This window comes from Platichthys flesus, chromosome 8 (genome assembly GCF_949316205.1).
Source record: "Platichthys flesus chromosome 8, fPlaFle2.1, whole genome shotgun sequence".
NCBI lineage: Eukaryota > Metazoa > Chordata > Actinopteri > Pleuronectiformes > Pleuronectidae > Platichthys > Platichthys flesus.
Genome location: NC_084952.1, coordinates 22,828,203 through 22,900,291, shown reverse-complemented (window position 1 = coordinate 22,900,291; position 72,089 = coordinate 22,828,203). Strand labels below are relative to the sequence as shown.

Below are 72,089 nucleotides of genomic sequence, written 5' to 3'. Positions count from 1 at the left end.
TTCTCTTTACTTACATTTCTGCAAATATACACAGACACAACGACACATTTATTACAAAACTTTTTTGTTCAACATTCATGTCAGTACTGCACTACAAAGTGTTAAGGTTTCAGAGGACAGAAAGGTAAAATCCACCCTGTGGTACTACACAAATCAATACTATGCCTGTGTAAAAATAAGTGGAGCACAATGTTTACTGCACAATGAAATCAAATAACAAGAGAAAATGACTTCAACAATTAATGGCAAAAATAATACAATTATGTAAGTTTCTGTAGGAGTGTACTTGTCTAAAAGACACTTCCCACATGAATATGCTCAACATTCAGAATTAATAATGCACTTCAGTCTTATTTATGGCTGAAATGTTGCTACTGTTGAAATTGCTACTGTTCACTTGGTATTCCAAAATTCTGGCCCCTAGAGTAATTCCTCTCTATTTAGCCAGTCTTCTCCTTGCCTCCTGTCTTTCATTTTTGTGGTAGTGCTGGGTGGTGTAAGGGACATCAGAGACGCTTCTGCAGGTTTAGAACCGGAACCACAGGAACCAGAATCTGGAAGGCAGGCAGGAGAAGTGGAGGTGTGGGCAAGTGCTTGAAGAGCTGGTTTGGTTGACTGGAGAGGAAGCTCAGGTGCAGGCCTCAGAACAGAAGATGGAGCCTCTATGGGCTCGCGACAGTTCTCCCGTGCTTGTTCCCCTGTGCAGTGCCTAAAAGTATTACCTTTTTTGTATAACAAAGCATAATATCAGATGACAACATGGCTACACAGGAAATGGCACAGATACTAATACTAATACTACTACTACTACTACTACTAATAATAATAATAATAATAATAATAATAATAATACATTTAATTTAGAGGCGCCTTTCAAGACACCCAAGGTCACCGTACAGAGCATATAGTCATAAATCGTTTTTACTAGGTACTAGGTTATATATACTAGGTTATTATTGGCTGGGTAAAGTGTTTATAAACTCAACATCTTGTGATTGTTGCAGTATTTATCACTTGGACCCGGGTGGTGCTTTTCTTCATCACCATGATATTAATAATAATGACTTGCCGGATGTGGGGGTATGGCTCAAACACTGGTGCCTGACTCCACATACGCGCCTTGATCCACAGTACTGCTCGTAGAGTTGGATGAAAAGTGCCTCAAACACACGATTGCAGTCAGGTCACTGTGCTGGGATTCTCCCTCCTGCAAAGTATTTGCAAAGGTATTGAGTAGCATTAGTGTAGTACAAGACATGATGTAATGGCTTGCCTTGCAGTATTGTCATGCTTGCTCAGAGTATTCATTTAGAATATATTTGTTTGTGAATGTGAGCTTAATTCAAATTGAATTCATGATTGTAATCAGATACTCGTGAAAATCTGTTGATTCTTGGTATTGTACGGATAATACATTGTTGTGTTGGTAGATCTATAGTCTCCTGTGTGTACAAGGAAATATGAAAACAGGCAAGAGAGGAGATTTAACGCTGGTTATGTTGGCTGCCATTGTCATCTCCTTTATTTTACACCACATCAGACATTCTTAGCATTGTTATCAAAATAAACTAATCAATCAATGAATAATCTACACAATTTCTTCTGTATGACTCTGATTAAATAAACCCAATAACCAATAACCAAAATAAACAAATCAAATTCATTTATCTAATTACATTAATATAAATATCCTTGAATAGATGAAATCAAATTGATGAGTGCTAAATTATCTATTATTATAGATAATTATTATTATAGAGAACACTCTTATTGTTTTACGGTAGCACTATTGGCCGTTTGTTAGAGATGTTACGGTATCTGTTTGTATCACGTGTGTTGTCAGTTGGTTCACCGTTACCTGCACTTAACGGATGAACAGAGCCGGTGTTCAGGAAAAATAAAGTACTTTTGAAGGAGACGCTTTGCTCATACTTTATACGCCACGTGAGTAAGAATAACTTAACAGGTTATGGGCCCAGGGAAGAAGATGAAGCAAGCGTGAATTGTTTTAAAGCGACGTATTACGCTATAGCAAGAAGAAGCTTAAAGAAAGTGGTGGGAAGCTAAGATGGCTAACCAAACTACAGGAGCTCCAGCACCCCAGCTGATATTCGACGGATCCGAAGAAAAATTCGACCTTTGGGAAACAAGATTCCTAAGCTGCCTTCATATTCTGAAGTTAAAGGACACAATTTTAAGAGAACCAGATCAAGCGAGCGACGACGACGGACGGAAGAATGCCGACTGCTACGCCGAGCTGGTAAGGCTAATAGATGACAAGAGCCTATCGCTTATAAGACACAAGGCTGCTGATGATGGTAGGAAAGCCCTGTGTATACTCAAAGAACATTATTCTGGGAAGAGCAAGCCACGGATTATAAATATGTACACATCTCTAACCAAGCTTCATATGGCAGACAGCGAGACTGTTACTGACTATTTAATTAGAGCATAGAACATCATCACTGCATTAAGAGAAGCAGGAGAGAGCATGAGTGATGAACTGATCGTGGCCATGACGCTAAGCGGGCTACCAGACTCGTTCAAGCCGCTAGCCGTCCATGTGACGTAAAATGAAGACAGCGTCACGTTTGCAGACTTCAAAAGAAGACTGCGAGTCTGAGGAGTCAGAGAAAATGAAAATGACAGAACCAATCACAGATAATGTGATGAAAACATTTACAAGACAGGGTGGAGGCCACAGCAAGCCACACAGTGGCAGAAAAGAAGAAGATGCCAACATTACTTGCTACAAGTGTGGAATAAAGGGACACATGGCGAGAAAGTGTTACAGAAAAGTGTGGTGCAATTACTGTAAAAACAATACACATGCAGAATCACTTTGTAAGAAAAAGGGGGGACAAGATGGAGTCAGAAAAGTTACAGAGGAGCAAGATGACGACCAAGACCATCTCTTCATGGCCAAATATGTTAAGAGTGAAAGACCACCAGGTAACGTGAAAATGAAAGGCATCATGGTGGATGCAGGGGCAACTTCCCACATCGTGAAAGACATCAACAAGTTCCAGAGCTTCGACAACTTGTTCCAACCAGAGACCCACTCAGTGGAGTTAGGAGACGGAAGCAAGTGCAGTGGAAGTGCACAACAGAGAGGAACGGCGGTGATACATCTTCTAGACAGCGCAGGACGACAACACACAGCGCAGCTATGAGATGCACTCTACATGCCATCGTATCCACACGACATCTTCTCAGTGGCAAGAGCAACAAATGGAGGAGCGACAATCACCTTCAAGAAGGGGAACAATCGCATGATCACCAAGGATGGTAGCAGGTTTGATATTCATAAGAATGGAAATTTGTATTACTTACCAACTGTTGAGAAGATTGTGGATCAATGTAAAGTATGTCATGATATGCAAACATGGCATGAAATATTGGGTCATTGTAACTATGAAGATGTTAAAAGGTTGCAAAGTGTTGTGAAGGGCATGGAGATAAAGGAAGATGCAGTAGGGTTGGATAAGTTATGTGATGTGTGTACACAGGGAAAGTTCACACAGACAAGAAATAGGGAGCCAGATAGGAAGGCAAAGAAGCCCCTAGAACTAGTCCACACTGACTTAGCCGGTCTCATGGTAACACCAAGCATTGAAGGACACAGATATGCACAGTCCTTTACAGACGACTACTCAGGCACTATGCTTGTATACTTTCTAAAGTCCAAGAGTGATACAGTGCAGGCCACAGAAATATTCTTAGCTGACATAGCTCCTTATGGAGAAGTCAAGTGTATCCGTTCAGATAACGGCACTGAGTTCACAAGTCGAGACTTCCAGACACTGGTAACAAAAAATAGGATTAGACATGAGACCTCTGCTCCATACTCACCCCACCAAAATGGCACTGCAGAGAGAGGGTGGAGAACACTCTATGATATGAGCAGATGCCTACTGATAGAAAGCGGGTTACCAGATAAGCTATGGAACTACGCTGTACAGACCTCAGCTTATGTGAGAAACAGATGCTACAGTAGGCGTACAAAGAAAACGCCATACGAGCTATTCACTGGCAAGGTACCAGACATATCCAAATTACAAAAATTCGGATCGATGTGTTTTGCCTATAAGCAAGAGAAAAGCAAATTGGACTCCAGATGTGAGCAAGGTGTTTTCATAGGCTATGATAAAAACAGCCCAGCCTATCTAGTATACTATCCAGACACAGAGAGGGTCCAAAAGCACAGGTTGGTGAAATTCACCACTAAAACAACCAAAGAAAGGGAAACACAAACATCTGAGTCATATACAGAGTACGGGGATACACACTCTACTCTTGACAACAGTGAGGAGAATGTTGCTGATGAAAATGTGGAAAATGTACCAGGTCAGAGTGTTCAAAGTGATGTTAGTGAGACCTCATCTGAAAAGACTGAGTACACACAGCCAGGTGAGGCCACAGAGACTACGATGAGAAGGTATCCACCGAGAACTAAAAAGACACCAGCTCATCTACAGGATTTTGAGACAGAGGACAAACTGCACACATCCATAGACGCTTGTTACAGAGCAGTGTGTGACATACCTCAAACTTACCAGGACACTATTGCATCAAGCAAAGCAAGGCAGTGGACGAATGCCATGAGAGAGGAGATGCAATCCCTGGAGGAGAATGAGACTTTCAGCCTTACTCAGTTGCAACCAGGCAAACAGACAGTGGGGGGCAGATGGGTTTATGCACTTAAGACAGATATTGATGGATCTGACAAATATAAAGTAAGATTCGTAGCAAAAGGCTACAGTCAAAAACAAGGCACTGACTATGAGGAGACCTTCTCACCTACAGCTGACATGTCAAGTGTGAGAGTGGTCATGCAAAAGGCTGTACAAGATAACCTAGTCCTACACCAGATGGATGTTAAAACAGCTTACTTGCATGCCCCAATTGACCGTGAAATTTACATGGACCAACCTGAGGGTTATGACAAAAAGTCCAAAACAGGTGAAAAACTGGTGTGTAAATTACCAAAATCTATCTATGGTCTGAAACAGTCAGGGAGGAATTGGAATGCTATGTTGCATACATGTTTGATTGAGAATGATTTTGTACAGAACCCAGCTGATACCTGTGTGTATACAAAAGAAAAGCTCAACGAGAAAGTAATCCTAATCATATGGGTTGACGATCTTGTCATAGCAGCTAGTGATGAGTATATTCTAAAAAATGTGAAAGAAATACTCACTGAAAGGTTCAAAATGAAAGACTTGGGAAAGTTGAGATATTTCTTGGGCATAGATTTCGAACAAACAGATGGTGTAGTCAAAATGTCACAGGGGAGATATGTGAGCAAAATTCTAGATCGATTTGGGATGCAGGATTGCAAAGCTAGAGAAACTCCATGTGAATCAAAACTTGATTACACAGAAGCTGCAGAAAAACTGAAAGACCCAAGAAAGAACAGGGAGGCAGTAGGAAGTTTAATTTACTTGTCTACATGTACCAGACCAGACATAACTTTTGTGGTCAGTAAACTCTCCTAGCACTTTGCTGAACCAATAGTAGAACACTGGAACACAATAAAACATGTGTTCAGGTACCTCAAAGGTACAACAGAACAGGGTTTATGTTTCAGGAGAAATGACACAGAAAAACTAGGCCTAAGAGTCTACAGTGATGCTGACTGGGGATCAGATCCAGCAGATAGGCGTAGTACATCAGGTTATTGTGTCAGTCTAAATGAGGGAAGCTCTTTGATATCCTGGAAAACAAGAAAACAACCGACAGTAGCTTTATCCACTTGTGAGGCTGAATACATGTCCTTAGCATCAGCTGTACAGGAATGCATTTATTTAGAACAGCTACTCAGGGGTATAGACACATACCAATATGTACAAACAAAGGTGTATGAAGACAACCAAGGTGCCATAGCACTAGCCAAAAATCCAGTCAACAGACAACGGAGCAAACACATTGACATTAAGTATCATTTTATCAGAGAAAATGTGAACAATGGAAAGTTTATTTGGGAATATTGTCCTACTGAGCAAATGATTGCTGATGTCCTTACAAAGCAATCGTTACTTTTGTTTTCATGCAACCTTATAAGATAAGAGCGAGTGGGGGTGTTTAATTATCATTAGAGAGAACGCTCTTATTGTTTTACGGTAGCACTATTGGCCGTTTGTTAGAGATGTTACGGTATCTGTTTGTATCACGTGTGTTGTCAGTTGGTTCACCGTTACCTGCACGTAACGGATGAACAGAGCCGGTGTTCAGGAAAAATAAAGTACTTTTGAAGGAGACGCTTTGCTCATACTTTATACGCCAAGTGAGTAAGAATAACTTAACAATGAGGTTAAGGCTCGGGCATTGTGGACTAGCAAGTGGGTTGGTGCTTGTGGGAAAACAAAGAGATGGAAACTGTGACAACTGTGGAGTCCTGGAGTTTCTCTAACATATTCTGATGTATTTTCCACTCTATGCCAAAGAAAGGAGCAAGCATTTTATAGGATTAGGCACTTTATCTGTAAAAAAAAAACTGTTTGGTGATGGGATGTACAAGAAGCAGAGAGCTGGGGAAGTGCTGGGAAAATTACAAGTTTATATCGCATAAACTGCAGTGAGGATTCCCTAACGCAGGGTGGCAGTAATGAAGTAAATAGTGCCCAGTCTGCCGGAAAGAAGAAGAAGAAGTGGAGAAAAGTATTTATACATCAATGGGAGTGGTTTATGAACCTCCAAGCTCACTTCGTGCACTTCGCATCGTCTTCTCTCCCCGGCGGTCTCCTGTATTATCAAGCTCAGAATTAGCAACTTTCTTGCTAAGAGCACAGTTGTTAACACGCTGTTCAGATCTAAGAGTTACTTAGCCATTAGCAAGGGCTTCTCTCTGTAGCTTAGCTCTTACCGTAATTTGGGGATTGTGCGCCTGTCTTCTCCGCTTCGACTCGTGCACACCGGGCCCGCGGCTTTGCTTTCCAACCAGTGTCGGCGTTATGGGGGAGCCTTCTCGGGCCATGCCCCCCCAACAGCCTTACTGTGCCCCCCCAAGTCATGCCCTGTGTTGTATTAATTACTTATTTTTATTAAAGTAAAAGTCAGACGTTTTCCTTTATAAATAGGCTATATAGGCTATTATTAAACAAAATAAAACAAAAATAATCCTAAAAGAAGTGTGTGTGTGTGTGTGATTGTTGATTGGTGTGTTTGAATTTTTATTACAATTGCGTCACGGTTGAGTTGACAGCTGTAGTCAGAGCGGAAGTTGGGTCAGGGACGTTAAACACAAAATGGACATAAGAAAATGGTTGCATGGTGGGGCACCTTCTTCACGGCCTCATCCAACATCTAATGTCGGAGAAATAAATCCAAACACCTCTGAAGAGCTTTCGGCGAGGAGCCAAGAAGCCGGTGCAGCTGTTCCTGCTGGTAATTTTAGCAGCGAAAGAAGGCTAACAGAAGCTAACGTGGTTAGCCATCCACAACCTGGCATAACATTAGCCACTTGGTTTCACAACAGAGACTGGCTAGAGTACAGTGCAAAGGCTGATGCAGCATTTTGTTTTTGCTGTCGGAATTTTATCACTACCACCACCCTGAAACTGGATGTTTTTGTGAGCGTTGGATACCGTAACTGGAAAAATGCCACGGAGAGAGACAGGGGTTTTCATAAACATGAAACGTCAAAGGAACATCTCTCTAGCTACACCATGTGGAAGGAGCGACAGAGACGTATCAATACCGGAAAGGAGATTTCGACACTTTCAACACAGACCAGCTACGAAAGAACAGGTACTACGTCTCATCTCTCGTGGATGTTGTTGGGTTTCTGGTAGAAAACAAGTTGCCTTTACGAGGGAAGCTAGATGCTTTTGGTGACATGTCTGAGGGCGGAAGTGGTCTTTTCCTGTCCTTATTGGATTACACAATTAAAAAGGACCCAGAATTGGCTGACATAGTGAAAACGATCCCTCGAAACGCCACATACACTTGTCACGACATGCAGAATGAACTTATAAATACACTTAGCAGTGTGGTGACTGAGGCTATAGTGGAAGAAGTATGCGACTCACATTACACATTGAAAGTGGACGGAACACGAGACCCCATGGGATGCGAAAATATATCTGTTGTCATTCGCTTTGTAAACAAGTCATTTGAAGTGACAGAGCGCCTGGTAACCATCGCGACTGCTGACGCAGGTGATGCACGAACATTGACAGACACAGTCTTAGCTGAGCTAAACAATGTTGGTTTGGACTCATCAAAGATTCTCAGGCAGGTGTATGATGGGGCTTCATTGATGTCAGGGAAGCACGGTGGCATGCAGAAGCTACTGCAACAAAAACTGGACCGTGAGATACCTTATGTCCACTGTCTGAACCATCAGCTACATTTGGTCGTAGTACATGCGATGTCAGCTGAGGCAGCTGTAGTGGACTTTTTTAATGTATGTAACACATGGTACAAATTCTGCAAGAAGCCCACAATTGCTGTGCACTACAAGGGTGAGCATCTTAAACGCCTTCTAGAACAGAGGTGGACAGGGCACCTTGCCACCGTGTCTGTAATTCTAAAATCCTTTGACGACATCACATCTCTTCTGACTGAGATCGACGCTGTGCGGGTTCATGGTGCACAGCTACGAATGGAGGTTGTGGGCCTGCTGCGAGAGATGACTGAGCCCAACTTTCCATTCATTGCAAACGTAGTGCACAGAGTGCTTGCCCTGCTTGACCCAGCAAACAAAATTATACAAAGCGAGGATGTTGACTTATTGACAGGTTTGAGTGTTGTGGCTAGTTCAAAAGAATGTGTACGGAAACTACATTTTGATGAGGAGTTAGACAAGGTGTGGGACATGGCCAAGGCTGCCAGGGCATCGCTGATACAAACTGAAACCCTCAAACGGAAATGCACAACAAACACGAATATGGAAGGGTATGTGGTTGAGGGAACTACAGGACAGAGGAATGATGACAGGAAAACAGAACTCAAGAGACTGTACTACAGCATTGTCGATTCAGTTGTTGGAGAAATGGATCAGAGATTTAGTGAACGCAACACTCAACTGGCTAGGTCACTTGCTGCACTCGATCCAAACAGCAATACATTTCTGGATGCTACAGCTGTTAAGCATATCATGGACCTGTCACAATCGCCTATAATTGAGGCAGAGTATGAAGTTGCAAAACAGTTTTTCCGGACGCAAAAAGAATCACAGCCAATCGAGGAGGGGATTTGGAGCACAAAGTACATTCTCTCACAGTACCCGCCGCCTTCAACTCTTCTGATGGTATTGATAAAATGTTGAGTGTGTGTAAATAGCTAGTTTATGTTCACGGGTCCGCCAATGTTTGCGGGCACGAGCGCGGGGGTTTGATTGTTGTTTTGTGTAAATACAGTATATTATAAGCAACCTGTTTGAGTGTTTTTCGTTTATATATATATTTAGTTAATGTTTGGTAAGACCGATAACAAGGTTATCGGTCCAATTAGTGATTTTTCGTTTATGTTAACTTGTTCAGGCAGCGTGCAACGAACACACAGCGGGTCGGGTCGCTTAAAATTGAATGCGTAGTAACTCTCCCCTTGGGTCTAAACAGGGCGATTTGTAACAACCTGAGGGACAGCCAGTAAGGCCACAGAATGCCAAACAAACTCTGTTTGTTGTTATTTTTGGAATGTTGATTCTCTTTTATTTTTAATCAACTCTGTTCATTTTATTTTGTCCTTCTGCATGTTTATGTAATATGTATGTGTTGAATCAGCTTTGGCAATAGTGTTAAAAAACATTCATGCTAATAAAGCTTTTTTGAATTGAATTGAATTGAGAACTTGCGTGTGCGCACGTTTTGTTTTGAGATCGGGGAGGGCGTGTTTGTGTAGGCGCTATTAGAAACATGGCTGCATTGACTGTGATCATATATTTATTGATGCAATGGTGATAGTTGTACTGTAACATTACCTACTTAATTATTTGTGGGCTTGTCACTTGTGGTTTCGGCGATGCACATGGTGCACAGTAGGCTACTCAGTGTGTGGTTTCGCCGATGAGTGAGTGAGTGAGTGAGTGAGTGAGTGAGTGTGTGTGAGAGAGAGAGAGATTTATTTATGCCCCTCCGCTGTGAGTCTATGCCCCCCTATTAGATTGGTTCTGACGCCGACTCTGTTTCCAACGCACTCATCCTCTCCTCCAGAGAAACAGTGTTGTGTTGACTTCAGCAAGTTTTTTACACCAAAAACAGAGTCAGTCATTGGACCTCGCAAAACCCGAGCCGGTAGTTTCATGTCTGCGGGAAAGGACGTATTCACGAGCTGAGTGAGACATTTCAGAGTAAAACATCACCAATCAATCAAACCTTTTCACTTTTGAAGCAGCGGTTATAACAGTTTTTAAAATGTACTTTTATATGGGATGAATATGTGACTGAGGACCAGTTTATTCGTTCTGTTGTTAGGTTAATGTACTTACATGATTCTACCTGTTCTGTGTTTGTACCCTCATAGTTGAGTGCACTTATTGTAAGTCGCTTTGGATAAAAGTGTTGAGTGTTTTAATGGAATACTGAGAAAGTTTAATAACAACAATAATACAATTTCAGCAATCAACAGTTTAGTATTCCATCGACATGTGAATATGGTGCTGAGTTTGCCAGTTATTTGGGAGGACAAATATTTGGGCCTTTGACACACATGACACAACTGATATGCCTTATGTGAAGAACAGTGTTTTGGTGTCAGCAGAAAACCTTCCCTTAGGAAACTGTACAGTGGTGCCACTCTCTCCATTCGAACATATTGTCTTGGATGAGCTTGACTGGCAAATGTTGAAATGAATTGTACGGTTTCCAATTTTTTCTAAACATTGACCTTTTCTCATGGTATACAATTTGTATTTATTACATAAGGGAAATCTATAAAAGCTACAATTTCCACAAATTCTTCTTTTCATGCAAAGATAGTGTTGGTGTTTTTGCAATATCTAAGCCACATAAACTCTCTCAACAATTTCAGTCGGAAACAGTGTTTGTTGGCCACAACGACTACTGTGTGCATGCAGCATTGTTGGGGATCACAAACTAAACACCAATGAACTTAACTTAAGGAGAATTGAAGAAATCCTGTCTTTTTTCTTTTGCAAAATTTTCAGTACTATTTTGCCGTACTTTCAAAAGGGAAGGAAACCGTCTCACTGTCTTATCTACAGAAGATTATTTGACTTGCCACGTACAATTCATACTGTGTGGACAGAATGTTCTTTCTCAGTATTTTTTTATTTAATTCAACCTTTTTTTTTATTCTTTTGTCCTGTTTATATTTATTTTTTATCTTGTCTGATTATTCTGACCTGTCTGCTGCTGTTACAAGTGAATTTCCCCGATGTGTGGATAAATAAAGTTCTATCTTATCTATTTAATGCCCAACATGGGTCAAAAATGACCCGTATTCGTTTCCTGCATTATTTCCTGCAGGCCTGTGTCGCTATATTATTTTATAGCTTATTCTTTCTTCGTCATTTAAGAGAAGGCTCCTTCTATGACATGGTGAGTCTTCTACGTTATGTCATCAAAGGAGAAGATGATTCTCCTATGTCATCAAAGAGGATGATTCTTTTAGGTCATCAAAGAGGATGATTCTTCTATGTCATCTTAGGAGCCTCCTTCATTTAGGAGAGCTAGATTCCAAGACACACCCACAACTCCAGCTTGATCCTGTGAAACATAGTCTAGGTTCTCAGCATCAGATATTTCAGACTCAGAATTAAAGAAGAATTCGCTCCTCATCTTCCTCATTTTCATGCACTTTCTGTATGACCATGTCAATCGTAAGTCTGAAATGATGGAACCAGCCATACTAACACTTTGGATAAAGAAAATCAAAAGCATATTTTCACAATCACATCAATCAGTCTATTAAGTATAAACTGTTATATTTCAAGTTTTATTTTATTGATGTAGCTCTGGTTAGCTAGCTAGCCAACAGCTAGTTAGTATTGTACATATTCTCACTATTTCTGACTAGTAATTGTTTGCAAAATAAGACTCACATGTATCAGATGTGCAAAAGCAACTATGTGAAATAATGGCAGGTGATCCGTATCTTATCCATTTTTGACCATGTGCTTATAAAAATACAAAATGTACCTCTGTTCATAAAGTAAAAAAGAAAAACACAAAATAATGATCTGTGGTAATCAAAAACAAGATATTTAATGAATATTTGAATATGAAATGATAAAAATACATACATTTTAAGAATGCGCGACACAATTTGCTTCGAACGTCACCACAAGCATCGATACGCGCTTTACAAAAATCTTCCTGGATTCTCAACACACGCTCCGAAGCTTCGACACGGAAGGACACATCACTAATCAACATTCAGTCAGTTTGGGATCCAAACAAAACCCAAACCTAACATTTTGTCTCTTTCATGGCTAATAAATGACACCAAAAATAAAATGAAAGTTACAAAGTTGCACAAAAACCACAAAGAAACTTAATGGATTGTGAAAAGTCCACCATATGAACCGATAAACAAACATCCACAAGGCCTAACATCTGCGATCAACCACCATAACCCGAAAGGAAATTATTTCCAGCCAACACTGTATTATCATACTGTATTAATATTACTTAGATGGTTCTTTTTTCAAAGATCACGGTAATTGACAATACTATAAATATATGCTTTTGTAGTCACTGCAAAGATATTTCCCACGAAATGCTCCTTGTCTCCTTTGATGTCATATCTACATACAAAGCTGCAGAAATTGTTAGTTTACTTTGTCTAGATAGCATTGCCCTGGCCATACCACTGTAAGATATATGGGAGATACATTTGATGAAGATATGAGATGTTACTTCCACAAAAAAAAAACTACATATAATCAGACACGTCCTGCCAAAAAAGATTCTGAGAAACTAGTCCATGCATTTATTACGTTGATGTTGGAGTATTGAGACTCCTTATTATCAGGCTGCCCCATAAAGTCTCTAAGGATTCTCCAGATGATCCCAAATGCTGCAGCACGAGTACAGACAGGAACAAGAAGAAGGGATCATGTTGCTCTATTACTCTTTTCATTGACTCCATGTATAATCCATAATAGAATTTAAGTAATTTAGAATTTAGCTCCTCAGTTTGAAATAACCCTTGTGTACTTATGTTTAACACCTTTATATGGAACCAGCATTGTGTTATGTCCTCACTCTCTCTCACATGAGTATGGTCTATAGAGAGTATGGTGTCTATATGAAAAGTGCCTTAGGATAATTTGGTTATTATTTGGTGCTCTTCAATAAAGCTGAATAGACTTGACAGTAATCTGGTAAACCTCCAGAATATGAAAATGAAAGAGGAAACTCATGGGTCAGCATGGTGGTCACTCTGGATATCAAAGGGGGAACGTGTGTGAATATGTATGTGTGTGCGTGTATATATGTGTGCACATATACACACGTGTGTGTGTATTTATATGCACACACACATATATATATATATATATATATATATATATATATATAATCCATACTCAACACTTATTGGCTGTAAATAAAAGTGGGAGTGTCCAGAGAGCAATAGGAGGCATTTCCTGGGGGCCCTATATTAACAAGCCACTGGTCCAGACATTAAAATACTGTCTGAGAGGGCTTTGAGTGGTCATCAAGACTAGAAAGCGCTATATAAATACAAACCATTTACCATTTACATAATTATTCTTTCCAAACCTATCGCGAGTCAGTCTCAAAAGTAAATAATTAAGATCCATTTATTCATCCCAAACACATGCACAGACATGCAAAGGCACACTCATGCAGGTAGGGACATTTTATCTCTGCATTTAACCCATCTGGTGCAGGACACACAGAGCAGTGAGCGACCATGTACAGCGCTCGGGGAGCAGATGTTGGGGGAGTAAGGTGCCTTGCTCAGGGGCACTAGACAGGGTAGGGAGACTCTTGGATTTTTGGACAGATCAATCCAGGTTCATCTTTGTTGTCTCTCCGTGGAGTCGAACCAGAGACCTTCTCACCTAATTTTTATAGCATCAAATAAGTCATTAAAACCTAATTTAGCTGAAAATGTAACTGAAAAATGTATTTGATGTGTACTCTGACTTTTTAGTCTGGTCCATACCCAATCTGCTTACATGGAGGACACAATATGCCCTATATTGCAACCCACCATCAGGGTGGCCTTAAAACAGATCTGCTTAGAAATGTAGACAAAAATTACTCGTACATGTACATAACATTCTTTTTCTTAAGTGCAAGTAATGTGACCTGACATCATCAATACTATCACATGATTACCAGACCCTCCATTCTCTTCTTTCTGTGTGACCTGGCTTGAAGGCTCTCGTACCTGTACAGTTCTGTGCAGCCTCCTCAAAACAGCAGGGGGCAGCCTAGCAGAAAAGCACCATGATGGAGTGAGTAATAGCAAGCTAAAGAAGTCTGTCTAGCAGACCTTACCTGTGTTCTGTGCGTGAATAGTATAGTACTTTAATATGGGACATGAAACAGTCATTTAAGCTCATGATGTGTGGATTCTGTCCTTTAAGGATTTAAACAGCAGCTGAACATTTGGAGAATTTGCTTTTTCATAATGGCAAACCGGTGAGAAATATATATTTAATATTGCTCCGATTGTTGAGATGTCAAACGTTTTGTGTGTCATAGTGACTTAGCAATACTTTTGTATTTATGGTGTGTCTGTCTGTATCTGTTGAAGACATTCTTATTCCGTAAGAGTTTGATATGTGAGATGTTGGATGAAGTTGGGCCTTGTTCCTTGTTCTTACCTATGAGAGTTTGGAAAGAGCCATATTGAAGATGATCTCACAGGATGACACCTTAACTTCAAGTATTCCAATTGAGATGTGCTCAAGAGTCTTTAAAAATAAACTCCACAACATTAGAGCTTATAATTATCTCATAAATTTGATGACATATAACTTCTAAAGTTTGTTATATAGAAGAAATAGAAGGACGTACATGGAGTCATGTTTAAAAATGTGTGCAGACGTAGGTTATGGTTTACTCCCACTTTTGAGCCAAAGTTCCCGACTTCGTGTTCCACCATGACACAGTCTGCTGGCCGTTCCTTTCGACAATGCCAGACTCTGATCTCGGCCAGCTCAGATGCCAGTTGTATACTAGTTGTATGGTTTAGGTCATATGTGATGGGGAAGTGGGGATATGTGCTCTCACTGATTAACTTGATAGCTTTGTACCAATATCTTAAATAGTGTGTTTGTGTGGAATTTGATAGTCTACAGCTAATATTTCAGTGTGTCAGATACATATTAAATACAGGTACATAAGGTGAGTGGTTGTAAATCAAATAGAAATCCAATTTGAATCCTCTGGTTTGACAATTCATATTTACCACTAGTCTTTAATACATCACCTAGAATATATAAATCCTTAAATAATATGCTGCTCAGCACAGCACAGGACATATAAGAAACTCCTTTTTCCTACACAGAACACCCCTGTCATGCTAAACCAATTAAAGACACTTGATGGCACTGTTGCCTCATGATTGAAACAGGAGGTCTCACTGCAGTAAGTGTGAACAAGATGAAGTACACCACCCCTCTCCTCTCAGCTTGTCCATCATGTCCTGAATCCTAAAGCCCAGCCCCCTTCTTTGTCTTTTTTTAAATCCCCCCTCCTTTAGTCTGGACTTCAGACATTTTGGGGAATTTATTACTTTCTTCTCCTTTACTTTCTGTTTCTACCCATAGCTTCACCTTTGCCTTTTCCCACATTGATCGGCAAAGTCATGCATATATAGAGGAATATATACACGTGATTCCAAACTTGGTGAATGACTACACAAAGTGGTATGCCTTTGGGATAAGGGTTTGCTGGATGATTGGATGAAGGTATAGATGGACTTTGCTTCACATTTCCCCACCTCCCACACATTGTTTGGTGAGGATTTCTCAAAGGACATGAGTGCAGTGTTGTGCGAGGGGAGACAAAGTACAGACAGGGAGGGTTGGATGGCTAATGGGGAGTGATGACACTATACAGTTTTAATGTCACAGAGGAGAGAGCATAGTTTTTTGTCATTATAAGATGTATAGATGGATGGGGACTGTGGCAATATAAGTGTTTGAATGTCACAGTTTGGACAGAAAAGTGTCCGTCATTGAAAGGATGTGGATGTGGACGAGCATAGGGAGGTGTTGGAACAGTGGTGGTGGGGGGGGACTCCGCAGAATGTTACACTTACAATGCGTATTAGTCATACCTAGCCATTTCTTTCTCTCTTCTCCCTTTCTCCAGCACACTATTGAAATCCTCTTTTTCCTATTCTTTCCTCCATTATTACCCCCTCCCTCCATCTCTCTCTGGTGTGATGGTCTGCTGTAGCAAAGGGCTTTCACGACAGATAAGGTTCTGCCTCAGGGCTGCATATCATAACTTGCTTTCCAGGAGAGACCAATTTTCACACCATCAAAGTCAAAGGTCACCTATTTCAATCAAAGTCCTTTGAGGAAAATAGCAGATTATACATAATATATGTGGAGCAGATTTATGAGAATCTTATTTTCTTGATCATAAAGAGTTGAACCAAGTTTGTGTTAAGCATAGTTGTGCACTCTGCTCACAATGAACTGGTTTGCATTCTGTAGAAATATATGGAAGAATTTAAATGCCTAAAATGAAATAAATTTAGACATATTTTCTTTTTAAGGTGCATTTAGAGTGCCCTAATAAAAAAAACTTTTCTTTTATTTATGACATCGTAAACACATCCACAAAAATGTAATGCAAATGGTTATTTTATTTAACATGCATGCTGTACATATATATTTTTGTGTGTCAACACTGATAAGCATCATAGTGGCTGCAAAGAAAAGTACATAAGGCATGCACTGAATTGAATGTCTGAGTTAGAGGCTCCGGACTTTGACTATGTGTTCAATAAAGTAGTTTGGCCCTTGTAGGATGTTTTAATTAAAAGAATTGAAAAATGTAAATTGCATTGCTGTTATTGCACTGTGCAATAACAGCCTTCTTTCAGTTTCCATCATGGCTGAGAAACGTTACATTTACTTTAGTTTAGTGTGGTTCCTTAAGGTGTCTCTTCAGGTTTGCAGTTTCCTTCCATGTCTTCTCCTCACAATACTACACTCATTTTTCTCTCACTCTATTTGAAGTTCACTTACATCTCAATCTGTTTAGTTTTCATTATGTTCTTTTCCCTTTAATGTACAGTATGTTATCCAATCCTCCTACAGTGTGCACTGGTATGTGTTGTTGTTTTGCTGTGGTGCAGAATCACTGGAACCATTATTTAATGATTCACACCATTTCAAATAAGGGCTAGGGGACTCAAGTCACTTGAGTCATCAGGAGCATTGTCCTGGTGTTAGGAGTTCACAATCCAGTTGAGATCCCTGTGTAGACGGCAACATAAGTTCCTGTATATCTTCACTGAGGGTATTTCTTTTGTGTAGAGAGAAATACGACACAATTCACAAACTGTGTCATTGTTCAAAGCAGTTGTGCAGTTAAATTTAGTTTTTTACAAAGACAACAGGTGCAGCAATGCGTGTAATTGACTATCCTGTTAAGTTCTACATTGGTGCCTGAGACAATGGTTGTTTTCTTTGAGAAGGGGGTCATGTGATTGGAGCCTGGTGAGTCAGACCGAAAAGACCTGTGGTTGTGTCTGTCATTCTTTCCAAACATCAACATTTCCAATTGTCTCGACTACAGCCCTTGGCAGCAACCATACCTGTAACAGAGTTGATCTGTTCGCAAAGAAAAAAGTAGTAGGGGAGAGCGGGTAATGTGAGACACCCCCTGTATCTAGGCAACGGTACACATTTTTGGTCATGTGACCATGATGTTTTCAAGCCTCTCCCAATACCCCCTTGTCATGAAGGAGAAGTTGGTGCTGGTGCTGTGGTAATTAGGGTTTTTCGCAAAAAACTAATTTTTGTGTATGTAAGTATTTTTTTTTACTTTGAACTTAATCAACTGCTGCATCAAAACAAATTGATTCATGTTGATGAACTTCCAACATATAAGAAGACCATGTGATTGATGCTAGCTAAAGTTTAGCCTGAATTGCTAAGAGATGTTTTTTCTAAAATGTTGGCTGTGGGGTAAAGTGAGACATGAAGCACAAGTTAAGTTTAGTCTCAAACATATTTTAGTGTTATATTACATTACATATGTTTTATTTTTAATGTCATAAACATTTTAGTATACATTGCAGTAGCTGAGGCAAAGAGAATATTCACAGATGAGATGGTGGAGGTGCTTGCCAAATACTTGAAACAACTAGCTGACCAGTTTCATGGCCTTGCTCCAGTTAAGTGCCGTGAACTGGCATTTGAATACTCAGAGAAAAACAATATCCCTGTCCCTGCCCATTGGACAGAGAAACAATGTGCAGGTAAGCAAGGGTGTGCAAGAGATCACATGAATCATAATAATCATAAATGTGCTTAATTGACCAATCCCCATGATTCTGTTACTAGTCTGATATTAGTGTTTGTGAATCTAGCTTTCAGGATTTAACTATTACAACATGTGGTGTTATGGTAGTTTTAAAGTGGAAAAAGAAAGTGGATCACTTTACCCCGTAGCTGGGGTAAAGTGGGACACAAGACCACTTTTTTAAAAACAATCATATTTTCACTGCCCTTTGTCCTGAAGATATTCTGATCATTTCCATTGCTAGGAGACATTAGGAGAATTAATGGGAAGTGTGTAGATTTGACTGATATATAATTTTAGCTAGCCTAGAGGGGAGCAAATGTAAAAAATTTCTCACATTACCCTGCTCTCCCCTACTGTGGATATAGCCATAGACCAGGGGTAGGCAACCTTTATTTTCAAAAGAGGCATTTTGCCCCCTCTTACCCCAAAATAAATCTGTCTGGAGCAGCAAAACATATTTGATAACACAGCTTTTGAAGTTATATATATAGTTGTTCAATATATATGAAACTACAGTTTGTTTCATTTATTAAATTAAAGAACGACAATAAAAAAAAATCAACATTTTATTGGCCTGTGTTTGCGCACTATCTGGGAGCGCACACACACATTCGCCCGCTCCTGTTATTTCATGACGGCCTGATACGATGATGATTTAAAAAATAAACGTGACTTTCACTCACTTTCATCATATGAAAAGTGATTTGTTAAGTTTATCGTTAGCGAAAAATATGTGCAACATGCACAACACTGTACAGGGAGCCACTGCAGAGGGGCTGAAGAGCCGCTATGGAAGTAAATCTGTGTCATCGGGATTTGAAACAAAAAAGACATTGAATTTCTAGCACTGAATATTTATGCATGGAAATTATGTATTTGAATGTTTTTCAACATTTAAAATTCAACCACAAAAAATTCAAGCTCAAAAAATTCAAGCTCAAAAAATTCAACCTCAAAAAATTCAACCTCAAAAATTCAACCTAAAAAAATTCAACCTCAAAAAATTCAACTGCAACATCCGGGGATCCAAGGAGGAGCAATCGATTCCAGATTCAAGATCGGGAGCGTGTGTGAGGTGCTTCGGTGAGTGTTTAAACTCTTCTATATGCCATCGGTGTAGTTTGTTTCTGTAAGATGTAGTAATAGACAGCTGACATGTGTACATTCACGGACTTTATTGGACATAAACTAAGTGGAACTTAAACGAGATGACGTTCAGATTTTTTTTTCCGAACGGGCCAGTGACTGGCATGGGTAACGCCAGGATTTCAATTTTGGATGGGCCACTATTTAATAGGAAAAATAATACTTATTATGTGATCCCTGCCTGACTTGTTTGTGTTTATCTGCTGTAGACGAGCTTTAACAGCGCGATGCGCCGCTCTCTCTCCTGTTAAAAGTGAATGTCGCTCACCCAGCTCTCTCTCTCTCACTCCACTGTCAGCTGTTTGAAGACACGTCACACCAAGACGCTTTGACAGCTCTGACAACGCTGAAGCTACAGCCGAAACAGTAAGGACAGGGCCGGTCTTTCCTACAGGCGACATAGGCGGTTGCCTAGGGAGCCACTCAGAGGGGGGCGCCAAAAACTGCGCCGAGCCAAAAAATTAAAATTTATTATATCTTAAAACAGCTGACAGGGCCGGGAAACCTTTCAAAATAAAGTTCCCCAGCGCAGCCGTGCCCGTCCTCCGCCCTCACGCCGCCGGTGGAGAACGGTGTCCCAGGTGTGTGGGAGACACGTTACACCATGACGCTTTGACAGCTCTGACAACGCTGAAGCTAACTCACCTTCGACATGCAACATCAGAGCAATATTGTGTCCCGACGTCGACCCCGAGCGACCGTCTTTTCCAAAGAGAGGAAGGGATGTTCGGATTTGATTGTGTGGTAGGCAGCATTGATGAAAATAAATATGTATGCGAGTTAAAAAGAAGTGGTCTACGTATTTCTGATTTGATTTGGCTTTTCGTGCATTTGGTTTAACACATGTAGTAACAGGAGAGAGAGACAGTGGAGCGAGAGAGAGAGAGAGAGAGAGAGCTGGGTGAGCGACATTCACTTTTAACAGGAGAGAGAGCGGCGCATCGCGCTGTTAAAGCTCGTCTACAGCAGATAAACACAAACAAGTCAGGCAGGGATCATATAATAAGTATTATTTTTCCTATTAAATAGTGGCCCATCCAAAATTGAAATCCTGGCGTTACCCATGCCAGTCACTGGCCCGTTCGGAAAAAAAAAATCCGAACGTCATCTCGTTTAAGTTCCACTTAGTTTATGTCCAATAAAGTCCGTGAATGTACACATGTCAGCTGAAATACATAATTTCAATGCATAAATATTCAGTGCTAGAAATTCAATGTCTTTTTTGTTTCAAATCCCGATGACACAGATTTACTTCCATAAGCCGCAGGTTGCCGACCCCTGCCATAGACAAATGAAAGAGAAAACCTGAAACACCCTCATGATATGTTATTTAAGTCCCTTGACAGAAAACGTACCATGGGCATCACTTCATAGATAGATTTTGAGTATGTTTTTGTTTTCATTCTAACTTTGTTGTTGTTTATAATAAAAAAAACCTTTCTATGTTAAATAGTCATTTTAGTGAGATTATGAGGTTATCATCACCAGTGACTTTCATACTTTAAATTGTTGATAAATTATACTGTTTTAGCAAACAGGTGGATATAGTTTTGCATGTGGATATAGTTTAGCTCCTTCGGTCATATCAACAAAGGCATGACTTTAAACACAACTGGATACTTACAGATTCCTGAAGGACTTGGTGAGCACTTGATTGTACATTTGCTGTAACACAATCAATGCCAAGTGCTTTTACAGTTAATTTGAGACCGATTCATTACTTCCTAAACCCAGCTCTCTTTTCAGCACTGCTAGCAATTAAAGACCCCAGACCTTCATATTACAACTTTTTGTTCCTGCTTCTGTTGCACCCCAGACCCAGCCACCTCGTTAAAACATGCATTAAAATACAACAAAACACACAATGACTTTTCTTAAGAACATTATCGTGCCTTTAAATTAAGCCTCATTCAAACCAATAGGCACTTGGACATGACTCATTACATTGAGCCAAATTGCTTTTTCTACAGGGCTTTGTTTTACCCCGGCTAAAAAGAGGAATTGTTTAATACTCAGATTGGATTTCACAATGTAATTTGATCTCAAAACAAGAAAATCCACATTTGAATTAGTTATTTTTTTAAGCGGTCACTGCTGGTAATTGCCCTGATAAAAATAAAAGGATAATAGAAAAAACGGCTTTTGAATTGTTTGCATTTTGCTATTGGAATTTATTTGACTATGTAATCAGAGCATCGATTTAAATTTCAAGAAGTTGGTTGAAAACTGTGTAAAAATCAACTTGCCTTCTCAGGAACAAATCAAAACTGATATTACCTTATGTTTCAAGGAGATAAAAATGCCCGAATAGGCATAATTATATTATTCTCCTCTCCTTACTCCACCTCTCCTCATGATACTTAAAACAGCATACACCACTGAAAACAAATGCAACGGCCAACATTACCTTCATTTTAATAATCATGGTAGAACAATAATAATGATCAAAGCCTCAGACGTAATCAATCAACAGAAACATGCCTCTATATTGCTTGTGTGGTGTCATCCAGGTGTCCACAAGCCCCGACATTCATATTCGACGTAAAGCAAGGTAATTTATACTGTGTTATAAGCTTAAAGTCTGCTGATATCTTCATAATATTCATTTTTCTTTTCATTTTCTTTTCCAAATACAAAGTTGTTGGGTTTACCTAGGTTTGTTGACAGCTGCAGTTGGAGAGCAAGCTGTGGCATTAACTATATTAACATTGACACCGATATTAGCAGTCTGAATAAACCACTGTTATAAAAGCATAATTTTCTCATTAACTTAAACCGAATGAGGTCATATATCAAAAATCTTATCAAGACATCTAGAGTATTTCCAACATCATTCAGATTATGTAGACAAGTATATGCCTTAAAGCTATACTTATAACATCATATTGGTGTATAAGGAAGCATCGTTTATGAAACCTTTTCAGGTGGAGATATTAAAATGGTGGAATAATGTCAGATGCAATGACATTGTGTGGATATCATGAGGCAAGTCATAATCAGACTATCCTTTGTAACATGAAAAGAAGAGTATGAATGGAGTGTAAACAACATAATTACAATGATTATTCATAATAAGCTCAAGCTAACATTTTAGCTCATACATATCCAGTAAATGTTTCTGGCCACCATATGAAGATAGGTCAAATCTTTACTCGTTTTTTACCTTTGAGTGGTCACCGTGCCTAGAAGCTAGTCACTATCTAGCTGAGCAGGTATTGGCATCCTGGTACGGAAGAGGTTAGGCAAAAAATTGCTAAAATGGTTGAAAGCGAAACATTAAATGAGAAAAATGACTCTCCAATGCAGATATGTACTTTTATACAGTTTTGGTCTTCTTAAGACCTAAAACAAGATATATTGATTAGACACTTACTTTGTAGGTGCAATGTTCTCTTTATTTTTAGTCACCAATGGAGTTTAACAATGATGTTTTACGTTGTTTTAATGTTGCCAAAGCTATAAAGGAATCAGTGTTGATGTTCATGACACAATCATTTGATTTTTACAGTTAATCTAAAAATTTGACAGGACATGCTATCACATAGGAGTCACTATTACATGATTAACTTGTGTTACAGCTACTGCGGGCACCCATGACTAGTTCCCATACATTTCTAATAATGATTAAAAATGAAGAAAACAGGAATATATATAGGTTGTTTACACTTGGCTGTACAACCTGCAATACAATCACATCAGGAATCCTCCAAAAACCAACTGTCTACCCCCGACTGCTGCAAAAATAAGTATAGAGAAGATGCTGCCGCAGGCTCATTGCATAATTCAGTGGTGAAAAATGCAAGCCAAAATTAATGAATCTCATCATCTAATGCGACTGGGAAGTTAATGCTGTTAGCTGCTCCTGCATCCCAAGGCCTCCATTTCCATTTTAACTCCTCCTCCTCTTTTCTTTCCTTCCTTGACGTCTGTCATCCATTCATATTTTCTCCTCCCACCATTTTGCCCTTGTCTTGCTCCCCCTCCTTTCTACTGTTTAATATGTTTTCTTTCAACATGTATGACCCTGTTAGCAGTAGGGAGTAGCTAGACATTCAACAGTTGCATGGTTGCCCCTGTGCCTGTTGGATGCTTTGCTTGGCATGTGCACGAGCATGCATGCGTGTGTGTGTGTGGTACTATAGTACTACTGATGTTGTGGGGACCTAAGTATGTAACAAAATGGGTCATCCTAAGCGGAAAAAAAGCAAGTCAACATAACATATAATATGAAGACATATCTATCAGGCTTTAAAGGTTCTCGTAAGGTAAGGGTTGGGCTAGTAGGAGTTATTGTTAAAGGAAATGAATGAAAGGATATATGACTGTGTGTGTGTGCTTTCACTTCTTACATTGAGGGGCCAAGCGCCAAGGATACCCCCCAACAGTAAGGGGCTTGGAAGGCTCATTGTGTTGCCCATAGATGCACTGGATCTATGTGTGTGAATTACAAAAAAAATCTACTGTAAATGCAGACCATTTATCTTATACTTTGAAAAAAGGCAGCTGAATTTAGTCATGTTTATTCCATCCCCCAAGTACCACAGATGCTGGCTTTTTGAAGATAGCTTTATTCTTTGCCAGTTATTGTGACATTAAGAAGATTTTAATAACTCAGAAAAAAACTCACTTGAAATAGCTCTTGATTCTTTCCCTTTGCCCACAAGGTGGCTAAATGTAGCTACTATATATTTGTGCCTGTGTGTGAATTTTTTGCTCTCTATTGCCCCACAGAACTGTTTTTTCAACAACGGGCCAGCGACAATTGTTACTTTTCATCAAGACCTTGCAGAAGTTACTTGTTTCAAGTTATCAACTGCCAGAGAGTAGGAGAGGTATCCAGATTCCCATGTCTGCGTAATTATCAAAGGACACATCAGGAACGCACAGGAATGCTAACTTGGCCCTTACAGCACTTGGGCAGAAGCTTTTCATACATCTCTACAGAGAGAAAGGACAGTTCCTGTTCTCCTCACCCCAGTCATTAGGGAATCACTTAATACTCTGACTGAGAAGCAAGAAGAATGTTGGCTGTTGATCGGAAGAGGATGCTTGTTTGCATTGCTCCATTTTGTACATTACCTTAGCGGTTCCGATTGCGTATGGCAGCTAGTGAATTATTGTGATGACATAAAAAATCCCAAAGTGCTAACCTTGTTGATAATAAATAAAACACATTGCTACGGCTCTTAACGGAATCTCAAGACCACAGAACGTGACCCGTTGGCATATATCCTTGGACATGACATTGACATCGACAGAAACCACTGCAATCTTTCAGAAGGCACCAGGCAGTAAGCTAAAATATAATTAAAACGGATGTATAGGAGAATATAAAAGGGAAGAGTCTGGATGATTCAACTGATGTGAATGGTATAGGTCCTATTAATATATACTCTGATTTAGTAGTGTGTGTGTGTGTATGCGCGTGTGTGAGTGCGCAGGTGAGCGAAAGTAGAATTCCCAAGTCCTACATGTGAGAAACAGAAACACAACAGAAGGCAGGAAAGCTTTTGTGTGGACAAAATATACCTGACAGACAAATGCTGTGTAAATATATACAACAGTATGCATGCACACTAGTGACAGAAAGGCTCCATGATACAAACAGTTTGCAGGAAACACTTAACTCTTGTGTGAGCTCAAACAAATATGTCTAGGCTCCTGATATATGTGGAGCTAAATTCATGCCGAAACTTAAACAAACCATGTTTTACAAATTCCGTACCATTCACTGTGTGGTTTGCCAATACATATCATTTTTTTTACAAACCAATGCATTTTGTATTGCAAATCCAAACAACTGCTAGTTTGACCGCTGTGCTGACTCCTGAACATCACTCATTTAGAGTTTTAAGTTTCCACTGCCACAAGTCTGTCATCCTCTCGTCCACAATGTCTCAATGTGTCCGATAGTGAGAGTTGCATACATTTGGGTTCAAACTCTTGACATCCATACCCCCATCGCAAAATTCAGGGTGCAGATTCTGAGCTGTGCTTGCCACAACATTCTGCGTTGCACGAGGACACCTCCTACAGCGCCTAGCGGCAGGTGGATGCATATGCGGACCCCGACCGGGCCAGCAGACACTCCATCAGTGACATCTTCCTGTCCGCCTGCCTCAGCGGCGCCTCCAGCCCCCTTCAGCTCTCTGCACCCGGTACACGGCCACAAGGTCCTCCGCCATCCGTACGGCTCTATCTCCGCCTCTCAGACCGCGTCTCTGGCTGCGTTGAGACCCATGTTTGGTGCCAGTTTGGCAGTAGCCCATGCCATGGGGCACTGACCACAGCAGGCAGAGACAAACCATTCAGATTTGAACATTCTTTTTCTTTTAAATTGACATTTAACACACGTCAGCAAACATATATTAAACTTAACTTAAAGGGGTCCAGCAGTTTCTGCATCACCCCTTTGTTAGTCACAACTTCTTCTCAATTCATATCACAGGTCAGGAGGGAGTTTGGCATTTAACAGTGGTCCCTACCATCAGCAACATACCCTGTGGTAGTTGCTTGACAAATGTTTACCCCAATTCTAGAGATATGCAGACACCCCCTGCATTTCCAACACTGAGCCTATATGAGCTCCTGACGTCCTGGGAATCACAATATTATGCATTTTCTCCATAGAATGTATATATATGTTGACGGCATGACAGTCCCCTGAAAATGAAGCCATATTGTTTTGATTGGCCCCCTGGTAACTTGCGGCAATATTGGTCATCAAGCCCACCTCCTCCCTGTTAGCAGATAGAATATTGATCCAACTAAAACAAATCGAAGTACCTGAAAGTGGCCTCTTTCGGGTACTTCTGCTGTTTTGTTGTAACTTTCTGCCACCATTTTCTATTTAAAAACAGGCTAATCCTGGCGCTCTAATGCATTCACTCTACAAAGGATGAAGGATTCTGCCCCATGAAATGAAAACCAGCTATGTAGACAGTCTTCTCACCTTACACCATTATATAAGCTCATCTACATATCTTAATGGCTTTACAAAAGTAAATAAACAAAAACATAACTAATACTGCTTTCAAATCATTGGTTAGTCCCAGTGTTCACTAACAGTACAAAATCCAGGAAATCACTTCACCTGATGACAACTGATGATGTAACGGTTTCTTGAAGGGCTGTCCCAATTCATAGGGGAAGATTTCAACCACTTCCTAGGGTAGGGAGAAGGGTTGAAATCGGTTAGGGACAAAGACACTCTTGCTTGTTCAGTGAAAGCAATTTACTGTTCCTGTGGTAGGCTGCAGCCTTCAGTGTATAAAAGGCATTGGTTTAGCTCACACTCACACAAACACACAAAAGTGTTTCTTATCCAATAACTTTATTGAATAATCACTACAATACTAGATTACTAAAATAATGGATAGCTGCAGCCGTAAAATAGTTTTATATCACTTTGTATTGTCTCAGAACTATCATGACTTTGGACACGAACTCTATAATCAAGTTTTCCCTGTGTTTCTTTGTGTTAGGATTCATTTTCTTTCTGACTTCTTTGTTTCCTGTTTTAATATGAAGAATGTGCTCCTTGTGTTTCTCTACCTTGACTTCATGTCTTTTTTCCCGCTCTTGTGATTGTCTACACCTGTGTCCAATTACCCCTGCCTCCCCGGTGTGGATAAGTCTCTGTGCTTTGTCAGTTCATATTCGTCACCTTATGACTCATCGCTGTCTTTCCCACATCATGGAACATCACAGTTTTCTTGTGTCTTATCTATGTTTACAGTGTCTTCTTGTTTCCCTAACCTTTTCTATATTGTTTCAGTGTAGCCCTCTACAGTCAGTTTCTAGTTTCCAGTATTTTTTCGTTTGAACCTTTCCTTTATTAAAGAACACTTTTAGTTGTACCACTTAATTTGTTTCTCATATTTGGGTCCCCCTGCACCCCTTAAACCCTACACTGACAATAACTGAGACTTGTGTGAGTGTGTTTATAGTTGTGTTTAGTATGGAAGCTATGCAGGATGATTAATACAGAATTATTCAGTTGTAGAAAAAAGCTCAAAGACTAAAGTGAGCATAAGACACTGGTGACATCTAATGGAGGTATCTGTTTGGTTTTCAAACACGTCCACCAATGAAGCTGTGTCACTCGTGCAGTACTTCCGATTTAAACAGAAGAACAATATTCAAAACAGGTCAATCTGAGGAGGGCTGTTTTAGACAGGGTAAAAAGGTGCTGTTTTAAATGATCCTTGTGGTATTTTTACCAAAATATGTTACAGACATTTCATTAAGATCCCAAGGAACCATATCAACTGTGGTAAAATGGGCATAATATGTCCCCTTTAAGTTATTCAGAGACTGTGGGTTTATCGCGTCAATTTCCCCATAAATCCAGGAGATGGCGCTCTTGAGACCAGCATTAAATCCTAGGAAACTATCTAAGGGCGTGCTTGGGTGTTGCTCAGGGAAACAATAGTAACCCCTTTGTACAAAGTAGCTAATCTGTAGGTATCAATATAAATGGTACGGGGCAACGTTTACTTCTCTGGCAATCGATCAAATGAAGCAAACACCTTGTTAACATATAGATCCTTAACAAGTCTAATCCCATTACCATGCCAGGCTCGAAAGACCAGATCTGACTTGGAAGGGGTGAAAAGATGATTTGCAAGCATAGGAGCCTGTATTGTTGCACTCTGCAAGCCAAAGTGCTTCCCGGAATTGTACCCAGATCTTCAAAGTATAGGCTCATACTGTATATTCTTGACTGACATTTCACAACCACCCCAATATTTTCTTACATGAGTCTCTCTCTCTCTCTTCCCTCTGTGTGTGTTTGTACAGTGGTTATAGTAAATTTGTTTAACTATAGATAAGTAATTAAACCAACCCTTCTATACAGTATAACCTCCTCCCACTATGGTTAATTAAACATGCCAATGCAATTTGAATGAACGTTTCATTAGATAGATTACTTTATTCATCCCCGAAGGGAAATTAAGTCATCATAGCAGCCGGTACATTTGAATACAATAGAATAAAATAAAAAATATTGAGGTAGAAAGAATAAAACCAGAAACACAAGATAAATAGGTAGATAAAGTGCAGTGGCAGATGATGGTAATAGTACTGATGATATGATGGTAATGTTATTGTTAGACAGTATATAAAAAATAGTACAGTATATATATAGTATATAATATAACATAACATATATTTATATATGATAGTAATTATACCAATACAATAACAGTATATAGTAATAATGGCAGCAGCGGTGTATATATAATAATAATAGTAAATATAATAATAATAACATCTACACATGTATAAATATGTGTATATAGACTTATACAAAGAATATACAAAGAGTATGATATATAGTATAAATATACCCATACTATATATATATTTGATATATTTGATGATACAATATATAATATACTATGAGTGTAAGACTATGTAGACAGAGTGTGTGCAAAAGACAGTATTATTGTATAAAATGATACATAGTATCAATATGGTTTATATTAACGAATATCACATATGATGTGAAGTAAGTGAGTCCAGGTAATTGCAATCAAGTCATCAAGCTGGGCCTTGATCCTATAAAATCTCAATATGACAGTATAACATTTGGTTCCATGAGGACATTTCCATTCCATTCTCAAAGGATTAAGCCTCATGGGATGTAGCATTTTGGTCGAGGACACTTCTTTATTGTGGATGACTGGTGACCAGCATTAGACTTAAGAACAAAGACCTACTTACCACAATGGGAACAAATGTTTCTGGTACTACCTCAGTTGATGGTGTATTTAATGGTGCAAATTCATCGACAAATTTGCAATTAATTAAATCATCAAAACCAATTGATCCACAGTAAACCTCCGGCGTTTGGGCCCACATTGGGTCTGGAGCGTCCTTGCATCTTGACACTTCTCCACAGCTGTTAAATATCCTTGATAGTTTTTCATCTTTAAATGATTATATGAGAGTAATTCTATTCTGAGAAAGAACACAGTGCTTTCAGTCCAATGTGTTTGATTGTAAATAAAAAAAACTAAGCCTGGATGTCTCAGAGAATTCCTATTTCAGGAAGTTTAAACTCATAACCATCAACACAAAACTCCTCTCCCACATCTTCAACTCAAGGGGAGAGCTTTACGAGAGACCAGTCAATGTAGCTCCTACTTTAATGGGTCACCGGAAGAAGTCTTACCATATGAAACGTTGAATTAACAATTTATAATTACTTTTAATTCAGGTTACTTCTTAATTTGCATTGCTCTTCCTCCCATATTGAGTTTCATATAATAAGAGAATCCCTTTAGTCACAGCAACAAGAGGGCAGTGATGAATTAAACATCAGTAAAGTATTAATAAGTGGCAAAACTTGTAATGTAAGCAGATATAATAAAAATATAGAAATAGCAGCACAGGCCATTTGTCATACATGCTTGAAAAAACTGACCAGAGATATGTTTAATTGGGTATTATCAATGAAGATTTATTAAGTGTTTACTAACAATATTGGCTGAAGGAAGCATGTAGGGGTTAAATAGATTCAATATTTTTATTGTTAACATACAATAAAATTAAGCAGTCGCTGGCAATGAAATGCTTGAGTCACAGGCTCTCTTCTAGCAATGCTCAAGTTATTACAACCCCCCCAAAAATACAATAGAAATAGTATAAAATAGAATATCAACAATTTAATATAACATTTTAAATAGAAAATAATATATATATATATATATATATATATATATATATATATATATATATATATATATTCACAGATGAAGAGAGAAATAAAATAAAACAACAATTGTGCAAATATGCCACGGTGCTGGTTTGGTGGAGTTATTGCATTTCAGAGGAGTTTAAAAGTCTTATGGCCTGGGGGAAGAAACTGTCTCTGAGCCTGGTGGCCCTGATGCTGCGGTACTGTCGGCCAGACGGCAGCAGGCAAAAATGTTAATGGCTGGGGTGAAAGGGGCTTTTAATAATCTGGCTGCTCTTCTTCCTGCACCGCTGGGTGTAGACGTCCTCTATGGATGGTAGCGGCGTCCTGGTGATGTGCTGGGCAGACTTCACCACCCTTTGTAAAGCCTTACGGTTCAGGGCGGTGCAGTTGCCACACCAAGCGGTGATGCAGCCAGTCAGAATGCTCTCTATGGTGCACCTGTAGAAGTTGCAGAGAATCCTGGAGTCCATGTGGAGCTTCCGCAGCCTGCGGAGGAAGCTCCGCAGGTATACACCACAGAGAGTATACAATAGAAAAGGAGAAAATTTGGAGTTGCATCCACTAATCTTAATCTCATACAAGACTAACTGCTCCCAGAGGCTATTATTCAGCCTCATAGGTTGAAAGCTCTACACCCACCTGTGGGCCTCCAAGAGTGTCATCAGATTGGCCTTGTAGTGCAGTGGAGATTCTCACAATTGTGTTGCAGTGCACAAACGTGAAGCCTGTCACCTGCCACCCAGTGATTCCTGAGAAGAGACACTGGGAAGTCAGAGATGTGGATGCACTCCAGCTTGGGAGGAGGAGGGTGCTGCTCTGGGTTTTTGGAGTGTCATCTTTGTTCAATTTATGTACTTTAACAAATATAACCGGAAGATTATAAATATTCTGACCTTTTTGATTTTAAAATTTGTGGTTGGACTTTTTGAGACAAATGACATTTCATATTGTTCAAATGGTTCTAGTTTGATCCTTTCATCTATCAGGAATGCATATCTTGCATTTAATATGGAATAATTTGCAGAAAATGTATTTGTCTATGGTACATGTATCTGATCTCAATACATGTATATGCAATATTATAATAAATTAGCACCCAAGCAAATTATCTGAAACCCTAAACGCCACAAAACGATTAGAAAAGTGATATCATAACTACATTAAAAATTTCAGATTTCATCAAAACAATAACAAACTGAATCTTATATGTCTGGGAATCAATGTAGGGATGCAAATCTAACTCATAGGTCTATTAATATTTGATGTATCTGAGTCCAGTAATAAGACCACCACCTAAATAAAACAAACTAAACTTATCATATTTTTGTCTGCTGTTTTGTGACTTATGGACTTGCAGCTCAATATCTGTCTTTCTTTCTTATTTCCATTCTTATGACTGGTTTCTTGGTAGCATAAAATGTTACTGCTGTTGGTCGTACACACTTTTTCTTTCTTTGTGCTCGTTATATTAGCTGCAAGCAGCCATGGCTGTGGATCTGACTCCGTACACGAAAGATGGCACAAAGATAGGAACATGTAAGCAACTAAAAATGCAACCTTTTCCTTTATTGCTTTAGGGCATGTTTTAATAGGCTTGGGAAGAAATGGAAAAATATTTACAGTTTCAACATAAAGATAACTTGATGAATAATTTGCAGTCGCATTCATAAGCAATTTGTTGAAACAAGACTCCGACTGCACCTTCAACAGCAACTGTCGTCTGACAGCTGGATTTAAAAAAAGTAATTTCCGGCTTTTTATTACAGAGCCGAGACAAAAGCCACTAAAATAGGCAAACAAGACGAGATTTTAGTCACATACGAGGCCCATGAATTAATGACAGGAAAATGGAAGTGCTTTTTATGTAGGTTATTTGATGTTCCGTGTTTCCTTCTTGTATCTCTCCAGGGGAAGATGGAGCAAGAGCTATTTCTCTTCTTTTTTTTCCTTTCTCTTCATCACATGGTCTGAATCATGCTCTCTGTCTCCATATCGCTCTTCCTGCCTCTTACTGGGTCCATCTCCATCCCCAGAGTAAATGCTATTAACCATTTAGTTATTTATCTCTCTTTCTTGATTGCCTTGTACTAAGTGCTGTGGCGCCAGAGGAACGACACAACAAACACACTCATACACACACATTCCAGCCCTGAGTAGAATCACCATTCACCTGAGTCGTCTTCATCCACACAAATTACACCGTGGCCGACCTGAAATGCTTTTACTGTCATGATGCCACGGTGTTTCTTTACCCTAACTCCTTGTAATGGGATTTTGTGATTATGCAATGCAGATACATACTGTGCGAGAATGGCTTTGTGCACACGTCTAATGCGACACTGCATTGATTCCTGCTGGGAAAATTCTCATATCTCCCATATTGTAGCCAGGTCATGGACAGAGCAGAACTTTTAAGCACCTGCAAGGATTCAATGTCTTTCCCCAGAACTCCTGAGACTTTAATGTGGTTCGCATAATGGGATTCATGCCCAGGTTTGTTATTGTAGGGAGAGCTGTGGTTGTCTCATCCTGTTTTCATCTTGAAAAGTCTTTGGGCCATTTTCACAGTCTTCTTGGACTTATCTATCTCAGTCTTCCCCGTTCATTTCAGGCTTTTGTCTCAAACTGCAACTCTGTGTGCAGCGAGGACACAATGAACTGGAGTGGCCGTCTTCGCATTAACTGCAAGGATTTGATTGCACTGTTTCCTACATTTTCTCTGTTATTCTCTCGTACAGGTCTTTTTTTTAATTCACATTTATTATGTAGGCTCTCTCCACCTGAAGCTCCACCTCAGCCTTAAGCTCCTCCTCATTCTCTATCGCCCTGGAAGAGAGATGGGACAGTCTTCAAATCTCCAATAACCCAGACACAAAAGTTTTTTTTTTTTTGAGCCCACAAGACTCAGTCTCAGTCTTCGATCTTCAACCACGTTTTTCCAGAGATTTGACCCTTTGACATGAAATTCCCTTGTAAGGCCTCTATATGGGACTAACTGGTAAGATAATGGTGACAATTTTTCTCATATTTATTCTAGCATCTCTGCACTCTGCATTGTGAGACTATTCATTGTCATTGTTGTAGTACACACATTTGCATATATATTCATACTTGTACATAGCAGTTAAATGTTTGCTTAACCTTGTTCTGATTTGTTGTCTGTCTATTTTTTTTATTTTTCTGTACGTTGAGGGCAACAGAAAAATGTCTTGTATGTTTACGCATACATGGCTAATAAAGCTGATTCTGATGTTCATTAATGTGTGGCATGGCAATCTTCCACCTCATTATTCATTGAGTACATGTGGTAGTTTGGAAGAAGCTCTCCTGAATGTACTCCCAGCAGAAAATGAAGTGCGGAATCATCTTTCACTACAATGAGGGTGAGTTCAACAAACTATGTTATCCAATTATATGGCACATCTACAGGAATAACTGTAACTATTTCAGTGAAGTCAAATTGTGAGACTGCATCTTTAACTTGTTCACTGTAAAGCTCTGAGTAAAATGGTGAATTGTCTTTTATTTGCAAGGCTGGAGGACTCACTGATCCGGCTGAAAGATGGGCCTAAAAACATTAGTTTTTAACACGTTCTTCAACTGCCTTGCACATCTTTTAAAGTAACTGATTGCTTTCAAAGGGCATGGTCCATAATCCGTGGGCAAATTTCTGAATCAATCCTGGAATTGTAAAACTAATTCTGCTTTGCTTTCAAGTTCTTCTTGAGTTAATTGCCAAATCATTTTCTGGATCTTGCACTCGGTCTCCAATTTTTAGAGGCAACAGTCTTAAAAAACAGGACAGATGGCTTGGAGGAACAGCTGTGGTTTTATATTGGAACTACTTAATGCAGTGGTTCAAAATAGAATACGTGAACCATCTATTTTTCTTGATGAAATACCTCAGGTTAACAGGTGTTAACACGTGTTGAGTGTGTTTTTCTCCCAAAACTCCTAACAATTGTGGTGAGGAAGTAGTGCAGGTGAACAAAATGGCTCCTCTGTTGCTGCATGTGGCATGTGTTGCCATAGAAGCCAATTTAAGACGTTTGTAAAATCAATGTATTATGATGTTTAACCCTTGTATGGTATTCGTGTTTTGGTCACTCAGCCAATGTTCGCGGGTCTGGTGGACCCACTGCATTATTCGGTCTTTCAATCAATACAGCTACAACAATTTTTGCAAAAATACTTAACAGATGTTTACTTTATCCCAATTACAAGCAATATAAACAGCATATATGGTTAATATTTGTTATTTACCCCTGTTAAATCACATTTATGAAAAAGAGTGCTTTTCGTTTTTTTGTGAAAAAATGCAATAAAACAAAGAAACATCAATTACAATCAAGATATGATTGGAAAAAACGTTTTGCCTGGATTTGGGCATGACTGCAGATGGATTTTTTTCATAGCTGGCTGATGGTCAATCTCATCCTCTTCTTCAAGCTCACTGTCAGAATCTGAATCTACAGAAACATGATCTTCATATTCTGAAAACTCTTCCCCTTCATTATCTACCAAGGATGTTCTCTCTTCAAAAATCATTTCTAAGGCCCTCTGAGCAGAGAACCTTTTTGCCATCTTCAAGGATTGTGATAAGGAGCCCGAATGTCAAAGCTATTTATTTGTTGTATCCCGGCCACAATTTGCATATCGGGGGCGGGATTTCCTGCAAGATCCTCTGTCTTGCATGAAACATCTATATTTTATATACAACAAGGGCGGGATACAACAAGCCTTAGCAATTATTTTTGAAGAGAGAAAATCTTTGGAAGTCAATGAAGGGAAGAGTAGAGAATATGAAGATCATGTTTCTGTCAATTCAGAGTCTGACAGTGAGTTTGAAGAAGAGGATGAGATTGACCCTCAGCCAGCTACGTAAAAAGTGAATCTGTGGACAGTCCCAAATCCAGGCCAGGCCATCAGCAGCCAACATATGGATGTCAAAAAATGATGAGGGGTGGCTTTTTGCCCTTTAGCCACCCCGCATGGCTACCAATGTAATAAGGATTCAACCAGGGCAGACACGGATAGCAGTTACTCGTGCAGGACATCAAGCCTTCTTACGAGCTTTTCAGTACGAAAATCATTCTGGATTGCACTAATTTGGAGGGACAGCGTGTTTTCGTAAAAAGCTTGAATGAGATGGACGAAACCCATTTATTTCCATACTTTGAGGTTCTTATCCTTGCCGGAGTTTTCAAGTCCAAAGGGGAATCAACAGAATCCCTGTGAGATGCAGGAACTGGCAGAGAACTTTAACATTAAATGTGCAGGAATGTGGGAGCAGAGGTGCTTGAAATGTACAATTTAACACTTTCTGTAGTCCTGGGTCCAGTGGACCCGAACACCTCATATGTAATGTAAATGTGTAGGGGGGGTGTGCAGTGTACAGTCACTGAAAATATGTTATTTTATATGTTCATCACAGAAAATGAGCCAAGGCCAATGAGTCTCAGGTTGAAACAAATATTTATCGCATCATTTTTCTTTTAGCAAACATTAAAAACGGGTCCCACAGACCCAAACACCATACAAGGGTTAATCAAATCAATTTTCTGATAGAAACTAATTCACCAAACTATTCACACTTTTTAGTTATGGGAAACTTAAACACAAAAAGTCAATTTATTTTTTAATGTTATCATACATTTTAAGGTCTTCAACTTTTGGAACATGGCTGCTGGCTTATGTATTTGCCATCCATAGCAGCAATATCAGGTCTAATGATAACGTATATACCTGCCTAATGCCTGGTTCAAATACATGTAAGAGGACAACATTACTCTATCCTGTATTCCACTTCCTACATGGGGTTATTGATTCCAATCAACATTCTACCCTCATCGGGTCATCCAGTTAATTAAATGTAGCTGTTGCAGAAATAACATATACATTTTAAAAACAAACATGACAACCTGCAATAGAAACAGCCAGTAATGAGTGCTAGGGATTTTGTCTATATTGTATGTTTTTGTAAAGAAAAATGGATATTGCGACAACGAACTTGCAACATTGAGTGTGCTGTCATGATCGTCTTGTAATGCCGGGAACGCACAGACTAAATAAACCTCTCAATTTTCTTGGTTACCAGGTTGATGAGTCCATGTCAATGTGGTTGGTTGCCTAAACCGAGCAACAGTGACAGCACTGGCACCTTTCTGAAAGGTTTAAAGAATTATTAACTAGAAGCTCTAAAAATAGCTTAACGAAAAGGCGGGGCAGTGTGAGGAAGTGGCACTCTGTTTTGTGCCTTTTCCAGGTGGCCACATGCAGCTCCCCCCACCCCTTGGGAAAAACTAGAGACTTGTGGTCGTAGGTGTATTTCTTTTCAAGTATTGCACCCTCTCTAACACAAGTTGATTGTTGTAGACTAGCAACACGCTAATAGTGTAAATTAGGATGTAGTGTCTGCTGTAGTACCACTTCTGGGCCAGTGTGTGTTACCATGGTTAACATTTAAGTGCGTCCGATTGGTGCTTCAATGCACACTAAGCAAAAGGTCAGCATTTCAAACTGGCAAGAGGAACCGTACGGAAAAAAAGTCTGCACAGGTTATTGATTCTTACAGATGGTGAAACATTTCTGAGGGTCAGGCCAACACTGCAAGCTGAGGTATATCCAATTATAACATAAATTGGTTGACTGTTCATCTCTTCCTCTCAGGGCCATCCTACACATGCTCACACATAGGAATACACAATCAATGTCTCTTAGAACAACAATGATGCTGCTCCCCCACCACGCCTGTCCACTCAATGCTTAATTTGTTTATTCATTACTTGTGAGTCTGATAACTTCAGCACGATGGATTTGTTTGTCTATGTATTTTTCATTCCGCAACACAAGGGTGAAGTATTAATTCATTTGTGTACGCATGGGCCCAGTCTGATTTCCCCTGGTCTGTGTTTCATATTTCATAAAAGCCCTATTCAATTCATGTCTTTGAAGATATACATGCACATATTTTCTTAAATGGAATTTTGATGATTAAATTGAATCAGATCAGGGATACATCTTTGTATGTTTAGCTTTACTATTTATAAAATTTCTTTTTTCTTAAGAATAAAATTTGTGGTTATACAGACACATTTCTCTGTAACACGTGTTCTTTTACATTTAAACAAATCTTTGGAAAATCCAGTCTTTGTTCTGACATTCATGGTCTTTGCTATCCACCCCTTTCACCTCCAACGAGTGATTATACATCAGCATCAATCATCAATCAATCAATCAAATTTTATTTGTATAGCCCATGTTCACAAATCATAATTTGTCTCATAGGGCTTTAAAATGGTGTGACATCTTCTGTCCTTAACCCTCAACAAGAGTAAGGAGAAACTACTAAAAAAACTTTTACAGGGTAAAACTATGTAGAAACCTCAGAGTGCCACATGTGAGGGATCCCTCTCCCAGGACGGACAGAAGTGCAATAGATGTCAAGTGTAGGAAAACATCATCAAGATTAAAGGTTTTAGCTGCATTGATGAGGGTAAACATTTTGAAGGATAACTTCAATACTATATGTCAAGCAGTCCTGCTGCAATCAAAGTCTATGGTCAGCAGCCAGCAAGATCATGACCCATCATCAAGATCGGATCCACAATAGTCCAGTCATTGTCCAGTGCCGCCAGTTAGGATTCAACATAGTTGCCACCTAGGTCGTGGTCCAACGCCATTATATGATGCCAACGCAACACAGGATCCGCCATTACCACTAGGATCAGCCCGCACGATATAGAATCCGTCGTACTAGATCCATCATTGTGACCTCTGATGCGCGATCCACAAATCGTAATCCATGGTGCGGCCACCGCGCGCCCGTATTTGCAGGCGATAAGGCACAGGGACTCGGGGAAGGGGTCAAGTCAGTAACATGTACTGATGAGATATGACTTACTTCAATGTGATAGGGATGAAGAGGAGGAAGGAGAAGCTGGAAAGAGAAGCTCCATGTCATGTGTCATAAATTCCCTTTGCTTCTTAGCGTCATCAGGGGTCTTTGCATTGTTATCAATGATACAATGATACAGGCCAAACTGAGGCTCAAGGTAATCTGATTGGCTACTGGTTTGTATAGTAGAACGATGAAAACCATGTGGCCCACTCAGTAGATCAGCCATCAATACCTCTATGCCTTTTTAAACTAAACGCTTCCTATGTTAGAACATAGGACAAGTAACGTTCTGCCACACTAATTAGCTCTAAGTATAAGCTTTATCAAAAAGGAAGGTTTTGAACCTACTCTTAAACGAACTGAAGGTGTCTGCCTCCTGAACTGAAAGTGGTAGATTATTCCACAGCCGAGGGGCTTGATGGCTGAAAGCTCTGGCTCCTACTCTACTTTTAGAGACTTTAGGGACGACAAGTAAGCCTGAATTCTGGGAGCGCAGTGCTATAGTGGGTTGATAGGGTACTAACAGCTCTTTAAGGTAAAATGGCACCATATTATTCAGGGCCTTGTAGGTGAGGAGGAGAATTTTTAATTCTATGCTAGATTTAACCGGAAGTCAGTGTAGCGATGCTAATACTGGAGAAATGTGCTCTCTTTTCTTGGTTCTCGTCAGGACACATCACTGCATGAAAAGAAGAATTTGTATCAGTACATGTCGTAGGAAATTCCTGGGGAAATTTCTGTTAACAGTTTCTGGCAGTTTTACAAGCCTTAGAATGTTGGGAGGTGACCCCCCCTGCTCCTAAGCCTAGGGGAGGCTTTCACATGCAAATGGTAATGCCCTGCGCTTTAAAAATGCAAACCAGGATAGTTTCCCTCGGAGCAGATAACACCTTTTTTCTAATCTATTTGGCGTAAGTTCACCAGGCTTAAATGAATATAAAACCTGAAATTATGAATTGTTCTTAAGTAGGTAAGTGTGCTATAATTAATTCCATTGTATACCAAGAGCAGAATCAATGCCATGAAAAAAAGTAAAACAATGCACATTATTTCAGCATTTTATTATAATCCAGAACACCATCCTCAATCTCAACCACTGTACAGTGTTAATATTAGTCACTTCTTCAATTGTGCTGGTTAAATTCACAGTGGATGTGTTAACCACACATCTACCAGCAATCTGCTCAACAGGAAGAAATTATGCTGGATATGATGTGTCTGTGCCCTGTAAGCTCCAAACTTCTGATGGCTTTCCATAAAAATATCTGTCAGGATGGGGATGAAGCAAGGAAAGTTGGGCAATGACATGTTTAATTGCAGTAGATTTTCTCAAGACATTAAGAACTATGAACTGCTTTATAATACCTGGTCGCTGTTCAGTTAAAGGGTCAAGGATGGGTTCCTCAAAACTGTTAGTGTTTGCACACCACTTAGCATATGCTGACCTTTCCGATCAAGTTGCATCTATGGAGTATGTAACATTCAAATGTGTTCCCCTTTTTCATGTCATTGTAAAACAGTTAACATCAGTTATACAGTTTTCAGGATACATCTGATGATACATTGATAACATTGCATGCCTGTCAACATCATCCAAGACAATATGTTGATATGGAGAGAGTGGCACTTTCCTAGAAGAAGTCTATCTGCTGACACCAAAACACTGTGCCTCACATAAAGCATATCGGTTGTGTCATCGTGTGTCAAAGTTCCCAACCTTTGTCCTCTCAAAATACTAACAATCTCCGCCCCATATTTACATGTCCATGGCATACTAAGCTGTTGACTCGGCTGAAATTGCCTCACAATTTGAACTTCAATAGTCCTATTGTTAAACTTTCCCAGTATTCCATTTAAACGCTCAAATGAAAAACACCAGAAAGAATAAACTGGTCCATAGTCCAATTTGCACTCTTTCAAATGAAGATGTAAATACGTGTTCGGGGTGCAGTGCAATGGGCCAAACTTTGAGAGAAATGACTGCATGAATTTGTCCGCTACTTCCAGTCTCTTGATGGATATGACTCTGGAGCAGAGTATGATACAAGCCTGGACAAAGTCAAACCACATGTCATAATATCTGCTGTCAATAAGCCCCTTCAGACAAAACGGAGAGTAAATTGTCATCCAGTTTTTCCACTGATCTGCTGTAAATCCTGTGAAACCAGATGAAATTTGTAGGGGAATTCTTCCAACCTCGCAAGGTACTTTGATGATCTTTACTCTAGTTTGAAGTTCATCAAGGCTCTCTGTTGTCAAAATTCCTAGTCCTGTCCACAGTCGGAACACATGTCATGCTGTACCAAGGAGAAGGTTGTGCATGGGATCTATGACGACAAATCTGATGGCATCATAGTAACTCAAGCGGAAAAGTTCTGACCATCTAGCTCCATACTGGTGTTCAATTCTTTTTGGTTCTGCCTTCGTCCTTTCTCCGTCTGGATATTCCGGCGAAGAGTATATGAACTTCTGATGACCGTGGCTCCCATGAAGACCCCTCAAATCCAGAGTAGTCCATTTTTGCTCCAAAATCTTTCCTGCTGAATGTCTTCAAACACTTATGGCATCTTGCAAGAGTTAAATGTAATATGTTAAACACACACATTTGTACTTGAGCATTCAATGAAAGAGACCTATCAAATATATCATTATAAACATCTACATTGTTCAATATTTATTAATTATATATTGCAAAGCAAATGTTTGAATATTTCAATTACCTCAGTATGCTACATGTCCAACAAAGCCTCCACATTTTTGGGCTGCAGGAATATCTGATGACAGGCAAAGCAGTGCCACTCCGTAAACCTGATGTCCTGTGAAAGAGCTGTCTTCCAAAATTATACCATGCCAAAGTTCTTGGAACTCATCAACCAAGGGATCTAAGAAAGCATTTATGTTAAGCGATGGCTCCTTTCGGCCAGGTATTAGTCCAACAAGAATCATATTTTCTTCCTTAAAAAGGCTCTCCAATCACATACTGGTAATCCTGCCATACTTGTCCATCATAAACATCTGCTAACACACCCTCAGGTATTTTACGTTTTCGCCATTCGTCACATCTCTCTTCAAATCCAGGTCTTTTAACAAGGGATTCCAGAGACTTTACAACACTGTTGTAACAGTACGGTCGTATTGGATAGACATACTCTTTACCGCTGGAATATTTAGCTTTTCTTAGCAAGGCAGAGCCACATTTCTTCCTTAGTGCAGTGCTCTTATTTGGGTGTTTGTAGAATGGGATTTAGCGACAAGTCTTGCACACCCTTGTACAATCCGATCTGAGCTCATAGGTTTCTGTTGGAATGTATACGGTCATAGATTTTGGACAAACCACATATTGTAAAAAATTTTCACAGAGGATGCCTGTCCAGCCCCTCCAAAGAGAATAAGGTGTTTGGCATATCGTTCGCGAAGGTAGTTAGGGAATCAGTACAGAGAACTGTTCCCATTATCCACATTAGCTGTTTGATGCACAGAAGAAGGGATTTGATGGCATTGTCACAGATCTTGAAGGTTGCTTGCCATGACAAACTCGTCACATCCAGAAGTTTCATCAGACAGTGTTCTGGCTTTTCTGAAGACTGACTGCTTTCAGGTTCCTCTCCAGCTTGCATGTTTGGATAGACTTCAGTCTGAACATCTGCCTGACGTTCCCCCTCTTTGTCCTCCTCAGTCATGTGGGGGTAAAGCGGGCGTTCTCCAACATGAAGACTGCTGGTTCAAACATGAAGGTTGCCAGTTCAAGCCCCAGTCTTCCCCATCTGCATGCCGAAGTGTCCTTGACAAGATACTGAACCCTCATAAACCCTAAGTGGCCCATCATAAATGTTGAGTGTACTAAAAATGTAAGTCGCTTTGGATAAAAGCGTCAGCTAAATGACATGTAATGTAATGTAGTCATCCTGTACAGATTTAAAGTACAACTTAAAAAATGGCTCAAAACCAACAGGTAATTAGCTATAGCAAATGGCCAGTTTCACATAACCTGATGATAATGACAGAATGATTGTGTTATGTAACGAACTATCAACTATCGACATAATGGTCAATTTCAATGGAGCTCTGGTTTTTGAAGAATTTGTTCTTTATATCTACGGATAATACAGGTTTAAATGTAATTGGAATTATTTCCCTAAATTTAGCTACAGCACTATCAGGTAGACTTTTAGAAAATGAGTTTATTAGTGGCATATATTCAGTTATTGAAAAATCAAAGGTTATTCTGATAGTATTGGATTGCGCGGAAGTACTGTTAAATGTTCAATTCCGACACCGTACAATAATACCAGGTCAAGTGTGTGGTTACAAAAATGAGTAGGTTGGTGTACACTAGGGATGAGCGAGTACAGCATTATCTGTATCTGTTAACCATATGAATTATCTGTATCCGTACTCGGAGTGGGTGGGGCCTAACCCGGAAGTGGGTGTGATTTAACCCGGGAGTGTGTGTGTGAGTGTGGATGAGTGAGTAAGAGAGAGACAGAGAGAGAGGGGGAGTGTGTGTGTGTAGCTTAATTTGTAATATTTTGTATACCACTACTACCTAGAATGTGTCAGACAATCAATGCGTGAAGTAAAAAAAAAAAACTGTTTAACAAAAAAAAAATCTCTGACAGCCAGAGACGCAACGCGAGTCGCTTTCTACCAGCACCACGTCTGAACGAACCCATGTTTAACAGAACTCTACTGGTTAATAAGTAATTACAAACTGAAATAAAAACAGACTTCAAGCTGAAGAAACCCTAAACGTTAAGGGAAAAGACCCGCGAACCTGAGTGACTGAGAGAGACAGAGAGCTGTTCTGTGAGTGAGTGAGCAGAGCGGTGTGTGAAGGGGAGGAGCGCTGTGACGCTGTGTGAGGATTTTCATTCAGTCCGAGCTCAGATAATGACTCGTATTACTCGTATAATACTCGTGCTCGGCAAAAGTGCTTTATCAGTACCGGATACTCGTTTCAGCCGAGTATCCGGCTCATCTCTAGTGTACACACTGACTGAAACCAATTGAGTCTAGTATTGAAATAAATGCTACGCTAATGCTATCTTGATTATTGTTAACATGAATATTAAAGTCACCAACAATAATAATTTGATTAACTAGGTTTGATACAAATAATTCCGTATAAGCCCCCGGAGCACGGTAGACTACAGCAAATATGATTGGCTGTTGGTGTTTCCTGGAGTGGCATGGAAGACTAAGAACAAGACATTCAAATGAGTTATAGCTGAGTTTAGGATTAATTGATAGACTGGAGTTAAAAATAGCAGCAACTCCATCTCCTCGCCTTAATTCTCTGGGAACCTGTGAATATATATGACTGGGGGGAGTAGATTCATTTAAACTGACATATTCATCAGGATGCAGCCACGTCTCAGTGAGGAACAATAAATCTATGTTGTAGTCTGAGACTAGTTCATTAACTAAAATAGCCTTTGATGACAGTGATCTAATGTTTAAAAGACCACATTAAAAAGTCTTAGTTTCCTGTGTTGTTTCAGAGGTTGTTATAATTTGTACTATATTTTTTTGTGGAATGGAGGGAGACCTCTGTTATTGTTTAATTTCATTAATTTAATTCGACGGTGGACAGACACAATCTCTATGTGGTTGTGAGACTGATCCAGATGGAGCGCAGAGAAGTGTTTAGCACTGCAGCTCTACACTCACAGAAATGAATCATGGTAGAGTTTATATTTATGCATATACATCTATTAGATTTTATTTAAATTAAATATTTTTTAAATGTATGTATTGAAATTAATTATAATCTGTGTAATTCTGTCAATTCTAAAATATATTAAATGTAATTACTTTGATACATAATAAAATGGTTTAAATAATCAAAGCTGTGAAACAAACACGATTCTTTTACTTAAAATGTATGGGATTGGTGCGCATACAATTAAGGCTACCGGTAAGTGAAGCGGAACAGGAAATGACACCCTCGTTTTCCACTGGACGCCATCTTCCCAGCTCAGGTGTAATGGTGAGTAATCCGAGTCATCCTTTGTATTCTTACATCAATCTGTGTATTATTCGTGCAGTTTTTACCGTATTACATATAATATCAATTCACTAATGATCAAATCTGCGGAATTCGTGATGACTGTAAGCAGTTTTATCTTGAGGCCTACTAATTTACCTCATGTGCTGGCACTCGCTAGCTAACGTAGCTAGCATTTCACTAAACTTCGTGCTGTATGCGGAGCATGGATGTATTATTCATCCACGATGTGGAGTAGGAAAAATGATCAATGATTGGCGAATTGAAATATATTTCATTCAAAACTTTTCGGGTATCTGAATGGCAGGGACACACCGGACGTGGAAGCGAATAGCCGCGAAGCGCCGCCATTTTCCTTTCGGGGCACATATTAACCGATTATGTCGTTCACACCAGAAGCAATCCGGTCTGGTCTAGAACCCTAAACCATATACATCGTATACGATAGACGGAGCATCGAATGCTACCGCCTACTGGCGCTGACGAGACGCGGGGCCGCCATTTTGGAGTGGTCATCCGCTCCACTCAGTGTAATCCGTTTGGCTGGAGCAATGAACTGTCAGCGCATTTAATTAATCATACCTCACTGAATACCACTGATTTTCATGTGTTTTTTTGTCATACGTGTAGCTATGATAAAGGCCACATGGTTTGGCGTGTTTTATTATTCAATACTAATTATACCAATTGTACGGTAATGTTAAATCATTACCAATCCAAGATGTTGGCCGTATTTCTCGCGTCCCAGCAGCCAATGCTCCGTCTATCTATAAGATGTCTATGCTCTAAACCCCCGCCGCTGCCGCCTCCCTCGCTCCCCCCCTTCACACAAAATTGTTTAAGATATCAAAGCTAAAATTGAGTCAAAAGGATAAATTCATTGATAACAGAAAATACAAATGGCCTAAAATTTCTGATCTTGTAGAAGGTTGGGTTTGTGGGTTTTTCAGTAGTGCTGTAGATTATACATGCACTTTGAAAACGGATGTTTTTGTAGCCATGTGGAACTTGTTTTTTGGTTGTTAATAACATGCTGTAACTGACTTATTGTTCTTTGTATTCATTCACAGGTGCTGTGTTATGTGGCCATGCAGATTGTGTGACACTATATTATCCTCAAGGTATGAGTTAATAAAACACTTCAGACTAAGACATTTCCACCATGCCCGCACATGCAAATATCCCTGTATTTATGTAGAGTGTCCTTGCACATTCACAACCTGGAAGAAACTTTTGACTCACATATATCGAGAACACAGAAAGCTAGAAACAGCAGTTGCTCAGTCAACTACATTCAAATGTCAGACGTGTGGTTGTGAAGAACTTTCAACTGAGAAAGATTACTTTAGTCATACTTTTCAACATCTTAGACAGTATGAAAATGTAACTTGTATGTTTGAGGGATGTGCATTTCAGACACATGTATATGGTACTTTTAAGTCACATAAAAATCGTAAACATAATCCCCACAGTCTATCAGATTTTAAGGCAGGTGTAGTTAAGGTCACTGTTCAGTCTGCTAGTCCTGATGATAGGCCCACATCTTCTGCAAACATAGATGATAGTCAGTCCGATGCAGATACTGATATTGATTATTCAGAGGACCTTCCTGAAGTAGTAGAAAAAAAACTTGCCTCTGTTCTATTGAAATTAGAGAACATTTTTCATGTTCCATCTATAGCAGTAGATGACTTGGTTGAAGAGCTACACTACCTGCTGAGTACAGTGTCTGTGCCGATAACTAGGAGCAGGCTCTCAGATTTTTTCAAAAACAAAGACATTGAGGTTGATGGTGTTGTTGTTAATGAATTAGCTGATTTACTATGTAAATCGAATCCTTTGGTTAATGCACTGGGGAAAGGTGGTGCACTTTCTACAGCGTATAAGAGAAAAGAATACTTAAAAAAAGTGTTTAATGTTGTGGAGCCTGTAGAGTTTGTTCTAGATCAAAAAAATTGCAGGTCCTTTCAATATATCCCATTACTGCGATCGTTGCAGCAGATACTTGATTCTACTGAAGTGTTGAATAGAGTTATTGATACCCACAGAACACAGAGCAGTAACACTGACCAGCCTGAAAACCAGCAGTATCGCTCCATAAGAGATGGTGTGTACTTCAAGGAAAACCTGTTCCTCTCAAGTGATGATTTAAAACTTTGTTTAACCTTATACATTGATGACTTTGAATTGTGTAATCCTTTGGGCACGTCACGAAAGAAGCACAAGTTGTGTAGTGTATATTGGATTCTGAATAACTTGGCACCAGGCTCTCACTCAGCACTCACCTCAATTTATTTGGCAGTTTTGTGTAAGAGTGACGATGTAAAGGCATATGGATATGAAAAAATTTTGGAGCCACTTTTACATGATCTTGTTACACTAGAAGAGCATGGTGTGTTCATTCCAAAGCTTGGATCTTTTGTCAAAGGAACAGTGCATAGTGTAATTGCTGATAATTTGGGCGCCCACGGTTTGGCTGGTTTCATAGAGAGCTTTTCTGGGCAATATATTTGCCGATTTTGTACTGCTCAGAAAGTAGAAATACAGTCAAAGGATGTTCATTCAGGTGCTTTTTGTCTACGAACCAAAGAAATACATGAAGCACATCTGAAGATTGCACAGGATACTCAAAATAATTGCTTTGGAGTGAAGAGAGCTTGCCCTTTAACTAAACATCTTCAACATTTTCACGTCGGCACAGGCTACCCCCCAGATATAGTACACGATTTGTTTGAGGGCATTGTCCCATTTGAACTAGCACTGTGTTTGAGCATTCTGATCTCGAAGAAGTTCTTCAGTTTGGATTCTCTTAACACGCGTATACTCAAATTTCCTTATAAGTGGAGTGACAAAAAAAATCGGCCTCACATCATACCACTTGCCTATTCCAGTAGGAAAACGATAGGTGGCAACTCCCATGAAAATTGGTGCCTCATACGTTTCCTTCCATTTCTCATAGGGGACCTTATACCAGAGGGTGAGCTGGCTTGGCAAGTGATACTAGACCTGAAGGAAATCGTAGAGTTGGTTGTGGCACCTGTTCACACGCACGAGACCATTGCGTACCTTGATGTCAAAGTGTCTGAGCACAGACACAGGTTGCTTGAGCTTATCCCAGGTGTGACGCTGAAACCTAAACACCATTATATCGAGCATTACCCACACTTGATCAGGTGCTTTGGGCCTCTTGTGGGTGTATGGACTATAAGGTTTGAGGCCAAACACAGTTTTTTTAAACAAGTAGCTCGACACACAAATAATTTCAGGAATATTGCACTTACTCTGGCAAGCAAACACCAGCAATTGATCAGTTATCACTTGCATTCATCCAGTCTCAGTGCATCAAATGTGGAAGTTACAAATGTCTCCATAGTCCCAGTTGATGTTTTGAATGAGGAGGTTGTATTGGCTCTCAGACTGAAGTATCCAGACATCAGTCAAGTGAATCTCACAAAGAATGTCACCACTAAAGGGATCAATTACAGAAATGGGATGTTTTTGGCATGTGGGTCAACGGCTGGAATGCCTGAATTTGCAGAGATCATACAAATATGTATAGTGAGAGATGAGTTGAGCTTCATAGTTCGTTTATACTTTGCTTGGTATCAGCACCATTTTGGGGCGTTCCAGTTGACATTGTCACCAGGAAGAGAGGTTGCCCTTGTTCAGCTTGAGGAGCTTACGGATTACTGTCCACTTGTGGCCTACACAGTCGGATCCAGACGTATGGTGACCCTGAAGAGACACATCGTCATTACAGGTTTGATTTAGTTAATTTACAGTGCCGTGTAAAAATCTTCAGTAACAAATTTGGTTTTAGTCCACCACATAAACTTTGTGGGTACTTCTCTGTACTCATGTCTGCTCTCTACTGACCTTCTCACTCTCCTAGTCTCCACTCTCTACTGACCTTCTCACTCTCCTAGTCTCCACTCTACTGACCTTCTCACTCTCCTAGTCTCCACTCTCTACTGACCTTCTCACTCTCCTATTCTCTCCTAGTCTCCTCTTTACTAACTTCCTTTGTTACCCTCCTCGCTGTCCTAGCCTCATCACATCTAGGCAATGACTGTGTCCTGACCATGTATTCTGCCTGAGTGATTGAATATTTGAATAACAAGACTAATACCTGTCTACTCTGTATTTCTGTATCCACCTTAGATTAGCAAAGCAGGATGGCAGCACGAGTAACCTTCAGAGTCCTCTTTGGAGGTGAAGAGGATGCAAGAAAACTCTCCATTGAATCCGGAATACCAAGAACTGTGGAGGACTTGGCTCTTAAAATCAAGACTTTCTTTGAAGTGACTGAGAAGTTCAGACTTCAGTACAAAGACAAAGACATGGATAATCAGTTCATGAATCTCTTGTCAACATCAGAACTTGAAGATAAAGGGACTTTGAAAGTGGTGTACATGCTTTGTGAGACAACCAGGTCCGCTCCACTCACGGAAGATGCCTGCTGCACAATCCCAGGTACTCCTTCCAAAGCCAGCTCTTCATCACAAGAACCAAATGATTCAGACTCCCACTCCAGCAATGATACCATCATCTTGTCATCGCCTGAGACCCGGTCCTGCCCCTGGCCTAGACCCTTTGTCGTGCCCCGCTTCTCATCCTGTGCTGAGATTATGCTCCAGAAAGGAAATGATGAGTTCAAGGCACAGGGAACTGTTCTGTGTCCTACGCCGAAAGTACGCTCAGATATCCTTGAAGGCCTAGCTGAGGAAATAATAAAGCACACAGCTTACCCAAGGGATGAGCAATTAGAGGAAGTGGCAAAGGCTCTGATACAGTCACATCCATGTTTACTGGAAAAAGCAACACGAACTGGATACTGTGGCTGGAAGCATTACCTGAAGATAAAAATGATGAACTTCCGCACCAAGCTGAGGTTTGTGTTTTATTTAATGGGTTCTTTTTTTGTTGCTGTCCTAAGTACCAAGGCTTATGCTTTATATTTGTGCCAGCAGAGGGTGGAGCAAGATAGTAAATGCCAGTCCGACAGATTAGAAGTCTTGCATTTAAGGTCTTGTGCCACTTTGCACCAGCATAAATGTATGAAAGACATGGCGCTAAGGACAAAACTAAAATAGAGCCCATTGTGTTTAAATTGTGAAGCAATTTTTGATCGTCAGTGAAAGGTGCTGAAAAAATATATTCATTTTGCACAGCACTGGACACTTAAGCTGTTTTGTGGTTACTTTGCACAGTTCATTTTTCTTTATCTATTACGCTCAGTTTGGAAAATATTCTTACTCCCTATTCATATTGTTAATACTTCTGTTTCCAATTGTATTGTGTACCATTGCTGAGAGTTTCTCATCATATGACAATGACGTTTCATTCCATTTCAGGTAAAAAAGAAGAAAAGGGATGAGGCCCTCATCAAGGAAAAGATGCAGCGTACATTCTCCCTCAGGAGACAGGAGGTTCTCCAGGAGCCAAAGATTCCAGAGTTTTTCAATAAATGGCCAGCACTCTTTGACGTCATTGAGGCAAGTGTGAATCTGAAGTTTAGTAACTTGTGTATTCAATGTCACACATTGTCACACATGTGGTAATTGGTAATTGGAAAAAAGCTTAGCGTCGAGCCCAACCCAAACCTAAGTGCTTTACAATGGCTTTCTCTCATTCACCCAGTTAACAATTCAATGGCGGTAGCAGGCTGCTGTGCAGTGCTCTAGCTTTGCTCCAGGACCCTTTGACATGTGGACAGTCAGAGCCGGGATTTGAACCTCTGACCTTCGGTCTATGATTGACCCCTTTACCAACTGAGCAACAGCTGCCCCTGTTTAAGTCTGTGTCCTGTCTCTGTTGTCTTTTACAGATCAACTTGGAGTTTATGCGGCTGACAACTGTACCACTGACCTTAACATTTTTGAGGGAACTGGACCGCCTGACCGGCGACCTGATCAGGGTTTTCAACACTAAAGGGGGAGCTGCAGGGGAAAAAATCGGAGCCATGATGGCAAAGATGGAGAATGTAAGTATTTTTTTGGTCTAACCCAGGGGTGTCAACCTCATACGCCATGGGCCAAAATTAAAAAATGTGTACAAGTCAAGGGCCGGACTGGTTGTTTATTGAGAACTTATTGAAATTACATTTTGCTTTAATGGAGTGTAGTGAAACCAGTTGAGTTCAGGATGGTCAAGGAGGGAAATGTTAGTGGCTTGACATGCGTGTTAGTGTGTATCTGACACTGACCAGCATGGAATCATGCAATGTTTGTTTCAGAATCAAGACATCAACGTGAGGCGTGATTGCGTTTTGAGATGTCTCAGCATCTACCTCTGTGAAGACCTGGACACATTGGTCAAAGAATACGTGGTAAGTATGTCATCTTTCTGTCCTTTGTGCCAGATGTAATTAATTTCCCTCTAGGTGCGCCTGATAACATGTGGTGTTCATGAGAATGGGATGGGCATTAGGTCACATTGACCTTGACCACCAGTAGTTCGTCATTGGGTCCAATGGGTTGTTTGTTTTGAGTAAGAAATTCCCTCAAGGCAATGGTGGTAGTGCTGTCACTTGTAGGAAGTAAATCCAAATGGTCCGGAGGGGCCTGAGGTGAAGAGACGGGTCCTGGCACCTAAGCGTCTCCCATCTGCCAGCAACAATTCTGCCCCAAACACGAAGGTGAGTACACAGAAACTTGATAGTTCTCATAAAGCAGCAGTTATGTAATTGACACCCGTTTTGGAAATGTTATTTAGTAAGAAATGCCTTTCAGATTATGTTAGTTCGGTTTTAATTCTTGATTCTGATCATCTTAACTCTCGTGTGTGTGTGTGTGTGTGTGTGTGGGGTCAACAAGATGCATGTTGTGGACTCTCAGCTTATGAGCTCCAACGCCTGAAGAACATCGGGGAGAGGGAAGCCTTCTTTTCGTCCTTGATGTTATTGCAAGTAAGTGGACATGTTGACTGGAACTCTAACCAACACAAGATTGATCGACTTGTCTCTCTCCCCCCCCCCCCCCCCCTCTCTTTATCCTACCACACTTTGTCTGTCTCCCCCTACTCTCTCTTTTCTGTCTCCCTCCCCATCTCCCTATGTCTCCTTCTTCTCTCTGTCTCTCCGTCCTTCCTTTTCTCTCTTCCCCTAGGTCTTCTCCCTCTCGGTCTGTCTCTCTCTCTCTCTCTGTCTCCCACACACTTCACACATATAGCTTTATTGTGTGTTACCTCCTATCACAGTGTAACTTCACACATACATAAAGCATGGGATTTTAAAAAGGTGTAAAAGTAGGGCGAAATTGTTACTTCTCAATTTTTTCAACAATGAGGTTTACAAAGATAATGCAATTCCTGTCTTCATCCTTTACCATACCTTGTATTGTATTTAGGGCTGATATCTGTGGAGAGAAATAATGGGATAATTATTGTTTTTTCTGTCAAAAGGCAGCTGAGGATCTGAGGCAGACTATAAAGCCAAAGCCGGATGTGAAGAGGTAAGTCATAAAACAGTGTAGTAGTAAGGATACTTTGTTTTGTTTTGGCTGTTGGGGCTGATTCTATTTAGTAGAATGGGGCATTTGCAAGGGTTGATGGGTTAGGGAAGAGAAGGTCAGGATAGGAAGAGATTAGTTCCTTCTATTTGCTAACAGGAAACAGAAAGAGGTTAGGAGAGAGGGAGGACGGCATGAGAGAGGGTTGGATAGGAGGGAGGAGTAAACCTTACCCTATGAGAGGAGATTAGGAGAGATGGTGGAGGGTAGGAGTGAGGGAGCAGTAGGTTTGCCTCTTTCCTACTGTCCTTTCACCCTACTTTGGCTCTTTTGGGTATTGTTACTTTGAATATTTTCATAAACCTCACAGATTTTTTATATTTTTAAGGGATGTTTTGTTGACTCCATTTTTATTGTGGCAGGTCAAATGCTTCGTTGGATAAAGTGCAGTCTCTTCTGTCTTCACGGAAATCCTTGCGTCTTAAGGAAGCACAAAACCTTAGCCTCAGAGTAGGACGAACCTATGAACATGTAAGTTGGTCTCTTATGTTTCATGTGCACCATTAAATATTCACTAAATTAAAGGATTACCGTAAGAGTATTAATTTTAAGCAATGAGACACGACATGCCATTCTTTACGGCACAGTTACCACAAACACGGTAAGGAATGGCATCTAGATTCTTTGACACAACCCTCATTGTGATCAACAATGCTCAAACACCACTTTTTTTTTAATCATATTTAAATAGTTGATGATCATTGAATGTACAACTCCATTTATACATAACTTGACTTTTTGTTTTGTTTTCCAGGCTTTTAGGGAGTCAAAGATCTTGAGGTCATTGTAACCTTGAACTCCATCGCATTCTCATGAACGCTATATCTACAGTGCCTTCAGAGAATTTTTTCAAATTAACACGCACTTGGCCTCAATGATGAGCTGCTTAGAATTTGGTGGTCAAAGGTGAGGGTGACACAGCTCATTGTTCTCTGTTCTCTCCATCTTTCAGGACATCGAATGCAGTGAGGCCGAGGCAGATGTCGCAGGGACAACCATTGCAATCTACACCGTTCAAGCTGAGGGTGATGATCATGATGGTCCTGGTGGACTCTTTGCAGATGTCGGTATGGTCCTGGAAGGGGTCCAAGTTCTCAACAACCTCCAAAGTATCAACCATGCATGCATAATGCTTTATGGGTTGGTCTATGCTCTTAATTTGAGCTATCCAAAAAACTTGAAGTATACATTCGAAGCTTACCAGAAGATCCTGATGGACCTGGAATCGTCCAAGCCTTCAGCCAAAGTACGAGCACTGAAACTCAAATTGTTCAGGTGACTCTTTTTTTGGGGTGGGGTGGTGATGGGAGGAGGAAGTACAGGAAGAGACCTATGTTCTACTACTATATGTTTAATGTTGTTGAGCCTGAAGAGTTTGTTCTGTCCTTTCATATCCCATTACAGCGATCGTTCCAGCAGATACAGATGTAAGGAATGTTGTTGAGCCTGTAGTTTGTTTGTTTGTTCTAGATCTAGAAAAAAGAGCAGGTCCTTTACTGCCATTGTTGGAGCAGATACTAACTTGCCTCTGTTCTATTGCAATTACAAAACATGTTTCATGTTCCATCTATAGCAGTAGATTACTTGGTTGAAGAGCTACACTACCTGCTGAGTACAGTGTCTGTGTGAAGAGAAGCGTTAATAAATTAGTTGAATCAACAAGGTGGTCTGATTGTATGCATCATTGAGATATTGTTGAATTTCAAACAAATACACAATCATCTTGAATAGGTAACCTAATAGAAAAAATCCATTGAATATGAATCATAAAAATAATGCATTATGATTAAATTTAAGCTTAATTGTTATGTATTTCAAAAACATACACATTAATCATCTTGAATAGGTAACCTAATAGAAAAATATTAATGGATATTAATCATAAAAATACATAAATCTAATGCATTTTGATTGAATTTAAGCTTAATTGTTATGTATCTTAAACACATACACTTTATTCATCTTGAATAGGTAACCTAATTACTATGTAATTCAAACAAATATACTTAATGTATTCTAAATGTATAACCTGAATAATATGCATTTAAATTCAATAAATTATATTAATACTGAATACATAAACCTGAGGAATATGCATTTCAAATGAATAGGCTTTATTACACTGATGCATATGGATCATGTAAAGTTTATGTGGTAGGTTTATGTTCAAAATATAAAAAATAATCAAATGGAACTTTGTTATTAATTAAATTACATAAATCTTAAAAGTTAGGGTTAAATATTTCTGTGAGTGTACTTCCTGGTCCCAACTCTGGGTTGTCAAGTTATAGACTGAGTAATATTCCTAATAAGAGAGCTGCTCCATTCCAAAAGGGATGAACGCCGTCTCTCATAACAACAAGACCAGGTTTCCTCCAAAAAGTTTGCCAGTTATCTGCAAAGCCCACACAATTTACGGGACACCACCTTGCCAGCCAGCGGTTAAAAGACAACATGCGGCTAAACATGTCACCACATGTTGTGTTTTGAGAGGGCCAGAGAAAATTACTGTGTCCGACATCGTTTTTGCGAAATCGCTCCACCAACTAAGAACGGCCATGCCCCACCACCCACAGAATCGAGAAAGAGCTATCAATCTGTCAATCCTTTACATGTCCGGGTTGGGTGAGGTTTCCCGTGTTGAGTCAAATTAAGCCGCAGGCTCCACTCCTGGTGGTGCCCTTCCGTCAATTGCTTTAAGTTTCAGCTTTGCCACCATACTCCCCCCGGAACCCAAAGACTTGTTTCCCAGACGCTGCATCCATCCATCCATCCATTATCTTCACCACTTATCTGTTAAGGGTCTGTAGTCAATTCTAGACATGGGCTGAGAGGTGGGGACCCTGTACAGGTTGCTAATATATCACAGTGCCAACATATAGAGGAAAACCATCCATTCACAATTACACCTACTTACAATTAAGGCTACATCTATACTATTACATTTTCATTTTGAAACTCTTAAAATTAAAAGCATTTTCATTCACCCAAGCAAATCTTAGCTCCAGATCAGTAATAATACCTGTATGCACTAACAAAACTTAAAACGGGTACCATGTGATATCATTCATGTGCATGTTCGTGTGTGGGAGCAAATTCTGAGACAAATAAGAACAACGGTGACAAGTTAAATGAGTTATATTTTAGGTATATATCACAAAATGTATAATGATTCAATAACGGTTCAAAGCACACAGTAGACTTTATCCCCCCACAGTCGTGAGATCTTGAATTCTAACTAAAAATATTTAATAAAGACTACACTAGCACAATCAAAACACTTTATGGACTAACCTTACACAAGGCTTTCTTACAGTGTTATTACTGTTTTCAACGACTTGTTATCACTGTCTGTGACTAACTCCAGGCCACTGATGGAGTCACAGGACACAGAGCCCTTCTTATCTATCCCAAAGTGAAGCATTGGATGCAACCCTGCCATCTTGAATTTGTGAACCTGAAAACAAATCGGGAACATAATCAAAATGTATTAACTATTAAAAACAAAAAGCATTATATTGTCAGTAGCTCCATATCCTTATTGTTCAAATTGACCATGGCCCTGATCTGGTCAAACACTATGGCCTAAAACCTGTCAACCTTATGGTATTAAAAAGTTTTTAATACAGATTTTTACAGTTTGCTGGGCAGTAAATTTAGGAAGAGATGGGGCTATGACCTTGGGAGGGTAGAAAAAACAATGGCTTTGAATGTATATGTTGTATTGTAAGATTTTCTGATTTGACCATGAATGTTACAAATGTTCTATACAAATAAAATGTATTATAATAATTATGATAATTATAACTTTATACATTCATTCAACCAGGATGTGTTCCAGGCTACAGGTAGTGAAGAGCTTACCAGAATCCGGGCAACATTGATCAACTTGTTGACATTACCACCTTTTTTCAACTTGGCTCCCCATTCCTTGTCTGCCTTAACTTTGGCTTTTTCTAAAGCTTTCTTCATGGGCTGTTGGGCTCCACAAAGTTTGCATATCTTGCATGCAACACGTATATGCTGCATGCAACACGTATATGCTGCATGCAAGATAAGCAGGTTTTCATGGTTGACCCTGGCATTTCAACTGAAAAGGAAAAAAGAAAAAATATTAGAGTTAAGCCATCCAACGCCATTTTATCTTATAATACATTTTTATTTCAATAACTATAGTGTTGTCCTATTAGTGATCAATTGGTCATGAGTGAACATTTTGTCAAGACTTTCAGAATAACATTTTGGTGTGCAGATATATATATATATATATATAGCAATCTGAGGGAAAAACAGACAAAACTTAGGTTGCTGTAACAAATCTATGAATTAATTAACAGTTATTAACAATTCTCAGCTGCAAATAGTGATCAGGATACAGGATCATATTTCCGTAGGTTCGGGTTTATTTGTGAGTTGAAACCTATGTCAAGGTGCATTAGAGAATATAACCCTACTTCTTTCAAAGAATCTTTAAGCATTTTATGATAAGCATTTGATTTAACTAACTACTTGTAAACAATTGCATATGGAGAACATGTTTTTCCACATTTGTTGATTATTATCATCATTATTATTATTAGAGTATATTTTAGATTGAGGACAACCATTGTACCCTGTACATTGTTACTTGAGTATAAGAACATACCTGTGTGAGATCCTCGAAGATTCTTCCTGATCTTAGTAGCTTTAGCAGTTACAACTGACTAATGTTGGTCTTCAAACCACTGTGACAGAGAAATAAATAAAATTTGAATAATCAATACATGCAGACTGTCGCATTGATTAATCATTTTCATGGAGCCGAGTTTTGCTTTAAGTTTCATTAGCAGTAAACGATAAACAACTTACTCACAATTATGAGCGTGACCTGCGGGCGAATGATGCATTCTCACTCGTTTGCATTCTCAGTCGGTAGAGTTGACCCCACACAACATCTGCAGCGCCATCGAGCGACATGTTGACATAGCAACATCTGTACAATCGTTTCGAATAGTAGATGAGAATCATTGCTAATTTGCAGAGTAAAAATATAGACTTTGTTTGCTCTCACATTGTCTCCTCTTTAGCTAAGTTCCGTTGTGCTATATTATAGCTCTCCCTTCTCTTCTCCTGGGGCGGTCGTAACCTTCTATGCCCGCTTTCAGCCATTCGGCGTCCCAACTTGGTAGAAAGAAGAAAACCTCAAACTCAGGGAGGTGAACAATTCCAGGCGGATGTTCGGCAGTACAATGACCAGACGTCCCAGTTTATCCGGGCATGTTCGGGTTTCCTGATCTAGATATCTATAAAACACTAGATGTTTTCAATTTCACTACCTAATTCAGAATCGAAATAACAATTACATAAAGTAATACATAGCTTCCAGCGCTTACATGGGGGTTTAGCAGGTTCTGGCGTTATTATAGTTACGTAACCCTATTAAAAAAAAGGTAAACAAGACACCACGTGGTGTTCAACTGTCACGGCTATGGATGGCCTATGAGCTTGCATCTCTCTCTGACAGGACATGTCAGAGTGATACTAGTTGGGAGGCAAGCCTGTCAATCACTCATTGCCTTGGTCTGTTCAGCCTCAAAGCCATGGCTAGCAACGGACAACACGTCAATGCTAGTGGTTAGCTGTAATGCTAAGGATAGGTTTTTCAAAGAGCTCCAGGACGCTCACTCATTCCATCACAAAGTACCCGTCAACGGCATGAGCATCGATAACACAATGGTCCCGGTTTGGGAGTTTTAAACTGCAGTTGCCTTACGTGTGAGTGACGGCCTATGGTGACAGCCTGGGAAGCGTCCATAGCAACAACCATAAAGACAAAATAAATCTGTTTAAAAGTAAACTAACAACAAAAGATCAGATAAACAGAGAAAATAAAAATAAAATGCGCTGCTTCAAAGTTGATCAAACACACATTTAAACATTGGAAAAATATTTAATTTCCCATAAAGAATAAAATGAATACCCGCCATGTTTTTTGTTTTCACGAAGAGGGAGCAGCGCATAGGTCACCTGTCCCCAGCCTCCTGACTCAGGGACTTACTGTTTTTTTAGTAACATTTCAGAAGAAGTTTTGATGAGACCAGCATGAATATTGTTAGGACTTGTAAGTCTATTTTACTGTAAGCCGTTTCAGACATGACCCAGAAGGACCACACAATTTCAGTGTGGCCTTTTCTGGCCTCTGGAGTTTTCCTTCATATATGAACAACACAGCCGGAGATTCTCTGCTTAGACACGATGACAACAACACATACATCTCAAGAGAGTTCAGGTGAGGGGTGGGGCAGCAGAAAGAAGCAGGATTTAACAATAATTCTGCTGTGGAGATCACATGTTTTGGTTTACTACACATCAAGATCGGCATCGGCTCTTATCACTAAAGGCTCTCTATGTTTATGGAACTGTTTTATCGTCCTGAAATATTGTAGTCTCTTTGTTGTTTTTTCATTTTTGGATTACTAGCACATCTCAAATTGTATGAAGGTTTGAGAGGAATCTCTGCCTGGGGGAGTGGGGGCATATAGATGCAGCTCTCTCTAATAGAAGGCAGGGGATTGATGATGGAGAAAAATGGAAGCTCAGAGGGAGGGATGAATAGATGTAGAGATGGATTGATTGAGGGAGGGCCAGCGGGAGGGACAAATAAAGATAACTAAATAAATGGATCATGCTTTAGCTACAGCCGGCCTGTGAGATTAAGATTAAGATACATTTATTTGTCCCAAACAATTATAATCTTGCTTTTTTTTTTATCTTGCACCATCTTCAAGTCAAAATTTTAATTTAGTCCATTGCTTTTTGCTGTAATTTAACCAAATGCATTCACATCGGCTGCAGCTGTAGCCGTGTACAAGTTATTACATTACATGTCATTTGGCTGATGCTTTTGTCCAAAGCGACTTACAGCTAGTACACTCAACATTTATGAGGGGCCATTTTGAAACTACCTCAAAATAGACTGAGATTCAACTATATGGCTGCTAAGTTTTTGGTCTTCAGTTCAGGTCCCTCTCTATCCGCCTTGAGATAATCCACCACGACTTCATCCACTATTCAAGAGTAGTTAATAAAACAGGTGTACCAGTACCTTATACATCCCTGTGATGTAAAGAGATCACAAAGGAACAGCCTATTGTCTTTGAAGCCATCTAAGGCAAAGTATCCTAAGATTCTCTTATAATTCTCCTTTGATTTCCAGAGGGAAAATATGTTTGTCATTATTTCTATATATGTAAGTTAATGCAGCAACCTACCTGTTTTTTGCAACCAATTGTAATTTGGGGCATGTCATCAGCATCCCTGGAGCTATGAGATGGGGATCCTGACTGGCTGCCACTCACGCTTGAGGTCTAGAGTTGAAATAAACAGTTGACATATTTGAAGGTAAAGTATCCTCTGTAAATCCATACTTCTAACTTCACTGTCTCTATATCCTAAATATCAAATTACTCTCTTTAAAGTAGCAGACTGTATATATCACCAAGTTGATAAAAATAGAGTATGTGTCTGTGCATTTAAAGTCACATAAACATGCACCCCAATGGACTACTTTGCTGTGAATGTCAGAAAGTTCAGGGCACTTTGGTGCTAATGAGAGGCGTCTTTAGAGTTGAAATAAACAGGCATACTTACTGTATAACTGTATCCATCCACAGAAAGATTCTGTCCTTCAGATGATATATTCTAAAGATTTACAGCACTGAAACTACCTCAAAATAGACTGAGATTCAACTATATGGCTGCTAAGTTTTTGGACTTCAGTTCAGGTCCCTCTCTATCCGCCTTGAGAGAATCCACCACGGCTTCATCCACTATGCAAGAGTGAACCAGTACCTTAAAAATATTCCTGTGATATAAAGAGATAAAAAAGGAAGGATTGCCTTTGATGCCAATAAAGGCAAAGTATCCTAAGATCCTCTATAATTGTCCTTTGATTTCCAGAGGGAAAAGATGTTTGTCGTTATTTCTATATTTGTAAGATCTGTATTTGCAACCTACCTGTTTTTTGCAACCAATTGTAATTTTCCTCATAGGCGTTGCATGTTTCAGCTTTGTGTTGCCCCACCAGATCCAGATGGCGCTGTTGTGCAGAAAGCTCAATACATCTGTACTTTGTGGCAAAATATTTGTTATTTTATTTTATATGCAAAGTAGCGTGAAAGTGTGTGTGAATAAACTTGACTCATAAGCATTATAGTCTTGTTTTGGAGTCATTTGATTTGTGTGGGTTTCGGTCTGTGTGCTTGCTCTGTGAATGATTCTCTCTTGCTCTGGGGGCAACGGCCAGCTAAAGACTGTTACCATGGAAACACCAATGAGCGTGAACCACACAGGCCAAAGTTAACATTGGGAGATGGGCGGAGATGGGGCACTTTCAGATGTGCCCCACGAAATCTGCCTAGCGACTCGACTAATGTGAAACGCGACTCCAGCTCCCAGCCCGCTGCCCGCTTGGCTTCACCTGAGCTAATAGGCTAACCCCCGTCAGTGAACACTGACCGGGGATGTGAAGAGGTTTCACTCTCTCATATATCGGATGATTAATACGGTATGATCTTCGTTTTGTTCTCCTGATAGAGAAGCTAAAGACGTCTGTGCTCCCGTTTCTGTGGTAATTTAAGTTTAGTTTATTGTAACTAGTGATGAGCAGGTACCTGTTCGAAGATAGAGCTAGAAGATATCTAATGTTATGTAAAGTTGTTTCACTCGTCAACCCATTTGACTTGACTACGTTACACCGATTATTATTCTGCAGAAATAGATTTACTGTGATCAACTGAAACCTGAGTATTTAAAGTCACATCTGCATTTTAAGAGCAGCTGTTTAAAGTAGCATTACGTCTCCTAAAGCTCTTTATTCAGAGTATTGATGTTGACGTTAATGTGAAGCTATGTGTCTGTCTAATCTTTTTACTTTGTTGCAATCATTTTACTTTAATTCTGTATTATAGGATATAACATCTTTGTGTCGCGCTGAGCACTAAAGCATGTGAAATGTATTTGAAATAGGATTTCTGCTCCCTGCTGGCACTCAAAATGCAGCCCTGGTATATCTTACTGGTCTTTATAGGCCTACTGCTTATAATAATCAGCTACGTCTATTTTTGTGACAGTGACATGACGTCATACAAAATTGCCCCACACGAAATTTCACGCTAAAATCGACACTGGATATTTCATTAAGACCCCAAGGAACCATATCAACTGTAATAAAATGGGCATAATATGTCTCCGTTAAATAAAGTTTAGTTAAATCAATGTGTTTCATAAATCTGATTCAATGTTTGCTCATTAAAAGATAAGAGTAAATATATACAGTAAAAATCTTTGACATTCATGTATGTAGGTAGTCAGGGAGGTCCTGAACACAGGCATATCAGTCTCTCTCTGAACTCATTGAGCAAAGTGTTTTTACAGTTCTCTGAAGTATCCTGAAACAAGAGTATTTTCAAAACTGAGGCTGGTGCCCTCTATCTTTAAGTCAAGGAAGCAATATAATAATAATAACCAGCGAAAAACCCACGCACACATGGGGACAACATGTGAACCCCACACAGAGAGGTGACAGTGCACTGCTCCACCATCCGGCCCCTGTGATTTGAAACGTACTGTAAATACATTTTGACAAACTGGCTACTGAGACGTGTGAAAATTGTGCAGAAGACGCAGATTACCTTTTCCTTCCCAGCCAAAGTGTCCTCCGCGGAAACAGTAAAAACTAGCTTAATTTTCATAGTGTTTCTTGGGAATCTTGGCCCTGTAAAGTTCATACTGTAGGGGAGAGCGGGGTAAGGTGAGACACCCCCTGTATCTAGGCAACAGAGCACATTTGTGGTCTTGTGACCATTATGTTTTCAAGCCCCTCCCATTCCCCCATTGCCATGAAGTCAAATTTGGTGCTGCTGCTGTGGGTAATTTAGCCTGACGTTCTAGTCAGAATATGAGTCTGATACCTCTCCATTGGGCTGTGCTTATGGGGCGTGTTCCAACCGAACCAGGAAAAAAAATGCCTCTTCGCTGAATTGGATTAACCTACAGCCAATCAGAGCAACGTAGTAGGTGACGTATGTTAAGCATCACATAGTTGTTGTCAACAGAACTCAACTGCACGCACGCTGGAAGAAGAAGAAGATTTTTTGCCAGTGATGTAAAAAGAATTTAGGAAACACTGAGAACTAACCAACACAATAAGCATTTTTGAGAGAAACAGTAACGCCGGGTTCACAACAGACGCGGAGGCGTCGCCAAAGCGTGTCGCCAAAGTGTGTTTCCTTGCGCGATACGCTTGTGTCAAGCGCAAAAAATAGACTCGACGCCGAAATGAACACTGCACGGCGCTAGGCAGCCTTAGCGCAGCGCAGCACTTCAGCCTCTGGTGTGATCCGCACAGAGGTTTAACATGGGAGTGGATGGGAGCCAGCAGTTATTTAAGGCTTGGCCCTGCGCTTACGCATCGCTTTGGCGTCGCTCCAGCTTCCGGTGTAAACCCGGTGTAAAGGTGAATGCACGTACAAACAATTTCTCTGTTTAGGATTACAACTCCACAACACATCAAACAAATCGTATCGCATTTGTCGGTCCTGTAAGAAGTTAATAACACGGTTGGAACGTGACATTCCCGTGTTTAAGAAATGGACAGACGATGAAAGAGACCAGGCTGAAGAAGCGGTTTCATCTGAGGCATCGGACAAAAGAGGCTGGGGGTCAAAGCGCTCTTTGGTGACGTGGTTGATTATGTTACTGTTGATCATCTGTCCATCACTGTATAAAGCCCGCCCTGACAATGTGATTGGTCCGAACAGCTTCTGTTCGGGCATAGTTTCTCCCCAATGGAGCGATGCCTGACCGAACTTCCCGACCTCAAATGTTGTGGTCCAGGCTAGTGGTAATTAGATTTTTTTTTGCATGTAAAAGTAAATTTTCTTGCTTTGAACTTAATCAACTGTTGTGTCAAAACAAATTGATCCAGGTAGAAAAACGTATGTCATATATGTTGGTGAACATCCAACATATAAAACCATGTGTTTGATGCTAGCTGAAGATTAGCCTGAATTGCTACGTTTTTTTTTCAAAAATGTTGGCTGTGGGGTAAAGTGAGACATGAAGCACAAGTTATGTTTAGTCATAAACATATTTGAGTGTTATATTACATTACATTACGTTTTGATTTTAATGTCATAAACATTGTAGAAAAGCCATCATGCTAAGAAACTACACCAGGAAGACAACCTTGGGCTAAACACCCCTCGCAGAGATGGAGAGTGAGGTCATGCAAGGAAAGAAGTGAGGTCATGCAAAGAAAGAAGTCCTTAAGAAAAGCTGGAAGGGATAGAGATATTGACAAGACAGCCCTCAAAAGATTCATGAAGAAAAAAGTAAAGTAAGTAAAAAGTAAAGTAAAATCAGTAGCCTGGGGTGCAGTAGATGAGGCAAAGAGAATATTCAGAGATGAGATGGAGGAGGAGCTTGCCAAACACTTGAAACAACTAGCTGACCAGTTCCATGGCCTTGCTCCAGTTAAGTGCCGTGAACTGGCATTTGAATACGCAGAGAAAAACACTATCCCTGTCCCTGCCAATTGGACAGAGAAACAATGTGCAGGTAAGCTAGGGTGTGCAAGAGATCACATGAATCATAATAATCATAAATGTGCTTAATTGACCAATCCCCATGATTCTGTTACTAGTTCGATATTAGTATGGTAGTATTAAAGTGGAAAAAGTAAGTAGATCACTTTACCCCCTTGATTTCTCTGGTCTGTCTCACTTTACCCCATAACTGGGCCTCACTTTACCCCATAACTGGGGTAAGGTGAGACACAAGACCACTTTTTGATAACAATCATAATTTCACTGCCCTTTGTCCTGAAGACATTCTGATCATTTCCATTGCCATGAAACATCCTGAATTAATGGGAAATGTGTAAATTTTACTGATATAACATTTTAGCTTTCCTAGAGGGGAGCAAATGTAAGTTAAAAATAAACTAATAAACAAACAATATAAACACATGCAAAGTCTTCATGATGTAACTTGGTGTAATCCAAGTGCAATAAATTATCTTCATATGTAAACAAAAACTAAAGAGAAACGAGTATACCAAGCTCTATAATCAGCTGTGTGAGTTTTTGGAGAGCAACCAAAGGTTCACTCCTACCACAATTTACCCAATAGACAGGAGAACAGGGAAACAGTTTGTGAATGATCATGGCTGCATCTGAGTCAGGAACACTGGACTGGTTGGGTACCCCTCATCTCTTGGATGATATAATATAATATATCACTGAATAGTAATGGTAACAAGGAGGGCCATTGTGTGATGAAGTAATGTGTGTGTCTGTGTATATGTGTGTTTGAGTTGAAATATAATCTGTGGGGGCGGCTTCATGTTTAATAGAATGAATATCTGCTCAATACAGGCATTCAACAATACATTTACGAAGGAATTTGAATTACTTAATACATAATTTTAATGTATTGAGAGCGCGTGCTAGAGCTGCGCCTTTTCATGTGTTTATTCTTCCTCATTCGGACTCTCCAACTGCTGTAAAACCTAAGCGGGAAGTACTTTGGGGACTTTGCTCTCATCTTTGGAGGCTTGGCTCTCATTGGAGATGTAGAGTGGGTATCGTGAAGGTGTGATCAAAGACCATCCAAAGATGTCATAAGTGATCCAGATAATACCCCATCCTTTGATGAGTCCTTGTGATTACAGACGATCCAAGGATGTCATAAGCTATCCAGACTTTACCCCATCCTTTGATGAGTTCTTTGAAGGTGTGATCAAAGATCATCCAGACACTCAAGGTCAAACACAGAAATACCTATTTTGTTACACAACATTACAATCGATGACTATTGACATACTAATAACATAGTCATCGATTGTCATAACCTTTTTGAGTGAAATTATTAATAACTAGTAATTTTGACATATCATATTTTCTATGACTATAAAGAAAAATGCCCTCACCCAATAATGATGATGATAATAATTATCATTATTATTATAATAATCATAACTGGAAACAAATAAAAGAAAATATAAATACAATATCAAAAAATGTTAGGACTGCAAAGCTGCACTGAGCGGGCCTGAGCACATGCATTTTGAAGTGTTGCATCGTTTTGCCTGAAAAAAAAAAATAATGACTGAGGAAATATTGACATATAGAGCTGTTCAGGCTTGGACTCTGTCATGAGTCATGACAACATCGTCTTCTTTGGCGAAGGATGAAACTTCGCCGTACCTCAATGTATAAAACGGTTTGAGGAAATGTCCAATTCTGAGAGAGAGAGAGAGAGAGAGAGAGACGTCACCTTTGCAAGACATAAAGATTCCTTTGATCTTTGATCACTGACACTGCAGGAGTGGAGTTGTTTGTTTACGGCTCAGCATCAAAGGATTCATGGTCCAGAACATTGTGTTTTAATGGCGAGTAATCAAACTTTGACGCCACGCCACGGTCACACTCGTTTGAAGTTGATCTGATGAAAGCCCTGGTACAAGTATATCAAAGTACAAATGTGGAATATGGCCAAAATGGCCACTAAATGCAAAATAGCAGGCTTCTTGTTGCGTTTTTCCAATTGCACCTAGAGACTTTTTTGTTTGTCTGGTCATGATACATCTGTGTATCGATTTTTGTGAAGATCGGTCAATGTGAACACGTTCCGGGGGTCTCGGGGGGGCACCATTGAGGAATTTTGCGAAATGTATGAAATAAGAAGTACCCTATTTTGAAATAAATAAAAACATATAGCTGCAGCCAAGTAGCTTAAAAATATATATGTAGCGATATATTAAAACAAAAAGCGAGAGCAGGTCGAATTGGAGTCAAACACAGATACCGAAGCTCGATAGAAACCAACTGCAGCTTCTGCTCTGATACAGAAGCTGAGGCGCTGATCTCTGAGCAGCTGAGACCAGAGAAACGTGAAAGTGTGAGAGTTGGCAGTTCTGCGTTAATCTCGTTAAAATGGGTTTGCGTTAACGCCGTTAATAACGCATTTAACTTTCAGCACTAATAAATATCTTTGCAGTAGTGATTGAGGAGTGGAGGCACTGTAACAAGATCGCACCAATACACCCACCCATTATGAGTCAGTCTCTGCTGTCATTCATGATGTCTCACCCCATTTTAGAGTATCAATAAACCAGTCAAAAACAAACATTTTAAATTAACATCAGTGTGATAAGAATAATCTTCAATGGGATGAAACACCTTTTCAAAGAATTTAGTGGGCATGCAGTTAGATTAGATTAGTTTGGTTGATATCCCATCCTTGCGTGGCTGTCGTCTACAAAGTGAAGAATGTTGGGTTGTTTGACTCTGAGCTCTCTTAGTACGCATACCAAAGTGACCTTGGGCAAGACACTGAACACTAGATTGCCCGTGACGGCTGATAGTGTGTGATAGAAAAAGCGCTTTGTATAGACGTGTGTGTTTGTGCATTAATATAACTTGTATAAATTACTTTGATTGTCAATAGGATTAGAGAACCACTATATATAAAAACATGGTTAGTCTGGTATTGCAGCCAGCCTCTAGAGGGCGATCAAGACCTTTCAGCTTCACTTTTGGGAGGTATCACGCTGTCCATCTTTATGTTCAGCCCCTGTGCATAAGCAGTCAAGTCTATCACAACCAGATCTCAATATTTACCCTGCAACACAAACACTAGGACAAACACAAGGATCCTCAAGGAGCCATATTGTCTTTCTCCTAGAATCACTGACCAGATGCAAGATGTTTCAACTTCTTTCATCATCTGGTTAGAAGTTGCATTTGTGTTGGATCAGTAAAGGAACAGCAGGGCCAACAATTAATTTATTATCTTTAATGGATTAGTAAAAGGCCATACAGTTGGATGAAAGAACTGGAACTAGATAACACATTTACTACAAAGTGAAAAGATGATGAAAAGCACTCAGTTGGTGGATGAATGTTTGGAGACAGGACCTGAGGGATATCCCGATTAGATCAGACAGATAGGTAGATAGACCTTTGGCACACAACTCTGCTGTTTGTGAAGCGGGGACCTGGATGGATGGAGGGATGGATGGATGTCAGGGGGGATAGATGCAGACGCATGTTCTTATCCCTGGCAAGCTCTGTCCCTCTGGCAACACTGACAGCCAGGCTCAGTCAATATTAAGCTAAGTAAAACTTGTTTTAAGAAGGAGACTGAAAAAGGGTGAGGCTGGAAAGAGGGAGACATAATGCAAGTTTGTTTTTATTGACTGATAAAGAAAGATAAAGACAAACGGTGGGAGACGGGGGCAATAATCTGATTATTATATTGAAGAGAGGGGAGTACAGACTGAGAACACAATGTCAACACATTTAAAAGATACCGAAAAAAAAAAGGTGTTAACTTGAGGTTATTGAGACACCGCTAAGACAGAGGAGTTAAAATGGCAGTCTTGTAGAAAGCCACACTGATGACTGCTGCATGGTACATGAATTTTAAAGTGTACCTATGATTCTCAGTTTTTCCATTAGCTGGAGTTCCAGAACATACCTGTTTAACAACTTAATACCTAGAAATTATTGAAAGACCGTGTCGAATTAAATGTGAAAAAATGTAAGATATGTTTCACAAATCTAAAGTGTAGTCCAGACTTGACACTGGGCAAAGGTAAGAACAGTAGCTTGACAGAAAATAGTAAATTACATCCTCTTCTGTTTTTTTGGTCTATGACCTGGTCCACATCCAGAGCAGCGTAATGTCCGCAGTTACTGTAACTGCGGACATTACAATGCTTTACTATCTGTCTCCACTGAATCTGTTCCGCCATGGCAATGCTCTGCTTTTCCGCAGGCTATACTCTCACACACAATCTTGTATTTATTGGAGTGACAGTTTGGGAAACAAAGTGACTTGTGTGTTAGACATGGGTGCAAACTATTTTATTTTATCCTACTGTTTGTTTCCTGCTGGGCCTACCTCCTTATTTTTTGTGCACAATAAGTTCTGTTTTTGAATTGAACCTGCCTCCTGCCTTGCTCCTGTATTTACACAAACAGATGGAGAGAATATCATCAACTCCTGCAGCACCCATCCATTTGTTTGGTCTTGACCAAACCTTTTCTTGACTACAACAACACCATTAGTTATTGCTCCAAAACCCAACTTCACCTTTTCATACAGAGGCTTTTAATGTGACATTCCTTAATTAGCATATAATTACATGGTCAGGTCAGCAAATAAACTAATTTCTTCACTGTCAGATATAAAATATACAAGACCTGATCAACATCTCAAAGCAAATGCTGCAATGAAAACTGCATCTGCTCCCTGTACCTGTTCAGTTGAGTTGATATGTTCAGTGTCTTGCCTTGTATCCCAGCCCGTTAAAGCTAATTGCACCATTTTGAAGTACAGTCTGTGGTTCATTTTAAACTCCTATAAATTGATCAACACGTGAAGTTTTAATCACACTTCCCATTATGAAAAATTTGCTTTCTAATATGAAATTTCGCGTTGGTCTCAGTTTTCTCTTTGCCTAGGTGATAACACATTGAAACAATTAATGATACATTTATCCCCAACAAAAACCTTGTCTTTTCCTTTATTAATGTTCAAAGGTCATTTGTATAAAAAATGGGGAAGGGGGGGGGGATTCATTTCTAATTAGCCTTTGTTCATTAAACTTAAGCGATAATGGGTTGAAGGGTAACGTGCTAATTGGAGTAATATGCTAATTTAAGGTAAACAAATTTTCTCTCGCAGTGAGAGGTTTCATGATCCCTGGAGGTGAATGTAAGAAGTAAAGTGTCATGTGATAGCTGACCTTGAGCAACAATGCATATACAAAGTAAAGCAGCTCCCTGCATTACTTTGCATAGGGATGGGTAGAAAGAGGGAATGGGTGATGATGGACAGGTCAATTGGAGCCTGTAAATTGTAGTTGTGACACATTTTAGACATAAAATCCGGAGAATTTCAACACAATAGACCTCATCCGGAGTTTTACTTTCACACAGCAAATTCTCAACTTGAACTAATCCACAGACACCTCTGAAGTGTTCAAGCGACAAGTTATAATGAATAAATGCTGAATGATCACATGTTTTGTTTACAGCACACCATCACAATGACCCATTCACCAAAAGCTCTCCTTGGATCATTGTGTTACTGCTTTATCATCATAAAATATTTGTATTCCTTTGGATTTTCCATATTTGCAATTATTGTATGTTCAAAACATCAACACAACCACTCGCTCTCTGGAGAATGTCCAAATGAGCCCATGTAAGAAAACGGCACGAGATTCTCTAGAGGATTGACCGTTTTTACTTGGGGGCTGGCTGGAGAAACTTGTTCTCACATAAGGTACCTCTGGAGAGTGTCTGTAGATTCTCCTGAGTTAAGTGCATGTTTGACAACGGCTTATGTGTCAGCCCTGTGAGAGAATGATGTCTGTCCAGTGTGTCCCTCGTCATTCGCCCAGTGTCAGCGTGGATTGACTCTAGCCCTGTCTGGATAAGCAATATATTAATGGATGGATAGAGTGGGATGGTATGAACTGTTTTGTGGGATTGGATGAATCGTTTTAACTGGGTAATTCATATCCAGTGTGGAGAGAAAGGCCCAAAATTTAAAATCTCAATGAGCTGGAATTTAAAATAATTGGTTGAACATATGGGTACATATTACTGTGTATTTTATATGTATTTGTTTGCCATTATTTCTATATAATGAAGTAATACTACTACTACTATTAATAATGATAATAATAATGAGAGGGAGAATTGGCAAAAAGAAAGGAGTGTGACTTATTAAAAACTCAGAGGGAAGTTTGTGACAGCTCAAAGATCAATTGAAGACAACAGGGACATTTTATCCGTCATACAGGGAGATTGAGTTTAGCAGGAGAGAAAGGTGAATGGTTATGAGTTGAGAAAGCTCCAGTAAAGGGCTGCGCTGTGTTAAATTTAGTGGAACCTAGAGCATCAGCAGCTAAAGACTCAGGAGAAGCAGAGCGAGTAGAAAATTAGTCATGGGTCAGGATCAGTGGTAAGGACTATTTTCTATCAAGTACTTTTGGGTGAATTTGGCTTTAGACCAGGGTATTTTACATTTCAAGGGCGTAGAGAGTGGTAAGAGGTGATGATGGCATCACAAATTACTGTAATAAAACACCATGCATCATTGACTTCTGTTTCAGATTTTACACAATATACACTTAGGTGTTACGATGTACTTCTCAGCAGCAAGTGGCCTCAAAATCAGTAATTATATGACAATAATGATGACAATAAACTTTCAAATATCAGACTGAATGTTACATTGAAAATTAAACAAGGTGAAGTGACTAAAGACAGCAGTAATGGAGATCATAGGAGAACGAGTCTGACAGAGAGAGTGAGCGAAGGAAAGAGGAGTGGAGGTAGAGGCATTACATGGGTCACTGAAGTCATACAGCTGTAAATGAAGGATTGTAAGTGCAGAATGTTACAGAGGTCACTGTCAACCACGTTAGAGAACCGCAGTGATCAATACCTTGCACTTACCCTGATCAATATCTGAAATCCTGCATCACACTGCTGATCATCAATCAAAAAGACTGATGAAGCCAGTGTTTGGCTCAGCACACGTGCAGGTTCGCTCATCAGATGCATTTTATTTGGTGTCAGAGAAAACCCCATGACTGGGAATTTTTCTGTAATAGTGATATCACGGGTTTATGGGAGATTCTTTTTAATCTGTAGAGAAAAGGCCTACAGTGCCCACAACGAGATGTGGTCTTCGGTATGAGAAACATTGGCACTGCAAATATGCTGCAATCCTCTGTGTTGTTAATTTAGTCTCATGCAGGAAAGTTTAGATTAAATGTCAATAGGCTCCCCACTGCACTGCATTGCTATAAATGGCTTGATTTGGCCTGATGAGAGCCACCAGCTCATCTGGAGGTGAGGGTCGGTGAGATTTGCTCATTTGCATAATCATTGATCTCTAAATGTTGAGAATTGCTTCAGGCTGTCTGTGGGTAAGTCAATTTATAAAGACATCCCCTAAAAATAGTTCTAGTCCCAAAAGTAAAGTATGACAGTAGTGGAGGGAGAACTCAACCATTAATCAAGTAAAAGTGCATAACAGTTCCACATTAACTTCTCTACCGGAGTAAAAGTTCTTCCTTTTAAAACAAGGTCAGTGATATCTGTATAGGTCACCTTTGGACACAGTGCTTATTTGCCTGCTATAAATCTTTTTTTATTCCAGACCTTGACTTTGTAGACTTTGGATCAATGAGATGTGAAGTGATGAATCTGTGAGTTTTGCCCTCTCTCCTCCCACACCTGATCTGTCTCTCCATGACACTCCTCTTTTTGATTATCCTGTATCTGTTTTATTGGCCCCGGCGTAGGATACAGTGTTGACACAGCATATAAATGAGTGTGTAGTCCGGTACTTTAGCGATGCTCCCTTTCTCCTCCTGGCAGTGCAGGTGAGGTATTTCGTGCCAAAGCCGTAGTGCCACCATGGACGTGATATATGGCCTCTTCTCCTTTTGTGATTAAGTCTCACAGTCATGATCTAGTGAAGCTGGCAATTCAAATTAAAAGCAGTGCATTAGCAGTTGGCGCTAACATAATTAGCCACACTTTGAAGGCTGCCGTAATCACAGAGCAAGAACCCCTGGGCCACTCTGCCAACACGAAGGGTTAGCAACACTGAACAGATTAAAAATCTGTCATGTATGGACAAGAAGGGACATTTCCATTGGACGACGGGCTCAATGGCAAGCTGGCCTGCCATTTGGCAGACAAAAAGGATCAAGCATTCAGCAGGCTGCAGTAAGAACTCATCTGTTAAAGCGTCCTGATAATATAGTGCACAATATGAGAGGTGTAACACATTGTGACAAACCAATAGAGAATTATCATCTGACTCAGCAGCTGCCCGCAGCTCTATGGAGCTTGCAAATTCACCCCTCTTCACTCATCAACCTTGTTTCCAGCTATAACGGGCTCCTTCTTTGAGTAATGGCTCTGAACCCACAACTGACAGCAAATGACAGACAACATCAGCATCAACAAATATCTGGTGAAAGCTGCATTCAATGCACCTAAGAAGTAGGAGCCTAGGAGAGACCCCACACCTGAGCTCACCATGATAGTGTACAGACATTTCAAAGTTCTCTGTTTTAGCTATGGTGTTGGGGGAAATGAAGTTTGCTTTGCCAGGTTAGCCATTGTTAGCAATACAAATTGACATTCCTAATCATCTGTGCCAAGATATTTAGCATCACAACATAGGGTAGTTTATGGTATCTGTCTCTCTACAGATGTACTTGCCAGTCATGGTGCTTTCTAACTAGCACCACTGTGGAGTATGCTTCATTTTCACATTATGTTCTTACATCCTACGTTGTGGT

General features: G+C 39.8%; 1 protein-coding gene across 1 annotated transcript; it reads left to right on the top strand.

The window, feature by feature from the left end:
* The first annotated feature begins 44,136 nt into the window (after positions 1 to 44,136).
* Positions 44,137 to 53,368, top strand: LOC133959263 (uncharacterized). Its single transcript, XM_062394384.1, has 8 exons — positions 44,137 to 44,180; positions 49,553 to 49,693; positions 50,026 to 50,181; positions 50,434 to 50,526; positions 50,734 to 50,835; positions 51,600 to 51,649; positions 52,069 to 52,177; positions 52,659 to 53,368. The coding sequence occupies exons 1-8, from the start codon at positions 44,178 to 44,180 to the stop codon at positions 52,983 to 52,985; spliced, it is 981 nt and encodes a 326-aa protein (XP_062250368.1). The 5' UTR covers positions 44,137 to 44,177; the 3' UTR covers positions 52,986 to 53,368.
* Positions 53,369 to 72,089: the final 18,721 nt, after the last annotated feature.

What these genes read in the sequence shown, in the direction of transcription:
- LOC133959263 (XM_062394384.1), top strand. An exon ending in CATTGGTCAAAGAATACGTG is followed by an intron (nt 50,527 to 50,733) that starts GTAAGTATGTCA and finishes TGTCACTTGTAG; the next exon opens with GAAGTAAATCCAAATGGTCC. An exon ending in ATTCTGCCCCAAACACGAAG is followed by an intron (nt 50,836 to 51,599) that starts GTGAGTACACAG and finishes TTCTGTCAAAAG; the next exon opens with GCAGCTGAGGATCTGAGGCA.